Here is a 69,595-nt window from a genome sequence, read left to right on the forward strand (position 1 = left end):
CAATATGTAAGCCCCTAGTTTTAAGTAATTTAAAATGTAAAACAAAACAAAATTGGCACCTTTAAGCTAACGCAAACCTGCCTTATCAAATAAACGAATTGAAAAAAAAAAAGAATGTCGCAGAATATAGCAATCATAGGATCTATGCTACGACCCTAAGAACGTAAGCAATCCTTCCTGCACGTGGTACAAGCGGCACCTTTCTTCTTTGTCCAGCAGGCCATGATGACCTTATCAAGTTCAAAGCAGCAGTAATCGGTTCTGACAGCTAAACATTTCGACTAGATTTAGTGCAACGATCTTATTATCTCATTTTTATTATTATTATCACATTCACATATTAACACAGCATGCAACCATAATTATCATAGAAACAGCTTTCAGTTCACTTTTGACGTCTTGAGTTTCGAAGAACAGGTGTCTCAGCAGTAAGCACATCGGTTGCTCAATAACAAGGTAAACTGCGAGTCCCAGAAGGTACGATGCGAAAACTGTTGCCGTAAATAGCATCAGTATTTTAGGAAAGGACACTTGCACCATCACCGGGATGTAGTTGATCATCCATCGAAGCAGTGGCATATGCAGCACGTACACGCTATAAGAAAGTTTTCCCAAACTGGTCATCGAACGCGAGCTGAGAAACTGACGGAGTTGACCTGAAATTCGATAGTCCAGTTTTAGTTGAAACTCATTGAAAATTTAAAAGTCAATGTTTTGGGACTTCTTACCTGGAGGATTCCGGAAGCAATGTATAAAACACAGCGATCCGAAAACAACGCCAAAGTTATGGTACAACACAAAGTGTAGCGTAGTCGGCCATGATGGGCGAGGAATTTCGTATTCGTAGTACAAAAAAGCAGGTATCGGTCCGAGTATGATCAACAACGGAGGTGCTTTCTTCACTAAATTGTACAGCTGATAGAGTAGGTGTATTAATTAGGTGAAATTTTAATACTATATACGTGCCAGTGTCGTACCCTTGAGCCGTCGAGATTTAGACCGCAATATCTCGTTTGGTGGTACAAGAATCCTACGATTATTCCAGCAATGTAGGCGTGAATGTTACAATAGCTTGTTTGATAAATGTGGCTCATGAAGGGTTGGTAGTATTGAAGAAATTTGGTTACACTGCAATGAAGTACAAAAATGAGCCACATTTTAGATTTATGAAATATGTTTACGTATTATAGTGTTTTTTCTGCAAAACATTATTTCTCCTTCGTAGAGAAAATTTTTGGCAAAGAAACTGCTTTTTCTCCATTAAATTGAAATCTGTTTAAAACCATATTTGCGCGTGAAGAGCACAAAACCTATAACTAAATTAGTTATAGAATTCGCAATTTGACTTCGTCTCATCAGAAGACGACACTAACTTTTTGGTAGGACTAATTTCGATGTAGGTTTTGTGCTCTTTACGCGCATATGTGGTTTTATCCAATTTTCTCCTTAGTGAAGAACAATGTTGCTAGCAAACGATTTTCAGTTTATCACTGTATGAAGGGCCACAAAGAATTGGATCCATAAGCAGAAGTTCTTATGCGCACTCCACAGGGAAAAGAATTACCTTCCAATGATAAAATCTAGTCGTTTGAATAGCGGCATTTGCAATACTCGTTACACTCGGTACTGTCAGAACGATGAATGTTCGAATCTTAATGCACAAAAAAACGATCCGCACACATACCACAGTCTCACGGGTAGCACCGACTCCAGACTCAGTAAGTGAACCAATGTTGCCGGTATGATTACCGAAACTATGACAACCATCCACAGTAAAGCCTTGGTTTTCCTCGGGAACTTCCAAATGAGCGCCAGTAGAAACAAGGCAGCAATAAATAATTGCTGATCTGCAGCCAGATAACAACCCTGGGTAAAACACTTCTCCTCGTTCGCTGGTAGATTATTCACAAACAGGAAGTTCTTCCATCCATGTTTCCAGCAAATACGCTGCTCCAAGATTACGTTTTTCTGTCCGTTTGGGCTAAGTGGTTCACTCACCAGCCCATCTCCAACTAGGCTGAACAGAAGAAAAAAATAATACACCGGCACTAAACGAATCAATCGGTTGATTATTTTGGTTCGAACATATCCTAGGTCGAATGTGGAAGTCCTTTGAATATCCCTCAGAAAATGAACCGTCAGCAGCATCCCGGAAATGACGAAAAAGTTTTGCACGCTTATCGGCGTCATAGAGGCAATCACTAACGTCAACCGATTTTTGTTTATCTGAAAATGTAGAAATTCAGATTACCTAGAACTTTGTTTACCTCCTGGATTGCATGCCTTTTCAACGTATTCTGGATTATCTAGTGACATGTTTACGCCCAACATTGAACAATGGAGGGCCAACGTACAAATATTGATTAATACACGTAGTCCATCGATATATACAAAATCCCGATAGAATTCAGTCTTAGGATCCTGCAAAAGTCGCATCCAGTTCCGTTTCACGGCAAAGGATGATACGACCACATTACCTGAAATGGGAGCGAATGTTATTTACCATTTATTGTCGTATTACCTTTTACATGGCGACCAGCGAACAGATCTATTGCACTAGCGCCTACCGTGGATGTAGTGAGTGTAATAACAATCGCCAGGAATAGGACTGTCAGCCAATCTGTAAAAGGAAAGTTATCAAAATTAAACAATTCAATTCGTTTTTTAAATACGGAAACATGCCTAAACCAGTATTTTGTCGCTCGGGCGGATCGTTATGAATGCAATACCCGATTTCCGAGTAGCCAAGCTGGGTGAGGTTGTAATCTCGCTGCAGTCGGTTGTTCACACATGAATTCAGTAATTTTCCGTACGTCAGATTGTATGGTTCTACCTTTTCCGGCCAGTAATTGGTAGGAAACAGGTTCTGAAGACAAAATACGGCCCGTTACGTTTCGAAAGCAGGGCCGCGAAAAAAATCATGTATTTAATAATTGTGTTCAATTTGAATACCTTTTTTATTTAACTTATATTTAATCTTTTTATGTTGCCACGAAGTTCAATTAGCGAGCGACTGGAAGACAATGTATTTTTAATATTAGGAGCCATTGTGTCCAAGAAAGAGCGGTCCTGACTCCTACGATAGAAGACAAAGGGTTAAGTCATCAGGAAACTCTAAACTTGCTTATATGACTTTATTCCACGCTGTTCAAAACTTTCTCCCTTCACTGTCTCACAAAAACATGTCTTCTTAGTCGTTAATAAAAAAAGGAAACACAGAGAATCATTGTCAGAAGACCCATCACTTGATAGGGAGCTACTACGCGATTTGGTCTTCAATATGGACGAAGTGGTCGTGCAGTATCGCGAGACAGACCCAATGTCGCGCCCTAACATCCCGGAGCTGCGGTATTCTATTAGGTTGACCTGTGAACCTCAGGTCATGAATGGTATCGCTCTTCCAATGTACCTAGAATTTGTGCAGAACCGGGAAATATTCTGTGCTGCAGTGGTAATAGTTAGGATACCGAACGGAATCACCGCTTATAGAGGTTTAACTTTTAGGTCGTTCGCTTTTTTTCAGGTTAGAAAAATTACTTTATAAAAATCTCTAAGCTTACGTGCGGGTTGGGAGTTGAGCCCAGGTGAGCTGCGTAGAAAGCAACTGATTAACCAACTGCGCTATGCTCATTCCTCTTTAGAGAGGCATTCAGCACGTATCAATAAATTAAACAGAAGTAATCAGTTCTGCTGAATTCAGCTTAGTTCAGTGTGTAGCTCAGAAAAAAATTCACGCCGAACAATCTGTTTTTTATTAATTGGAGCTACATTTTTGACGTAGGACTACGTCTTTGTTTTTGATATGGGGGTGCACTTTGCAAATTCTACAAAAATGGTATGTAACGAGAAGTGCTCCAATTTTAAACGCATATAATTGAGCCATCTCACGATAAATTTTCAAATTTTTTGTGCACATCGCCCTGAAATATTTCTAAGAAAAGATTCCAATAGATAAACCCAAAGATTTTTGATATAATGGCATTTATATAATGTAAAAATTTAAATAATGTACAACCTAGTCAAAATATCGCACATTTACACAGAAAATAGCGCTTCCCAAGCCTGGCACGACAGATTTGTGTATCTAGCGCGCTACGCTTCTATGAATGACGTCATCATCGACTATTTAAAGAACGGATTTGGCCGGACAAGCTCAGTTGCCTGTTGAACGGCAGGCGGAGCAGATCACTTCGCTGTGTATTTTCACCACCGACAAACTGACATGACAACGACTGAACAATTTCGGTGAAATTTTTTGGCAAACAATTTAAACGCGGAACAGTACCTCCATCTGTATAATGAGTTACACATTATTACGTAACGTGTCTTTCGTAAAAGAACACTAATGTCCTCTAGTAAAAGTCTGGACAGAACATATTCAAACGAGCAGAAGTTTTTCGAATTCAAATGAGCATCGTATAGTAACGTTTTTAGTAGAAAGTACCGTACGTTTCATTTGAAACGAGCCATTGAATCATTTTGAGGCGATGAATTGAATTGGCGCATTTGATAATAAATGCTAAAAATGTCGAAAATATGGATTACTCAGGTTTAATGTGCGCTAAACTGAATTTCTCAATAAAACTGACTAAAACTGTGCTTCTAAAGTTTCAGGTTTTCGTATGTTTTGTTTACAATAAGGTTTTTAAACAAAATTGCACCACCTTTTATTAAAGTGTCATCCCATAAGAAGTTCATTGCGACGAATTGTGTGCCGAATAGCGTTACGAATCTTGCTGCAACGAAAAATAATCGTCGTGTCTCCTTTGGAAAAGCACGGACAATATGGCGATATTGACTGGCTTTGTTTTGTGGTTGACTCCATGGCAAGTGAACCGAACAAATTGAATCAACTTCAAGTCGGTTCCGACAGCATGAAGTAACAAGTTACTTTACGCTCGCCAGACTCAGGTGATTTGCATTCTAATGCCAAAAGATCCTAACTCCTGCGGTAGCAAGCAAAAGGTTAAGTCGCCGGGAAATTCTAAGCATGCTCAAATGACCCTATTCCACGCTTTTCTAAACTTTCTTCCTCCAACTTCTTGCTCTCCCTTGAGTACTATAGCTCTTAATATTGAAAAATATACTTCACCTTCCAGTCCCTTGCTAATTAAATGCCGTTACAACAACTTCGGGATTTATTATCACATTGATTAATAAACTATTCCATTTCCGAGAATGAAACGATTTACGATCGGACCGTAGATCTTTCGCCGAAAATGCATTGTATGCAATTTGCCCTGAATTACCTCATATTTTGTCAAACGTCGGTATATGTTTACAAAATTTATTCAGCAGTTTGTCATATGTTCAACAAAACTAGAACATATATTTCTAAGGTTATAGTTTCCTTCAACCAGTTCAAGTATAGCCCAACTTCTTTGAGCCAAGTGCCTTTGAACTATGGTTTTCTCTTGTCAAAACTTGTACTGGAGGAACTTTAGATACATAGAGTAGCTTCGATGATTATTAGAGAGTTGACTGAAAATTTCGTAACTCGTACGTCGTTCCGCGTCGACTCTCTAATAATATCTTGCCAAATTTGAAAATACAGTGTCGGTGTTTTCACTGCCAGTGTAGCTGAGTGAGAAGTCTGTTACACTGGCTGTGGAGGTACACTACCCAGTGCCGTCCAACACGCGACTGAGCTTATCCGTTTAAAACACTATGCTTTCTTTTGTGTTGTGCTCGTTTCCAGTAGAGATGGTCGGGTTTCAATTTTTTCGAACCCGAACCCGACCCGAACGCGAGAGCATGAAAGTTGCAAAACTCGAACCCGAAATTATAAAATTTGAAAAACCCGAACCCGACCCGAGCCCGAACATTTTAAAACTTAAAAACCCGAACCCGACCCGTACCCGAGAATGAAAATTTTATAAAACCCGAACCCGACCCGATCCCGAGAATTTTAAAATTTGAAAACCCGAACCCGACCCGAACCCGAAAATTTAAAATTTGAGAAACCCGATCCGAATCCAACTTGCTAATACGGAGAATCAATCAGATATCTCGAAAAAAATTAATTCTAGGCACCCGACTCGGACGCTAGGCTCATCTGAAAATAGTAGAATCACTTCAATCTGAAGTAGCACTTTACGCATTGAGTTATGTCTGCCTATGGCAAAACGAATCACTGGCGAGTAGAATCCGCATTTATATTTACTATTATTGAACGTCGAATTTGTAATGTTCTGAGAAACTTATAATTCGTCGATCGAAAATTAAATAAAATCGGCGCCCAACTCAGATGGAAACAAAAAGCTTAATGGTCACAGTTTCAAACAACTTTGCCCGTCGTACTTAACCAAACTTTCTAATTTGTTATCAGAAACCATTCCTGCAAGGCAGTTTTGTATAATTTATTACATGTAATAAATTTAGCTATGGCAATTGGCAATTGAGTAAAGCCATGTCAAGTGATCCTCGAATTTTTCGCAAAATCACCGATCTTCATGAGGTATATTTTATTGTATAGGGATTATGGTGAATAGCTTTTGGTATATATATTTTGTTAAAATTCCTTTTTTTCTTTAAGATATTAACCCTTAAACTTTATTGCATGATAAAATTGAAAATTTTATATCTCAAAAACTACTGAAGATAATTCAATGAATGTTTGCACACTTATGGTATGATATTTGCACTATCTTATAAAAATATTTTTACTTTATAATTGCGTGAATAACGGTACTTTGCATCTATTTAAAATTTTTAATTGTATTTTTTCTTGTGTTCTTCACGCTAAAATTTTTCAAAACGTATGTTAAGTTATGCGGCAATCTTTCACCTTCAATAATCTGTATTGATAATTTTTCATTTTTGTTCCTATCGAGAGTTATGGAAGATTTTGTAACAGTGCGCTGTTTCAACGCACGGCCCACTTTGATGCAGCCCGCGAGAACGTTCATATTGGCAACGTCGCACGTCACTACGTCAGACAGCGCATCGTGTGGGAAGTGCGCATCGCATGACTAAAAGAAACCATATCTCTCGATTAGCGCAAAAGGGCAAACTTTTGAATACGAATTATCGAAGGTGATTTTTTTCCGGATATTTTGAGATGCATTAAATTTTTTTGACTGAAGTGCACAACAAAAATTATAGTTGTTTAATATATTTTTTATTATTATAATTTAACGCTACTAACAATTAACATCTTTAAAAACACTTTTATTAGTCAAAATACATCTACGATATATCCAAATTCTTTTTTAGTCTACAACATTACTATATGAAAGTGGAAAATCTTATGTCAAAAGCTTTTTATTTCACGATTTTATTTTCACCGAGTGAACAACGATGTGTCTTTTGAAAAAAGTTTACATAAAATCTGTTGTTCAATCGCATCGATGATGGGGTTTTTTATCACTATTGCTTCTGTTAATTCTGTTGATTGGTGCTTCTCCAAGTTCTGGTAAGATATTATTTATTTTTGTCGAATTTCAATTAATCATCAACGATCTTTATTTCAAAATCATCGTTACAGTTTTCCGCATGTACCTGTTGAGTCATCGAATATTCCAGTTCCATTACTTTGGCAAACACTATAAGAAGAAAAATTAAACGTGTAAATTTTCCTATATTTTAAACGCGTTATAGAGAAACCCATTACTATAAACACGGGATGTAAAATTGAAAATTTAAGGAAAATTGTGTTTTGTTCATGTCCATATTTATTTTCGTTGTATTTTTGCGCCCATTTCGACATATGCTATACATGTGTTGGACCAATATAATTTTTAAATTTGTCACTCCACATGGATGCCATAAAAACAAAATACGACGAACATATTTATGAATTTTTTAACGGAATACATCATTCGTGTGATCGACCCATATTTATAACATAAATCAATCGAATGTTTTTGAGCAAATATTGTATATCTTGAGATAATATAGCATTTCGTCGAGTTCTCTCTATATGGGAAACACCCAAGTGCGATCGAAACAAAAACAAACGTCAAAACGTTTTCTCACTCGCACTGATACAAATTAAATGAGCGCGTAATTTAACGCACGACCCGATGACGCATGGCTGAAAAGTCGCTATGTGAATTTAAGAAAAGATTCACCATATACCGTGCTACCTCTTTTTTTTGTTGGAGACGGACCACTGCGACCAATATTTAGATCTATTGTGGTATTTAGATCTATTGTGCTACCTCTTAGACAGAACCAACTGAAAATAAAACGTGGTGAAGTATGTCATAACTCTTGAACAATGTAATAACGCTAAAGAGCATGCAAATTACTCAGAAAACATCACTTTCAATTATCCATAAAGAAAAGCTTGTCTTTTCGCTTTAATCTCAGAGATGCCAATTTTGAACATGAGATACGCTCCTTCAAAGCGATGCGCATTAGGACGTTGCGACGTGCGGAGTTGCCAATATGTACGTTCTCGCGGGTTGCATCAAAGTGGGCCGTGCGTTGAAACAGCGCATAGTTACAAAATCTTCCATAACTCTCGATAGGAACAAAAATGAAAAATTATCAATACAGATTATTGAAGGTGAAAGATTTTTGCATAATTTGACATAAGTTTTGAAAATTTTTAGCGTGAAGAACACAAGAAAAAATACAATTGAAAATTTTAAATAGATGCAAAGTACCGTTATTTACACAATTATTAAGCAAAAATATTTTTATAAGATAGTGCAAATATCATTCCATAAGTGTGCAAAAATTCGTTGAATTATCTTCAGTAGTTTTTGAGATATAAAATTTTCAATTTTATCATGCTATAAAGTTTAAGGGTTAATATCTTAAAGAAAAAAAGGAATTGTAACGAAATATTTATACCAAAAGCTAGTCACCATAATCCCTATACAATAAATTATACCTCATGACGATCTGTGATTTTGCGAAAAATTCGAGGATCACTTGACATGGCTTTACTCAATTCGTATTCGACAGTTTACATGACGTCACCCACGTTAATGGTTGGTACGGTCAAACTTGTATCGAAGCTTCTCTGATGCGTTCTAGATGTCCCATCATTAGCGTTAGGACAATCTATGATGGGGTATCTAAGTTATTTTATGCTTCAGATGATACGGTAAGTGCGCCAATAGAGGTGCTTTGACATCTCCAATGGAGCTCTCGGAACGACTCCAAACTTTTAAAAGTCCGGTAATGGCTTCAACAGAACACACAAGATTTTTGCGATCAATTCCTTAAGTTCGGGGAAATTCATGTATTTTCATAAAGGAATCCGGATCATACAACGGCTCAGCCCAGGTACAATCTGATAGAATGTGCTTGTTTCATATATGTACCACTGATTTGATAGTGGTGCTATTATATCATCACCATATGAGTATCATGAACAACGAAACGTGGCGGAAGTGAAGCTAGGTTTAGGTCTGATGGAACAAAGACAGTGCCAAAATTGTGCCCGTTTTAAATTTGAGCCGCCATAATGCCACCAAAGTACCATCAAATTTGTGCGTTCAAATCCTTGTTATTCGTTACAGTTTATTTTAATTGCAAGCAATCTTTATCATGTATATTTATAGTTTCGATATATGATTAAGACCACTGCATTCCCTACACTTGTATGCGTACTTTAGGAAAGTTACAATAATGGCAAAATATAACTAGAAAGCTTGGTCTATACATGAAATATGAATATATCGTCTAAAATTTGTTTTTCTTCACCAGTCCGGGTTTTTTACCACACACAATCGAAAAGTTTTTACAATTTTAAAAGCTGATCTTGTGTTATAAAGATTTAGTTCCAGATATTAGTTCGGTCACGGTTTTCTGTCTTCTTTCTTCCAGATCATCGAAAATAAGTTTATTCGGATACGATCACCTACTACGAATGAAATGACCTGATAACCAAGAAGGTTTGGTTCAATATGTAACATTCGTTGTTGATTGATTTTGCTTAAACTATACATGAGAAATCTATTTGATTTATTATTACTCTAAATGAATTAAGAAAATAAATATTTTACATTAAGTAGTATAGTCCTACGTCTACAATTCGTGCAACCCCATACGGCTGCCCCTTGTAGTTTTTTCAGTGTGTTTAAAGCAAATTAAGAATCAGCCAAAACACATTCCTTCATCCTATTGTTCAGTCAACACAAGCAATTTGAATAGTCGTGCTTCAACTAGCCGCGGATACGTGTATTCAGCTAATTTATCAGCACATCATAAGATTCTGAATAACGAAGTCGGCTGTCTCAGTCTAGATAATCAAAACATAGCCAACATGCTGAAAGACAGCTTCACCAGCAAGTACAACATCGCGGACAGTTTCAAATTTGCCGAGTACATCAATAAGGTAACGTTACCGGAGGATTACATACTGGTGTCCTTTGATGTTGTCTCGTTATTCACAAACATCCCGAAGGACCTTGTCATTCATCAAATAATCATGCAGTGGCCCGACATCCAAACAGCTACCAACATCAATCTGCATTTGTTCATAGAGATCGTCGAGTTTTGCTTGAACAATAGCTATTTCCGATTCAGAGATAAATTTTACCTGCAAACGTTCGGAACTGCTATGGGCAGTCCCCTATCACCTATTTTAGCTGACATTGTAATGGAAAATCTGATTAGCACAGTTATAAGAAGCCTTCCGTTCAAGATACCAGTTCTGCGGAAATATGTCGACGATCTAGTGCTGGCACTGCCAAAGAACCAAGTTCAACAGACATTGCACATCTTTAACAGCTATAACGAAAACATTCAATTCACAATTGAACTCGAATCAGACAGTAAACTTCCCTTCCTTGACACCTTACTTATACAAAACAAGGACCAAACCATTAGCACACAGTGGTACTCCAAGCCAATTGCATCAGGCCGTTTGATAAATTATCATTCTTTCCATCTCACATCGATTAAAATAAACGTAGCAACTAATCTCATTAAACGGATCGTTCAGCTCACTACCAAGAAGTCGGCTGACCAGCAAAAACATATCATTTACCAACATCTCAAACAAAATGATTATCCCTCAGCATTAATCAACCGACTAATCAACAAGCACCATGCCAAACAGTTAAAAACGTCCACACAACAGCATCATCAGACCATCGATCACTCTAAAAACATCTCGCAAAACCACCCACTACTGGAAACAACTCATTCAATTTACACTAGTGCATCCGTCGTCTATGCCGCCACCGAAGACTCCAATGATAACAACGATCCTCCGCCAACATCCAACATAACAGCACCAGAAACTGCATACAAATCGTTACCATACATTCCACTTCTCAGCAAATGCATCACAGCAACTCTGCAAGCAGATTACCCAGCAGTAAAATTAGCCCACAGACCGATCAAAACAACCAGGGGCATACTACGACAGGTCAAAGACAGCGTAGAACCATTACAACAATCCAATGTCATATACAGTATCCCTTGTGAGGGATGTAGCAAGTCATATATTGGTATGACCAAAAACCAACTCCGCACTAGACTCAGTGGCCATAGGTCAAATATTAACAAATATTCCAGCCTCACTAACAACCCACCAGAACACGCAGACCAAGAAATCGCCAGCTTGGGGGAGAAAACAGCACTCATCCATCACATGATTAAACACGGACACAGCTTTGCGCTTCATCAAACGAAGATCATCGACAGAGCTTTCCGATCATCAGCATTACCACTGTTGGAGATGTGCCACATCACCCAGCCAACATTTTGATTCACTTTAATAAGTTGCAATTTGATTAACTGTACTCTTCAACGATAACAATTGATTGTATAAAATGCACAGATCTCTTCTATGTGAACAAAAGTGGAGGCCATATACGTACAACAAATCGGTATAGTAGAACTATGTGATTTACGACGAATTTTGATCTCATCAGAAGCATTATACAATCATCTAGCTTATCATTTTGAGTTTATATATGATCAACTTTACAATCACACATGAAGGTTTATGCAGCTTAAGGTCCACAATGTGGTAACAAGAAGTATTAGTTTAAAAATAATATTATGAAAATAAAAAATCAGGATGAAATTTCCATAATTCTGTTATAAGACACAGTTACGCCCACACTGGTAGATATGTTTTTCATGGGTGAGGTTGGAGTTACTGGAACATCAATTATTAAAATTACCTACTACAATTTCCTTCCAGTTTCGAACCTGAGATCTTCGTATTCCCAGCATAGCCGCTATGTACTCATCTATTTATACACTATCAAGCAACGATTATATTTGATCATTTTGATCGCTTTGTGATTACGATCTAAAAATACCATAATCCAACCTAAATATGGCACTCCAATGATACCTTCTATACATGTCAAATCACAACCTACATTCTGTACTCAAGCCATTTTTTCATTGCTCAAATATTGAACTAGTCTGGCAGAGAATTTGCGACGTGCTATAAGGAGGTGACTATTTTTTGAACGATTTTGCAGTTTAATCTAATTGCAAATTAATTTCTATACAATGTTTCAAAATTGTCTTTATTATTCCGCATGTACAATTTTGTTTTAAGTTGTAGTGGACTAATAAATAACTTCAAGTCAACATTGTATTTCGATCACAGATTTGTATTTTATGTGAACTTTTTACAACAAAACATAATTTTTGCTTGCACTATTTCTAATTTTGATTTAGTCTGTCATTATTTGTAATTTATTGTAAACTTTTATATACGATTGCTGGTTTGCTGGGCACCAACACAGCCAACACCGTAAACCATCGCACCGATGTACAGGGCCTCAACACCACTTACGCTGGGATCTTACACTCTGTCAAAACAAGTCAGGGTAGTAGTAGACAAAAGCCAAATAATAAAAAAGCCTCTAGTTATACTAATACCATATTGCCAAAAGCTTCATCCGTAGATGTTTTGGGCCAAGATAGCGGAGTGTGAGCTTTGCACGTCAAACCTATTTTCAATTTTCAAACAACCGTCAAGCAGTGTAGTAGTGGCCCAATATAGATCGATAAAATTTTAAATGCAAATTCGCATTAGTTTCGCGCATCCAGAAGCACATTTTTCATGCATCCAGACACATTCACCAGACACCGTACTGTCGGACAGCGACATTTTGACGATAAACAATAGACTTTAGTAAGTTCACAATGTAAACCCAATCTGTCCTCATGTTGTCTTCATGTTTTTATGTATTTATGTTAATGTTCCTCTCCAATAAAATTGTAGTTTCCCTTGAAAAAGGCCACCACCAAAGGCCGAAACGTCGGGTAGTAAGAAACCCTTGTTTTGATTATCTAGACTGAGACAGCCGACTTCGTTCTTCCAGCACCATATACCAGTCGTAATCTACATAATTCCGAATAAATTTTTTTTTAATTTACTGACAAAACCTGTGTTCATAGCATGGCTCAGTAATACTGTTTATTCACCAGCGGTTGCTTTTATTGGGCATTTGTTCAGCAAAGAGTCTTACAGTCGCTTCGAAATGGTGCCTTGGGTATATTTTTGTTAGGAGAAACTGTGTCACTGCGACCATTATTCGGGTTATCTTTGGTGGTTGGAACAATATAGTTTGGTTCTATCGGATCCGTCGTTCCAATCTCCAAACTTCTCAAATTTCAACAGGCGCCATAAAATTCGAACATTTCACATGCACTTGAAATTTATCGGATTTACTAAAACTTGAACAAATAGCACCTACCACTATTGTACAACTGTACTAATTTACCCTGCTATAAACCGTAATGAGCTAGAACACTTACCCTGTGATTAATCGTAAACTTCGCATAGTACCATCGTTGACGTTCGCTTTCACTGAATCCCGCTAGCTCCTGCTCACAGTCAGCGACACAAACGCCCCATTCCAGTTCATTTCGTCGGAAGCCCAACTCAATCCGGATCGAATCCTATCGATGGTGAGCAAGCATCACTCGAACAATATATTTCAACAGGCACGGAAACCAAACGAAAGAAAAGCTTACCAGAGGATCAACGGTATCCGTTTTCAGGTTTATCACCAAAACGCAGTAAACTGCCTTAGAATTACTCTGCAAACATTGTTCATGATCGTCATACCGGTACAGTGGCGGAACAATTGTGGAACTTAATGAGTATCTGGCACTCGAAACCAACAGGAGAAACTGTGCCCAGCGGGATATCATCCTTGTGATGTTACTCCCACTCGGATGCAGGCTCCGGTATCGCACTATTTTCCACCACTTTTCGCGCTTTTAGAAAATAAAACTCTCATTGCGCGCGCCTGAACCGCACATTAAATATAGATGCCGTTTCTCCGCGAGCCGGTATCGCTGTAGCCACTAGACAGCCAAACAGTTGAACATAAGCGAACTACTTATAGAAAAGATCAGCAGTTACTATTCTAAATTAACGTTGAGGGTCTTCTATTTCAAGTTTGTTTAGTTCCCTGGAGGCTGTAAACTTTTCGTTAAAAGAGCTATTGTTTATTCTTATGGGATATCAAGCGAAAATCTGGTCCGAACTTTCACACAAATTGCATTTCGAGCGATTGTCCTGCAAGGCGCAACGTTAGTTGTTTTTTAGCTAACTGCATTATGTTACGGAATGATCAATTCCCAAGAGGTAACTCTCGGGTGTCGAGAACATTGAACACATTGTAATCATTGTTTAGAAAAACAAAACGAAGCGATGGTGAGAAGCTCATGTCACATTCAATTGAAACCGAGAAACTGTTTGATGAGCTATAGATAGAGTCAAAATTTCCCAAGTGTGGAAACGATTTTCGTCGGTCTAGCTTTTTCTGTAAAAAGTTTTATGGATTTACATCGATAAATAAATAATACAATTTGGTCAGTTTTTCAAAACAACATGTGTTTGAAATTTAGTTAACTTCTCACGATTGGTAGCATTCTTCCAATTAAAATTTTGCATGGCGAACGAAAAAGTTGACTGCAAAAGTTGTTAACAATTTTTATAAATAAAATTAAATACTTCTGACTTCTCAATCAATTTTCAAATGTCGTTTCGACCCTAGGGGCAGATCACTTGTGATGCATTTTTAAACATCAGCTAAATTAAATGCATTTCTTTCCATCAAAATAGAAATTCGTTATGTATTTTGCGTTGCGTGCAATGTATTTTGCGTTGCGTGTAAGACGTGAAAACCCTACAAAAATTTAGCCCTACATTCAACAAAACGTCGAACAAAGTGAATCAGCGTAGGACGTTTGTTACGCAATCTTTTCTGCGAGGGAGTGCAAAGTTGATGCAAAAATGGAAATTAAATGCATTTTTTCTAATTTGATGCAAATTTGTTATACATTTCTAAAGTGATCTGCCCCTAGTTTCGATCTAATATTTTTGTATATTCCATAATAAGTCATATGGAAAAATAAAACCATGAAAACTTCCAACGGGACAAAAGTTATTAACGTTTCTTTTATTGACGCCCAACGAGCGCGTTCGTACAGGCACATTGCGTGCGTGTTGCAACATGATATGTTTGACAGCGATTCTCGCGTGTTTCATTCACTCTCGTTATTGGCAATCTAGCGCCGCTAATACAGTTGTTCGAATCAACAATAACGCCTCTTTGGCAATCGACGTTTACTATAAAGTGATCAAAGCTAAAATGTATCTTAAATGTTCACTGTTTAGCAAATAAGTTTACTTGTTTTAACAATGTTAGGTTTAATTTTAGAAATAAGCAAATTTAAATCAAAGGTTTTACTCACATTTCGTATTTCTTTAGTCTGCTTTGCTCCTCCTCACTACTTCTCCGTTGTAACCGTTTGTTACAAAATCCTCTATTTGTTTTAAATACGTGCCTAAATGTTTAGTTGTACTGTCACGTCACTAAATGTAAAAGGGTTAATTGTTAGTAGGGTTAGTAGTAATAAAATGTAAATACTAAATGCTATTTGTTATTTGATAAAATTAGGATTAGTAGGATTAGAATAAACACATAAATTGTCAACACACTAAGTACAACACTGTGGGTACAAGTGGGTGGTAAAACCAACGAACACCAAACCGTATAACAGATAATGAAAGGGGGAGGAAATCTGTTATACGGCAGGCGAAAAATGGTAGCGCGACACTCCCAAAGTTCGCCCCCAGAAAGCCGCGAAAAACCGCCAAAATGCTTCGCCACCCAAGACTTATGGACTACTTGATGAGCCCACCAAAGGTCATAAGTAATCTGGCGTTTGTGTGCTTAACACCTTAAAAGTGAAGTGAGTCTTTAAACATAGTTAAACGATCAGTGAGGTGTGATTAGAATCGTTTATTCAGGTAATAGCCTTTTGATTAAATTATACTGCGGTTGGGAAGTTGGAGTTAAGACTAGGCTAGAGCTAATTGTCTCCCTGAACACCCTCACAGGACCTTCTTTTGGTTTTTATACAATTTTCCGTGCCTTGGGTGACTCGATCATCACCACCCGGCAGCACACGATTCGGCCTAGCGAGCCCTAGATGCTTGCTACGTCTAACCCGTCAAAGACCAGCGATCGTCCTCTGGCCTTGGGCCATAACCGCTAAGGAGGACTTACCCCTCTCGGCACGGTCACTCCGGTATCGTCCTGGGCCTGTCGATACTAGTCAATGAGGGAAGACGCCAGCAGCCGCCATTAGCCTCCACCAACGCCGTCAAGAACCCGCCAACCCACCAGCGAGAACAGCAGCCACCATTGTCACCAGTTCCCGAACCCCATCGTCGTCAGCAGCAGCAACGCGAGCGCTCGCAGGACAACCCCGAACCACCAGCAACTTCCGGCAACAGCAGCGGTACGTACCAGTATAAACCCACAACCCACATACACACTCACACACCAGCAATAGTTAAATAAAAGTAAATATTTTAAAGTTAAAGTTTTCATTAATAAAACAGTTTAGATTCCATTTTCAATTTGTTTATTTCACAACCCAGTTTAGTTAAGTGATAGTACCCTGCACAGTTGTCCGCGAAACCCCTCCGATTACCCAGTAGTAAGCCGACCCTGAGACCCAGTTCGAGGGGGCTCTTGCTACTGAGCTTTACCGGGATACACAGTAGAAGAGTTACACTTGGCACCCAGCCACAACACACGAAAGGTAGTCGGAGGAATCGAGTAGAATTTAAAAAAAAATCAGACGATTTTTTCGCAGGCGGTAGGTGAGTACACAATCAGCCTAGTCTGATTGCGTAGAACCCCAAATCAACCCACTATTAGTTTGAACACTATTTCCTTAAAAAGCTGGTAGACATTGGTTAAAGTGAATTCCGTTATGGTGCAGAAAAAGTGAACGCACGTAAAAGCAGTTAAAATTTCCAATAGGTAAATTGGACGGTAGTTATTTCGGATATTGCAACTAAAAACTAAATTTCTAAAATTTGCCTTAGAAGAATACTCACCAAAAATAAACAGAAAAGGTCCTGAATGAATAAAAATTTCTGACACGAACACAAACAAAATTTTATATATTTATTATGTTGAATTTATATATGCTAATTTGCTAGTGAAGTTCTATTTTTTTAATCAATTCTCTACTACTAAGTCGATAAATTAGTGTTATATAAAATCTAATTAACGTAATAAAAATCGTAATTTTTTTTAAAAATGAGCTCAGATTTCCTTATGCAATATCGGTCGATGAACGTCGAGCATTTGCTATTGGATGAAGTTGAGCATGAGCTGGTTATCCGGCAGGTCGCGTTTAAAAGCAGTGAATCTGGTGACGCTAAGAAGCGGAAACTGAGACATAAGCTTAAGGAGCAACGTGAAACTAATGTTTTCACGGTTGTATACCTGGAGTCCCCTGATAAATGTGAAGAGGAACTGAATCAGGTGGATGAAAAGCTAGCTAAAATTCGCGATCAGTTAGAAAATCGTAAGCCAAGAAAATCAGAGCTACCTTTACTGAAAACAAGGTTGATACATTTGTGTTTCAGATTGGAGCGCTTGAAAAAGAATTTTGCAACAGATGGGTTGGAGGCAATTGCGCTAAAGCTGTTGTACGACCATTTCACATTCTGGTCCACAGATCCAGATGCCAGAAAACGTACAGAAGAACGAATTGGGAAAGATTTAAGTAACTTGAGCATCCGTGAGGAAGAACAGAATATGACAGAAGAATCAGAGCAGCAGGAGACAGATTCTAGTAGTAGGGAAAGTCAGTTAAAATCTGATGCAGCAAAAAAGAAAGTTAAAAAGCGTAAAAAGACGAGTACTCCGAAAAGGAAAGTCATAGAATTGGAAAAGGGAAAGGATAGTGAGGAAATGTTTAAGAAATTGATAGAGCACGTGAATAGCTATATTGAATCGAAGCTAAGCAGTCTCGACAGTAGGAAGGCAGATAAAGCGAGTTCGTCTTCCGAAGAAATGAGCGAGGAAGAAATAAAACGGAGAATTAGGAATGCGAATGGTAGAAGGCAGATGAAAAATGATAAGAAGGACAAGCCCCGGAAGAAAGAAATACAGGAAGAAAGCGACAAGAATAGTAGTTGTAGTTGTAGCTTGGATATTGATAGCGATAGACCATATGCTCCAAGACGGAGACCACGCTCAGTAGCAGACTGGAGGATGAAGTACGATGGAAAGGATGAAGGTAAAAGACTGAATAAGTTCATAGCGGAAGTCGAGTTCATGGCGGAAGCTGAGAATATGAGTAAGCAGGCGTTATTTAACGAAGCCATCCATCTCTTCGTTGGGGACGCTAGAACATGGTATATGGAAGGGAAGGGTAACCAGGACTTCCGAAATTGGAGAGAGTTGGTTACAGAGCTGAAGCTGGAATTCCAACCACCGGACATGGATTTCCACCACGAGCAGCAGGCGGCTCAACGAAGACAGAGGAGATCGGAGAAATTTCAGGACTACTACAATGCTGTGTTGGAGATTTTTCGCTACATGGCAGTCCAACCGAGTGAGCAGAGGAAATTTGACATTATTTTCAGAAACCTCCGCTCGGACTACAAAAATGTCCTTGTGGTGAAAGGGATTAGCAGTCTGAAGGCATTGAAGCGGTGGGGGAGAAAGTTGGATTCCGCGAACATGTGGATGTATCGAAGTAAAGATACAGACACCCCAAAGACAGCCCAGGTTCACGAGGTGGAAGGTACGCCCAACCAGAAAGATGACACGTCGGGAGGAAAGTCGTGGAAAACCAATCGTTTTGCGGGAAAGTCGGATTGGAAATCTAGGCAAGAAAATTCCAAGCCATTCGTCCCGCGAAAGCCGTATGCTGGGAAAGAAAATGTCCAGCAAGGGACAAGCCAAGGTGATATAGAGAAGCGAATCACCAACTACAGAGTTCCGGACAAACTAGTGTGCTTTAACTGTAGAGGGAAGTTCCACCATCACGAGGCTTGTTTAATGGATAAGGAGGTATTTTGTACGGTATGTGGTTTCCACGATTTCACGAGGGAAAAATGCCCGTATTGCGCAAAAAACGGGCGCAGTTCGACGTAGAAGGTCGTCGACTACAGCCTAAAAAGCCTTCAACTGTTTTTGTTCCGTATTGTTCCGAGGTTAGCGAATTGAAGTTAAAGCTAGAAGGCGATGATAGACCGTTTGTTGAAATTGCAGTGATGGGAGTGGAAATAATAGGGCTGTTGGACAGTGGAGCACAGGTTTCTATCTTAGGAGCAGGTAGCGAGAAATTAATCAGGCGATTGAAATTGAAACTGTTCAGCACCGACATGAAGCTTTCGTCTGCTGGAGGAGATAGGTTGGACGTGAGAGGATATGTAAATCTGCCAATCACATTCAACGGTCAGACAAAAATACTCACTACTCTGATTGCACCATCAATGAAACGTCGATTGATATTGGGGATCAATTTCTGGCGATTATTTCAAATAGAACCCACGATTAAAGGACCGCCAGGACGAGTAGTAGACGCGTTGGAGGTCAAGATCGCCGAGCAAGAAGGAAGCGATCGTCTAACATCGGAACAACGGAAGCAAATAGAGAAGGTAAAGAAGACGTTCAAGGTATTTGTGGAAGGAGGACAGCTGGAAACGACCCCGCTGATCTCGCATACGATCGATTTCACGGAAAACTATAAACAAGCAGACCCGGTTAGACTGAATCCATACCCTTGGTCGCCGGAGGTACAGAAAAACGTCAACGAGGAGCTCGATAAGTGGATCGAATCTGGAGTTGTGGAACGATCAAACAGCGATTGGGCATTGCTTATTGTACCAGTGATGAAGAAGGCCACTGGAGAGGACGGAGTAGAAAACATCAAGGTTCGAATGTGCCTGGATGCTAGGAAGCTGAACGAGAGGACGAGGAAGGATGCCTACCCACTACCCCACCAAGATAGGATTCTAGGAAGGTTGGGACCGGCTAAGTTTCTATCGACAATTGATCTGTCGAAGGCTTTCTGGCAGATACCACTGGATCCTGCATCGAGGAAGTATACAGCGTTCAGAGTTTTCGGTCGAGGTTTGTTCCAGTTCACCCGCTTGCCATTCGGTCTGGTCAATAGCCCAGCAACCTTATCGAGGCTGATGGACCAAGTTCTGGGTTACGGTGAACTGGAACCAAACGTGTTCGTGTATCTCGATGATATCGTGATTGCGAGCGACACATTTGAGGACCATATTCGAAGCCTACAGGAAGTGGCAAGGCGTTTGAATGCTGCCAACCTGTCAATAAATGTCGAGAAGTCCAAGTTCTGCGTTTCAGAACTTCCGTACCTTGGTTTTATTCTCTCTGAGGCAGGAGTACGACCAAACCCAGATAAAGTCGAGGCCATCGTGAACTTTGAACGGCCGTCATCGGTGCGTTCACTGAGGCGTTTCTTGGGCATGGTCAATTATTACCGTCGCTTCATAGAAGGGTTCAGCGAATTGACCACTCCATTGACGGACCTGCTCAAGGGGAAACCGAAGGTAGTATCATGGAGCGACGGGGCGGAAAGTGCGTTTAATGCGCTGAAGGAGAAGCTAATCACTGCACCGATTCTAGCCAGTCCTAATTTCGATCGTCCTTTCAAAATCCAAACGGATGCCAGCGACATCGCCATCGCCGGGATTTTGACTCAAGAGGACGATGGAAAAGAGTATGTCGTAGCTTATTTCTCGAGGAAGCTCACGACACCACAACGTTCGTGGAAGGCCGCAGAAAAGGAAGGATTAGCTGCGTTGGAGTCCATCGAGAAGTTTCGTCCGTATGTCGAGGGCACGACGTTCACATTAGTAACGGACTCGTCGGCACTGTCGTTCATAATGAATACAAAATGGAAACCTTCATCGAAGCTCAGTCGATGGAGCATTCTCCTACAACAGTATGACATGCAGGTCAAACATCGGAAGGGTTCTGAAAACGTTGTCGCAGATGCCCTGTCCAGAGCTATGGAAGTGCTAGAAGTTACAGGAGAGAATGACTGGTACTCCAAGCTATTCCGGAAGGTAGAAGCAAACCCGGAAAACTTCGCAGACTTCAAGATTGAGGAGAACAAACTCTACAAGTTCGTATCAGTAGCTTCTGATGTATTAGACTACAGATACGAATGGAAGCTATGCCTACCGGAGGGCTTACGAAAGTCGATTCTGAAGGAGGAACACGACGACTGTTTGCACCCGGGTTACGAGAAAACTCTGCAGCGGCTGAAGACCCGGTACTACTGGCCAAAGATGGCGGTAGAAACGAAACGTCACATTCAGGGTTGCGATATGTGCAAGCAGTGTAAACCTTCGGTTGCACCATTAGCTGCGCCGATGGGGAAGCAGAAGTTAACTGATCGTCCGTTTCAGATCTTGGCGTTGGACTTCATCCAAAATCTGCCTAGAAGTCGGAATGGTAATTGTCATTTACTAGTTCTAATGGATATCTTTTCCAAATGGACAATGCTCATTCCGACGAAGAAGATTGAGGCCAAGTCCGTCTGCAGAATTGTGGAGGATCAGTGGATGAGACGCTTTGGGACACCGGAGGTGGTGATAAGCGATAATGCAACCACATTCTTGGGTAAGGAGTTCCAAGGTCTTCTGAAGCAACGAGGAGTTCAGCACTGGCCAAATGCAAGGCATCACAGCCAGGCCAACCCAGTTGAGCGGACAAACCGAACGATTAATGCCTGCCTGAGGACGTATATGCAAGCGGATCAACGGATTTGGGATACTCGAGTCGCCGAAGTTGAAGAATTGATCAACACATCGATGCACTCATCAACAGGGTATACGCCATACCGAATTCTGTATGGGCATGAGAAGGTCGTTAAGGGGGAGGAGCATCGTCTGGAGCGAGACAAGGGGGAACTTTCGGTTGAAGTTAGAGACCAGTATAGAAGAGAAGTTGGAGGAAACATGCTTGATAAGGTGAAGAAAAACTTGGAGAAGAGCAACGAAAAGCACCGCAGGGTATACAATCTGAGGCACAAAAAGTTCTCACCAACTTACCAGATTGGACAGAAAGTTTTCAAGCGGAATTTTCGGCCATCCTCTGCAGCTGATCATTATAATGCGAAGTATGGCCCGCTTTTCCTTCCATGCAAGATCGTTGCCAAAAGGGGTAGTAGCTCTTACGAATTGGTAGATGAACAAGGGAAAAATCTTGGAGTGTTTTCAGCCAATGATATCCGGCCTAGTAGCGAGATTCTTCCGAACAAAACATCTTCCTAAAAAAAACGAAAATAATAACAAAGCTCCTGAATGAAGCATTTTCTCAGGAACCATAAGTTGCTAACCATGTGCAACGGGCTATAGCATAGGGTTCATCGGTCATCATTGAATAAAGATGGCATATGTACCGCAGAGCGTTCATCTGTTCATCGTCTCCCTCAGTGCGAGTTCATCCTCGTGAGTGGTGCATTTCGATATCAATTAGACGAACAGCCTAGTAACATCTTCCTTGCATTCAGCTATGTGTTCTTCGTTTTAGCTGCAAGGAGAAAAAAATCATTTTGAAAATAATATAATATATATTGTGACGTCACAAAACATAGATGAAACATAAATGAAATAAAACCAAAATCACTTTTGTTGGTTGCAAGAACAAAAGGGTTTCACAAGAAAGAGAACGATAGAAACAGAATATAGGTCGTCGAATTAGAATCTTTTCCTTACATGTAAATCTTGATCGCGGCTTACCTGACCAGAACAGCCACTTATATATCCTCCCGAAATCGACTTGTTTCTGGAGTTGTTCCTGAAAATACCCAGGTGGCCAACTGGGAGAACGAATCCTGAAATGAAAGGTTTCAATCAGCCTAACAAAATACGATACAGAATCAAATTAACTTATCTTTCATTGTATAAAACGCTCCGTATAATCCGACAGTTTTAATTTGCTTTTGAGGCGATCCACCATTGTAATATCACTTACCCTATCAAAATAACAGACCACGCGCGATCAAGAGTGTAGGTAGACTGAATTGATTTCTTGTTCATCGACAGTAGTGCCCGATAAGAGAATTGATAAAATAGCAAATCGAAGTAGTAGAATCTCACCATTGGTGTTCAAGGTGATGTATAAGCACAGGATGAAAATCACATGTGACCGATTATGGCAAATTTTAATTCAAATTTAGCTTTTAGTTGCGCACGATTTGTAATGTGTTATATTTCGCTAAAACTTATAGGAATTTTTAACTGCTACGCGGATTATTAAATCAACGTTGATGATTATTATTGGATATGTCTTACAGGTTTTAAAATGTAGTAGTGTTCTTATGTAAATTAAAATAAATGCTGCACATTTATTTTATCGTGGTGGGGGGATAGTGTAACCGTTTGTTACAAAATCCTCTATTTGTTTTAAATACGTGCCTAAATGTTTAGTTGTACTGTCACGTCACTAAATGTAAAAGGGTTAATTGTTAGTAGGGTTAGTAGTAATAAAATGTAAATACTAAATGCTATTTGTTATTTGATAAAATTAGGATTAGTAGGATTAGAATAAACACATAAATTGTCAACACACTAAGTACAACACTGTGGGTACAAGTGGGTGGTAAAACCAACGAACACCAAACCGTATAACAGATAATGAAAGGGGGAGGAAATCTGTTATACGGCAGGCGAAAAATGGTAGCGCGACACTCCCAAAGTTCGCCCCCAGAAAGCCGCGAAAAACCGCCAAAATGCTTCGCCACCCAAGACTTATGGACTACTTGATGAGCCCACCAAAGGTCATAAGTAATCTGGCGTTTGTGTGCTTAACACCTTAAAAGTGAAGTGAGTCTTTAAACATAGTTAAACGATCAGTGAGGTGTGATTAGAATCGTTTATTCAGGTAATAGCCTTTTGATTAAATTATACTGCGGTTGGGAAGTTGGAGTTAAGACTAGGCTAGAGCTAATTGTCTCCCTGAACACCCTCACAGGACCTTCTTTTGGTTTTTATACAATTTTCCGTGCCTTGGGTGACTCGATCATCACCACCCGGCAGCACACGATTCGGCCTAGCGAGCCCTAGATGCTTGCTACGTCTAACCCGTCAAAGACCAGCGATCGTCCTCTGGCCTTGGGCCATAACCGCTAAGGAGGACTTACCCCTCTCGGCACGGTCACTCCGGTATCGTCCTGGGCCTGTCGATACTAGTCAATGAGGGAAGACGCCAGCAGCCGCCATTAGCCTCCACCAACGCCGTCAAGAACCCGCCAACCCACCAGCGAGAACAGCAGCCACCATTGTCACCAGTTCCCGAACCCCATCGTCGTCAGCAGCAGCAACGCGAGCGCTCGCAGGACAACCCCGAACCACCAGCAACTTCCGGCAACAGCAGCGGTACGTACCAGTATAAACCCACAACCCACATACACACTCACACACCAGCAATAGTTAAATAAAAGTAAATATTTTAAAGTTAAAGTTTTCATTAATAAAACAGTTTAGATTCCATTTTCAATTTGTTTATTTCACAACCCAGTTTAGTTAAGTGATAGTACCCTGCACAGTTGTCCGCGAAACCCCTCCGATTACCCAGTAGTAAGCCGACCCTGAGACCCAGTTCGAGGGGGCTCTTGCTACTGAGCTTTACCGGGATACACAGTAGAAGAGTTACACCGTACTATCCAAGTTTTAACCGTAGATTGTTTTATTCTTCATTTCGAACTAATCCTCGCTGTGAGTGGTGCCTATAGAATTCTTGTTAGCCAACAACCAACGTCCAGTCAATTAATTTTAATTAGTCTGTCCTATCACTCGCTTTATTCTAACCTCCTTTACTTCATTATTTACCTTTTCCCTGAACTGACAACTAAATTATTCTATCACTCTCTATCTCACTCATCTATGTCGTTTGACGTTTTCCTGTCCTTCCGTCAACTCAACCCTTGTGGCGCATATTTATCTCGCCGCAGTTGTATCCATCTTATTACAGCGGTACGGCAGTGTTCCCAACAACAGTGTATATTCATTGCTTAGAATGAAGCCGTGTTTTTCAAGTAATAATTTTATAAAGCATATTTTCTGAAAACCACTTGAAGTGTGTCTCATGTAACGAGAATGAACGTACAGTGTAGTACATCTAGAGCGAATTCCTGTTGCTATCTTCTTAATATAAAATACCTGTGTGTCATCAAGAATTGCAATAGTATGACATATATGATTGTTAGGATTACATGATTTCACTCAATTAAACAACATAACAAGTTAGTTGTAATGGAGCCGGTGATTTTTCACTGCAAGCAATATATCTTAGATGACCAACATGGATTCATGCCAAACCGATCAACTATGACGAATCTATTGTCGTTCACTTCATTCGTCTCTGAAGAAAAATCGATTTCTTGAAAATCTTTCTAAATAATTTGAAATGCGATTCATTTGTACTATGCGAGACATGGATTACTTCAGAAATAGACCAACACGTCCACGATTTTAATGTTATTGAATCGAGAAAACTCTTACGGAAAGAACTCCTCCGTGGAGTTCTTTAAGGGATCAAGAAGTGCTATTCTTTCAATTGAATCGACCACCTCTCGACATCAGGCATTGAATTTGTCGCTCGTCAAACCAGAATTAAAGGCAAAGACCTTTGTATTGCTTCCACCTACATCCCCCCTAGAGCCTCAGTTAGCCACCGACGGCTTTGCGATATTGCGAAACTCCTCCCCGCACCGAGGCTAGTTTTAGGTGACTTCAACTCCTACGGCACGGCATGGGGTTGCCTTCATGACGATAATCGATCTACCCTACTCCATGAGCTTGGCGACAACTTCAATATGACCATTTTGAATACGGGTGAAATGACACGGATTCCTGCCCCTCCAACGCGTCCGAGCGCCTTAGACCTGTCCTTCTGCTCGACATCGCTGCGGTTAGATTGCATGTGGAAGGTAGTCTCTAATCCCCACGGCAGTGACCATCTGCCAATCGTAATTACTTACCGGTTCAGGGCTACCAAATACAATCAATGTTTCGTATGGCCTCAAACGAAATATTGATTAGAAGAGCTACGCGTCCACACAAGAGCTTCCTTCTGAGGAAGTGTACGGGTTCCTGGCTTGCTTGATTCTCGATACCACGATTCTGGTATCGAGTCTGGTAGCGGCTATCCGCTTGCTACCGACACTACGCAATGGCAGAAACGCGCATGAAGAGTTTGATAAAAGTCACAAAACGTAGCTACTGGTGCCGGCTCGTTGACGGGCTAACGAGAGAAATATCGATGAGCACTCTTTGGGGCATGACCCAAAGCGTGGAATTTTCAATCCATATGATATTTGATTTGGCCAAGAAGATTTGTCCGGATTCCTCCCAGGCGTAGAAGGTCTACCGCGCCGCGCCGTGGATAACGCGAACGAAACACCGTTTACGATGGTGGAGTTCTCACTTGCTCTCTTATCAGGTAATAATAAAGCCCCAAGGCTAAACAGAACCTAATTTAACTGGTTAAAGAATCTGCCAGACTCCGCCAAGGGACGCTTGTTGAATTTATTTAATAAGTTTCTTGAGTGTAATATTGTCCCTCATAACTGGAGGCAAGTGAAGGTCATCGCCATCCAAAAAACAGGAAAACCAGCCTCCGATCACAACTTGTATCGACCGATTGTAATGCTGTCCTGTATCCTAAAGTTGTTCGAGAAAATGATCTTGTTTCACCTCCACAATTGGGTTGAAGCAAATGGTGTACTTTCAGATACACAATTTGGTTACCGTAAAGGAAAAGGGACAAACGATTGTCTTGCGTTGCTCTCAAAAGAAATTCAAATGGCTTATGCTAGCAAAGAGCAGATGACTTCAGTTATTCTAGATATAAAGGGGGCTTTTGGCTTTCTATCAAAATTCTTTCTGAGAAGGTGCACCAGCATGGTCTTTCGCCGACTCTAAATAACTATCAATCTCCTTTATGCTTCTGATACAACTGTATACTTCGACATATCCATGAAAGACGAGATTCGTGAAATCCCGGATCACATACATCCGAAGCACATCCCAAGCATCTTGCACGAGAAAATGGTAAAATTTAATATGAATGACAAAAAGCCCTATAACCCCAATTTTTCGTATTCGGACAAAGGTCAAAAAGGTTCCATTCGATTTTTTCACATTAGAAAAATTGCAAAATATGTATGATTTACATCACGGAGCAGAAAAATTATTCAAAATAGGGGATTTTGGGGCCAAAATCACCCAGTACGCCACTTTCCCTTATTTTTCTAGAAACAGAAATATCTCCATTCAAATACTAAAGTTAATTTCTTTTAAAAGAGGTATAAATTGTAATTTTCTGATTTCTACTTCAAAAGTTATAGCATTTAATATATTTTTCCTCCATATTTTCCCATAGTACCAATTTCAAGCGAAGTGGGCGGGAGTCTAGAATTGTCCAAATGATGTGAAATTTGGCATCTGAGCTTACTTTGACATTTGTCACAATATGAGAGGGGGGGGGGGCTTTGAGAATTAAAAAAAAATTTCGATGCCCTAAGGTCCAATTACTACACGCTGGACGCTCATATCTGACGTATTGGGCTTGTAAACAGCGGCATCTGCGCCTGTGTCAATGGTTATCACGATATTGAACATATTGTCTGGGTATGCGCCGAGTACTGTTCTGCCAGACATCAACTATTGGATTCCCTTCGGGCCCGAGGAAGATCACTCAATCGGTTCGAGATGTACTGGCAAGTCGCGATCTCTTCTATATGTCCCTCCACTATAACCATCAATATTCAGATTTAACTGCCCCTATTATTTTCTTATCATTCTCAGAAGTACCCTCTTCCGCCTACCGTACCCCAACGATGCTTTCATGTGACTCGCAGACGACACAAAACATCTCTGTCGAATGACCCAACAAGCACGAGACCTACAGCACAACATCACACGCGCAACGCGAGGGGAGGGGAGGGAGGGGAGGTGGTTTTGACGAAAATCTTAGATTTTTCAAAAATGTTGGCGAGACTATTGATGACAATTAATCTCTAGGCCGCGATCGACTGGGTACTACCGTGTTCTGCTGTAATAGCGAAATGGGATGGTGTGAGCGGGCATGGGCGCTATAACCCTACCGTAGGCAGAACTAAATACCTGTCGCAGGTGTCAGTTATGTTGGGTGACGGACTATGAGACAGGTTAGGTCAAGTTCAACGAGTGGCCCAAAACACCACTTTACTAACAATCAAACAAAAAAGGATGAGCTGAAAACTCGCAGCTTTGGAAGAGCTTTGATACACGGGGCAAAAGGTGTGGAAATGCGGGAATCGAGCGACGGCAAAATGCGCCAACGCGTGATCAAGTGGTAGGCGATCTGCAAAAGGATGTGTGTAGTGTGGATCAAAGGCCATTTCTTCGACTTGAGCATTATCAATGTGCACTGACCTCACGAAGCCGGGAAAGATGCATTTTATGCGCATCTGAAGCATGTCTATGATAGCTGGCTATGGCGGAATGTTAAGCTCGTCATCGGTGACATAAACATCCTGATAGGCTGGGGCATTGTATAAACCGGTTATCGCACAGGATAGTCTGTACACCTTATTGTTAATTGTAAGAATCAGCTTGGAGACGCGCGCAGTCGACGACAGATTCCGGATCTACCTATGATTCATGAAAAAATAGGACGGTTGAACCGCTGGCAATGATCAACTGTCATGTGGGCTACACAAACACAGAGTAGAGGAATTGGCTAGAGCGCTGCACTGCAATTAATGCACAAATACATATTTGTTGCATATCTTCAACCAAGCTTTGAGCTTGGTTGCATATCTTCAACCAAGCTATTTGCAATAACATTCTTGAAAACTTTGCTGAAGACACTAAGTCTCGAACTAAATTTGATTGGAATTAGTAATGCATCCAACTGGAAAAATTAATCAACAAACTTATGCTGCTAAATACTAAACCTCCAAAAGCTGATGGTTTCCAAATTATGGAATCTTGGCGTTATTCAATTCGATACCCAAATGTACACTATAAATAGCGAAAAACGTGAAAAATTTTCAATTTTTTATTACCAATCTTAGCTAGTGGCACTTTATATAAGTGATAACCCAAAAAAAATCAAATGCACAAAAAAACCGATTCTGACCTGTTAGAGACAAGCGTAAAACGCCATTTTTCATCAGTTTCTATGTAGGCGTTTTCATTGAGCTATTTTGCTTGATATTTACATGATTTATCAACTATAGGATCCTCACTAAAATATTAGTTACAAGATCCCATTCTCACAATTTACAAAAACGTCCCTAAAACGTTTAAAAATTAGGTTCTCAATGTAATGAACAGATAATAAACTTCCAAAATTATTATTTGAATATTTAATAAACTAGTCAGCATCAAACTTTTTTTTCTTCAATTCAAATATTTTGGTTTGCAGGGGGTTTTAACCCCCAAAACCCTCCCTTGGCTACGCCACTGTATGGATTTCAAAGTGAAAGTATGTCGCATTCCGATTGAAAGTAACTGAACTTCAAGAAATTAGGTGTGAAACATGTGACATTCATGTAAAAAATATAACGGAAAATATTTATATGTTTTCGCATATGATTAATAAGTGATATTCTTGTTTAGTCTATCCTAAATTTGAATAAAATCGAGTACACATCAAAGGCCCTTGCTGTCATAATCTTCTTTATGGGGTTGCACTTAAACTTTAAAGAAAACAATATGCACGTTGTTCATTATCGTTTACTGGCGAACGGCGGTGACCTCATCAGCTTAACACTTTTGACCACACTCTAACATATTTAATTATTAAATCTAGCTCTACGACGTTGCGTTTCGAAGCATACTGCTGTTCGTAGATAGCAGACCGATGATAATCAAGTTTTCCTGTTAGTAATGCAACAACTCCGACTGCTTGCGAGAAAACTGTGTTCTTACTCATGTTAAATGAACCATTAACACGGTAATAGACATTTCCGACTACGACCATTATAGTCGATACTTCAGATCGGATTGGAATTATTGAAGTAGTATTTATGTAACGAAAGGTCGCCGATTCATCGACGGTCAGTAATAAGTTATTGATCAAACGATTTTAGCACTGTAACAATAAGTCATTATATCATTTTAAATTAGTTCTAATTTTTTGATCAATTTTTGAAATATATGCATTTTTCATGACAGTTAAGTAATGATCTAATAGTGGTGAAAATCATTCTAGATACTAACACTCAATTAAGAACAACATCCTTGAGATAAAAATGTCAAAAATGGTTTCTTAAAATACCACATTTTAAAAAATTTAATAATATAATTTCCATTACACTCAACGAATTTTTCTGAATTTCTTCAATATTTTCTTATAATATCAGAATGCTTTTGAATGTTTTTTGAAACCCCCTTGAATCGACAATTCCACAATTATATTGAACATCTTATTTTCATCAACAAGAAAGGTACAAATGCCTTACTAGGTGGATGAAAACTGAATTTTCTATTTGGTATTTCTACTATATTTAAAAAATCTAGTTTCGAAAAGTTTCGCAGAACATAGCAGTCATAGTAACTATGCTACGACCCTATGAAAATTAAGAATCCTTCCTGTCCGTGGTATAAGCGGCACCTTTCTTCCAGCAGACCATGATGGCCTTACCAAGTCCAAAGCCGCAGTAACCGGTTCTGACAGTTAAACATTTCGATTAAACTTAGTGCAACGATCTTATTATCTTATTATCTCATTTTTATTATTATTATCACATTCGAATATTAACACAGCACGCAGCCATAATTATCATAGAAACAGTTTTCAGTTCACTTTTGACGTTTTGCGTGTTTCGAAGAACAGGTGTCTCAGCAGCAAGCACATCGGTTGCTCAATAATAAGGTAAACTACGAGTCCCAGCAGGTACGATGCGAGAACTGTTGCCGCAAATAGCATCAGCATTTTAGGAAAGGACACGTGCACCATCACCGGGATGTAGTTGATCATCCATCGTAGCAGTGGGATATGCAGCACGTACACGCTATACGAAAGTTTTCCCAAACTGGTCATCGATCGCGAGCTGAGAAACCGGCGGAATTGATCTGAAATTAAATAGGAGTGAAGTTTTGGTTATAAACTTATCGAAAATTTTAAAGTTAAAGTCAGTTGGGATGTCTTACCTGGAGGGTTCCGAAAGCAATGAATAAAACACAGCGCTCCGAAAACAATGCCATAGTTATGGTACAACACAAAGTGTAGCGTAGTGGGCCATGATGGGCGAGGAATGTCATATTTGTAGTATAGAAAAGCAGGGATCGGTCCGAGTATGATCATCAATGGACATGCTTTTCTCACTAGATTGTACAGCTGAGGAAGTAGGTGTATTGATTAGGGGGAAATTCTATAATAGTGACGTGATAGTGTCGTACCCTTGAGTTGTCAAGATTCAGCCTGCCATTTCTCGTTTGATGGTATAGGAATCCTGCGATTATTCCAGCAATGTAGGCATGAATGTTACAATAGCTTGTTTGATAGATGTGATTCATGTAGGGTTGGTAGTATAGAAGCAATTTGAGTTCACTGCAATAAGGAGTAAATATGAAACACATGTTACGAGTTACAAAATATTTTTGCTTAGGTATACAACCGAGAATATAAAGGCCCATATTAAAAATATGTTTGAAAACTCAATCGGTTCTTTCCAGAGTCGATTCCTAGTCACACCAGAAGTACCTATCCCAAATTTATACTAAATCGGGCCAGTATAGCTACCGGACCAACAAAGCTTGATGTTTGTATGGGTTTTTTAAACATTTTTTGGTTTATAGTTAGTGAAAACTAGAAAGATAATTCAACTGTGTACAACTTTGCGGAAGACTACAATTCAATAGAGTTTAGTTAGGAGAAGCTATAACATTTTAACGAAGTAATTTCTGAGATAATAAGGTTTAACATCGTATGGTGGTGAATCAGTAGTCGATTCCAAGAACTTTGCAATTTTGCGAAAAATTTGTTGGGTTCAGCAAAATAGTATGATCGAAAGAATTTGAATAAAATTGAAACTGAATGGAAGACATGTGACCTTTTTGGTACAAATATAATTTTAGTAACTGATGGATACAGATATCGATTTCGTTTCATCAGTATCCAGTAGACATTCATTCCAACAGGTGTGTACTTGTGTTCATAAGCAAACGACTGACCACGGATAGTTTCCAGCATGCAAAACAGTTCAGTTTGCTGATAAGACGCTGTGAGGTGATCTCTAAATAGCCCGATTTATTGACGCCATCTTATTATTGAGGAATACTTGTTGAAAATTCCCGGGCCCCGTATTGGTGGAGAAACGCTATGTGGGAAGCTGAGCTGCAAGCAACCGGGCGGGTTATAGGTGGTGGATAATGCTTAGTCGCGATAGCAACTAGTTGTGATTCGCGACCCGAACCAGTAGCGGGAGCTGACTGCGGGTGTGGTAGGACGAGGTTATGGGCCCTACACGTTCTAGGCTTAAATACCACATGCTCTAAAGCAGCCCTGACAAGGCGAGCTAGCGCCGCCTTCAAATAAGCGCTTAGCCCAAATCTCTCTCCTCCCGTGATCCTTCAGCGTTACTGCAAGGTTGGCGCAGGCCTAGCTAGCCGCCCATAAAAATACCATGCTCAGGAAGTTCAACAAGAAATTTCGGATGGACAAATTTGGCACAGACGTACGCAACGGAAACGGACAAGAGACTAGAAACTTGGGACATGGAACTGCAGGTCGCTTAACTTTATCGGGAGCACTCGCATACTTGCCGATATAGTGAAAGATCGCAAGTTCGACATTGTTGCGCTGCAGGAGGTGTGTTGGAAGGGGTCTACGGTGTAGGTCTTTCGCAGGAACCACACCATCTACCAACTGCGGCAGTACACACGAGCTGGGAACAGCTTTTATGGTAGTGGAGGAGATGCAAAAGCGTGTGATCGGATGGTGGCCGGTCAGCGACAGAATGTGCAGGTTGAGGATCAAGGCAAGTCTTCAACATCAGCATAATTAACGTTCATAGTCCCCACCTCGGATGTAGCGATGATGACAAGGACGAATTCTACGCGCAGCTGGAGCGTGGATACGATCGCTGCCCAAGACATGATGTCACGATCGTCATCATTAAGGTCGCTCAGGTTGGCCAGGAGGTGGAATACAGACCGGTAATTGGAAGGTTCAGCGCCCACCAGCAGACGAACGAGAACGGCCTTAGACTAATCGATTTCGCCACCTCCAAGAACATGGCCATAAGGAGCACCTTCTTCCAACACCGCCTCCTGCACCGATGCACCTGGAGATCACCGCAACAAACAGAGACGCAAATTGATCATGTTCTGATTGATGGACGGCACTTCTCGGACATTATCGATGTAAGGACCTCTCGGGGCGGTAACATCGACTTGGACCACTATGTGGTGATGGTTAAACTGCGTCTAAAACTATCCGTATCCGTAGTGAACAGTGTAAGATACCGGCGCTCGCCGCGGTGTAACCTGGACCGACTGAGGGAAACCAATGTCGCGACAACGTACGCGCAGCTTCTTGAAGCAGCGCTGCCACCGGAGAAGGAACTCATCGATGCTCCCCTTGAGGACTTCTGGACCAGGACTAAAGCAGCCATAAGCAGCACTGCGGAGAGCGTCCTGGGATACGTACAGAGGAGTCGACGGAACGATTGGTTCGATGGCGAGTGTCAAGAGATATTGGACGAGGAGAATGCAGCACGCGCAGCGATGTTGCTTCAAGCCACTCGTCAGAACATGGAGTCATATCGACGGAAGCGAAAACAGCATACTCGCCGCCTGGAAGAGTCTGAGAGAGAGAGGAGATGGAGCTGCTGTATCGCTCTCAGGAAACGCGGGCTCTCTTCAAGAAGCTAAATGACTCTCGCAACGGTTTTGTGCCGCGGCCCGAAATGTATAGAGACAAGGGAGGTGGCATCTTGACGGACGAACGTGAGGTGGTCGAAAGGTGGAGGCAGTACTACAATGAAGATCTGAATGGTGCGCAAGCGGACAATCGGGCGTTCGAGGAGGACTATTATGTCAGTATCGCAGCCGATGGGAATGTACCGGCGCCCACTATGAATGAGGTTAACGAGGCTATTCAACAGCTCAAGAACAACAAGGCAGCTGGTAAGGATGGTCTAGAAGCGGAACTCTTCAAGGTGGGTCTGGAGAAACTGACGGAAAGCATGCACCGAATAATCGAAAGAATCTGGGACAGAGAACAGCTACCGGAGGAGTGGAAGGAAGAGCTCATCACCCCGATATACAAGAAAGGCGACAAATTGGACTGTGAAAACTACTGAGCGATCACAGGGACAAATGACACGGTGGACCGTGTGGAGCTATGGAAAATGATGGACGAGAACGGCTTCCCTGGGAAGCTGACAAGACTGATTAAGGCTACGATGGATGGTGTAAGGTGTTGTGTCAAAATTTCGGGCGTCCTCTCGGATCCGTTTGAAACACGCAGAGGACTAAGACAAGGCGATGGGTTGTCCTGCCTGCTGTTCAATATAGCGCTGGGTGGTGTAATGCGAAGAGCGGGGTTCAACATACGGGGCTCGATTTTCACGAGGTCTGGACAGTTCGTGTACTTCGCTGACGACGTGGACATAATCGGTAGAAACAAGGAGACGGTAGCAGATCTGTATAGCCAACAGAAGCGCGAAGCAGCACGAGTAGGACTGAAGATAAATGTGTCTAAGACGAAGTACATGCTGGCTGGCGGAACCGATCGTGATAGGGAACGCTTGGGCAGTAGTATTACGATCGACGGAGATGAGTTCGAGGTGGTTGACGAGTTCATCTATCTAGGCTAATTTGTGACTGCGGACAATAACACCAGCCGGGAGATCAGAAGGCGTATTATGTTTGGAAGTTGTGCTTACTATGGGCTCTACAAAACTTTGAGATCCAGGAAGCTTCACCACCGCACGAAATGTAAAACACACTGATTAGACCGGTGGTTCTCTACGGGCACGAAACGTGGACATTGCTCGAGGAGGATCTGCAAGCACTCTAAATCTTCGAAAGAAGGGTCCTGAGAACGATCTTCGGTTGTGTGCAGGGGGATGGCGTGTGGAGGAGAAGGATGAACTATGAACTTGCGCGACTCTATGGTGAGCAAAGTATCCGGAAAGTAGCTCAAGCTGGAAGGGTACGGTGGGCGGGGCATGTTGTGAGGATGCCGGACAACAACCCCACCAAGTTGGGTTTCACCTCCAACCCGGCAGGTACAAGACGGAGAGGAGCGCAGCGTTTCCGGTGGCTAGACTAAGTGGACTAAGGAACCTAGCGAGTATCGGGCACCTAAGAGGTTGGAGACAAGCAGCAACTGACCGAGTGACGTGGCGGAATATTGTGGAACAGATTAAATTATATTAATATGATGTACAATCAGGAAATATATACTTGTTGAAAATCTTTTTCATTAATCTTGTACTTATATCGAAGAGTGTCCAAACCTCCAATAACAAAATACACACACACACACAAATACATACCACAATCTCGTGGGCAGTACCGGATCCAGTTTCAAAAAGTGAACCAATCCTGCTGGTATGACTACCGCAGCTATGACAACCACCCACAGTAAAGCCTTGGTTTTCTTCGGGAACTTCCAAATGAGTGCCAGTAGAAACAATACACCAAAGAACAGTTGCTGATCTGCACCCAGATACCAACCGTGGAGAAAACACATCTCCTCATCCGAAGGCAGATTGTTCACAAACAGGAAATTCTTCCATCCATGTCTCCAGCAAATACGTTGCTCCAAAGTTATGGCTTTCTGTCCGTTAGGACTAAGTTGTTCATCTACCAGCCCATCTCCAACCAGGGTTAACAGCAGAAAAAAATAGTACACCGGTAGTAACCGGATCAATCGGTTGATTATTTTGGTCCGGAAGTATCCTGAGTCGAGTGTGGGATTTTTCTGAATATCCCTCAGGAAGTTTACCGTCAACAGCATACCGGATATGACGAAAAAGTTTTGCACGCTTATCGGCGTCGTAGCGGTTAACAGTATCGTGAAAGGATGTTTGATTACCTGGAAATGTAGAAATTTAGATAGTGTATTGAATTGAATTCTTGAACCCGTGGATTGCCTACGCTTTCAATGAAACCTGGATTATTTTGTGGTATGAATACGCTCACCAACAAGCAATGAATGGCCAATGTGAATATGTTGATTAATACGCGTAGTCCATCGATATATCCAAAATCTCGGTAGAGTTCAGTCTTAGGTTCCTGTAAAAGTCGTACCCAGTTCCGTTGCACGGCAAAGGAAGACACGACCACATTTTCTGAAATAGGAACGATGCATGATCATGTCATTCATTTTAATTTATAATTACCTTTAAGATGGCGATCTGCGAATTGATCTATTGCACTGGCGCCTATCGTAGCTATAGTGATTATAATAACAATTGCCAAAAATAAAACTGTCAGCCAATCTGAAAGAGGAAAGCTATCAAAATTAAACAATTCAATTTCTTTGTTGAATGCGGTTGCACACCTATACCAGCATTTCGTTGTTCAGGCGAATCGTCACGGATGCAATATTGAATTTCCGAGTGACCAAACTGGGTGTGGTTGTAGTCTCGCTGCAGTCGGTTGTTTACACATGCATTCAGCAAGTTTCCGTACGTCAAATAGTAGGGTTCCACCCTTTCCGGCCAGTAGTTGTTAGGAACCATGTACTGCAGAAGAAATGGGGACAACAATATACGGTTACATGGTTAAATGATACAAAAGGGGAACCCCCTTGCTTGGCCCTCGTAAAAGCTCCAGGAAACCTATCTTAGTAAAACAAATTGACCAGATCGATTTTCAGAATAACTACGTTTCATTTCTATATTCGAAAGGTAAAAAAATCCGAGGATTTGTGATGTGTGATCGCACCCCTTCAACTCATAGCTCCGGAACAAGAACTCCCATCCACATGAAATTCAATAGTAGTTAATAGAAATGCCAGGTAGCTTTTGTTTGAGTTTAACTTTCATTTCTGACAAACAGGTACGGATTTAATTCAGGAACTTAGTCACTTGACTGAAGCTTCCGGATCCGTCGATGATGGCTAAAGTGATCAAAGACAGTTTTGTTGAGCATCAGTGAGCTGATGCTATAAATCCAACCTATTTGATATATATATTCCATTAAATTATGCTTCATTTAGATAACATGGTTGTGGTGTATATGACGTGAAAAATATAATGCAAAGCAAACTATATAACAGTGTGGGGCATATGACATAAAAAATCTAATGCAAACCAAACTACACAGAAAAAAATATTTTGTAATTTGAAGTTTATTTTCATGCACATATTTGGATCATGAATATAAATGTAAAATTAAGTTCCACCACAAATACACACGACTTGTCGTGCTTCCTTCAACAAATTTTACTATAATTTTACACGTGGATTGAAAATTACAGTTCCTTTAAACGGAAAATCAATGCACTTCAATGTATTTTTACTCGAATACTGCTGTAAAATGAATGACATGTAATATTACACGAATGAAAGTGTAAAATTGATTTTAACGTAATTTTTAATCAAATTTTGGATTCAATCGTTGTATGTTTACATTCGTATTGATTTACATGTCGTTTAAATTTATATAACAATAATAATCATTAGGTGATTTTCTGATATATTCTCGCGGCGAACTGAGCGAAATTCATTCAATAGTTTTTATTCAGTGTAAACGAAACACAACTTTCTTAAGCACGCGACGAACGCTACCGAAAGTTGAAAAACGAGAACGACGAGAACAAGCACGAACACGAACGATACCCCACAATGCAATGGTGACACCCAAGGAGCTTTTATTCTATTGTGACAAAGGCGAGAGTTGAGTTGGCAACTGAGGGGGGCGTCTGGTGTAAAGTTCTCAAACCGAAAGTTATTTCAACTACTTAGGCTGTGAACCATTTGGTGAAATTTTTAACTTTTAGTTAAAATCTGACACTTCGAAAGTTATTTGCAAAATAACCCTACTCTGGAGCATGGTTAAAATTGACAGAGCGATAGTTAAGTTTGACAGCTCGATGGTTAAAATTTTTCCCATGATGCAGAATAAAAAGGTGGAAACATTTTCTGTACCTAATTGAGGTTGTCAATATTTTTCAATACAAAATTAAGGGATGAAAATGGAAACGATAACGTGTTGTGTTAAGATTTGTTTGTGTTATTTCAGGATGTGGATGATTACTTTTCGTGGCTATGACTGTCATACTTAATGTAATAAGAAAAAAACTAATTTTAAAACATCGACAAATGTTCACACCTCTACCAATTTGTGGTCATCGCAGCTGTCAATTCTAAATAACTATCCATATGTCAACTTTTGAAATGGTTCGCTCTCTCGGTTAAATTTTTCCATTCAAGAGAAAATAACTTTCGAACTGCCAAATTTTAACTAAAAGTTAAAGAAAATCGCCAAATGGTTCACAGCCTTAGTAGTTAGTTCTTTCAGCAGGGTTACAGCACCACTCCTCGACACACCTACAGTTCTCCAATTTCTGCATGGCAGTCAGGCTGTGAGTCGAGACTAGTGCTCCTCCCCTACGAAGACAATCTGGGCGGCAAATTTCAGATTATCCAATTCACCGAGCCCTTCGGCTCCTTTGTGCCATTCAGCACCATGGCTCGGCTACCTTGTGCCAGTTAGTACCGCAACTCCCTTATCGCACCATTCAGCGCCATTTACTCGTTAAGCTCCCGACTTGTTCGCGAACTACTCCGTCTAGCCCCCGACGGTGGACTTAGCCTACTCAGACGGAGAGTTTCCCGACGAGAGAAGTTCTACCGAAACCGATCCAACCAGCCAGGTGTCGAGGTCAGTTCGGCGATTCCGGTGGAGCAGGGCGTCCGGTTCGCTGGTGCCCCGATGGCCCGCGACTGGTGGTGTCTCTTCGCGGTCTACTAAGTCTAGTCCCCGGCGGTGAATCTAGCTTACACCGACAAAGAGTTCCCCGACGAAGGAAGTTCTCCCGATACCGATTCTTCTTTGATTTTAGCACCACAATTTCTTAAGCCCTTTGGCTCCCTCTCGCTCCATTTCGTTCTACTTTCCCGATGAGTGATTCAGCTCCCACCCTCACTTGTTTGCGAACTACTCGGTCTACTCCCCAACAATGGTTCAAGCCTGTTCTCCTGAAACCGAGCGGTAGATTTCTCCTGATACCGATGTTCGTTTCTGTGACATTTAGCTCTCCGCGTCCTCCCGATCTACTCGATCTAGTGCCCAGCGATGGGTCTAGCCTACTCAACGGGCCATCCAGTAGGTGCTGAGGTCTATCCGGCGATTCCGGGAGGAGCGTAACTTCCAGTTCACCAGCGCCCCAACGACCCACTGCGAGCTGTGCGACGCGGTCTGCTCGGTCTAATCCCCGGCGGTGGATCTAGCCTACTAACGAGCAACCCGGTGGGGAGTCGAGATCGGTTCGGCAATTCCGGTGAAGCTTGACGTCCGATTCACAGGTGCCCCGACGACCCAAACTCGGTGCTACATCATGTACTACTCAACTGGTCCCCGGCGATGGACCTAGTCTACACAGTCAGAGAGTTCCCCGGCGGCGGAATTTCTCTCGGAACCCGATTTGTGGCTTCTTGTTGGTCCCCGCCACTTCCTCTGCAGCTCGGAGAGTATGCTCGTAACCACTCTGTTGACAGCGTCCCAGGTATGTTCGTCGCGGCACTTCTCTTCTACGATATTGTCCACTGTCCCGAGGAAAAAACAAGAAATTCACAACGAGTAATCTCCTTGTATTTTGCATTATCAACCGCGTGAGCTTCCGCATTGCTGAATCGCAAGATTTGATCGATAATGGCACCATCAAAAAATTGAAAAAATGCATCAATGTGAGTTTTGATCAAATGAACTGTATGACGCTCCCATAAGCTGCCATTGATCCGAGCTGCCATTAGTTGATCCGATTTTCAGTTCTGGAGTTAGGGTTGAAGAGTACGGTCGCACAGCAAATACCATTATAAACTGGTAACACATGGTGTCCGAATATTGTAATACATATGACAAATTCTTTCGTGACGTTACCACGATTTGAGGAATCTTCATCCTACAAATATGAATCTTTCGTGAAATTTTATCTACTTTCCGAATCTGTAATAAGTTTTGATGTAGGCGTTCATTTGATATAGTAATAGCATATTTGTCGAATGAAGATTCGTCAAATCGTTGTAAACGTCACGGAAGAATGTGTCATATTCGAATATATTCAACATTAGGGATCATCCATAAATGACGTAGCATTATATGGGGGAGGGAGAGTTTTGTTTTTTGTGATGATGTGTGGCGACAGGGGTGTAGGGGGTCATGTCATGATCCGTAGCTTTTTTAAAGGGGAACAGGGGTTGACCTGATGCCACGACCATCTTACCCGCTTCATCTACTAACCTTTTCTTTTATTTTTTACGTGGACAAGGGGGGGGGGTAGTCAAGCTACGCAATTACCAGGGGGTATTTAGAGGTTTGTGACGAAATGCTACGATCGGGGAGGGGGGTGTTAAAAATCACTCAAAAATGCTACGTCATTTAGGGATGATCCCTTACTTGAATTGGCGGGTCTGGATCACTAATGACCAATGTAGCTTTGACCACATTGGCCACCTATGACGGTTACTAAATTAATGCCACACCTATTTTCCAGTGAACTTGATTTCAAATGAAAGATATATTATTTCCATTGACTGCTATTGAATTTCGTTCAGTACTGACTTTTGATTCCGGAGTTGCAGCAAATACAAATATGTTAAAGTATGAACATATTGAATTAAGTACATTACCTGTGTAAAGTCAGAACTACTTAGTAAAATTTGTATCAATTTAATTTGTACAACTTGTCTGAAAAAAGGATGCAAAAATATTGTCAAAAATTAATGTCTAGAACGGCATGCTTTGACCGAGTCTATCAAAACGCGTTGCCATTGATAATTATTTTTCAATAATTGCAACTTGTCAAGCAGAAATGAAGCATTGGGTTCTTTAAATCTAGTTTTCTGCGAGTCATAAAATGATGACCCTTTTGTATGGGACCTTGGCGTATTTAATTTGTATTTGGTTGCAGGTTGGTTATTGCGGTCACACTGGAATATCTCACATAAAACGATACAATCGTAATACCTCATATGTTAAAAATCTATTGAAACGATCAAACTTCTTTCCATGAAAGACGAGATTTGTGGAATTCCGGACTACATACGCCCACAAGTGGTTCCAAACCTTTTTATAATAAATTCCGAGAAATCGACTGCTCTAAGATGTTTTATACTGACGGATCAAACCTCGAAGGGTCCACTGGCTTCGGTATTTTCAATCAAAATTTCACCGCCTCCTACGGTATATACCGTAAACCGGGGTGACATTGATCACTTTTCGAAGTAATCATTCCGTATTTTTAGACGCAACACATTTTTTTTCACGTTTAATATTTTTAAACCATGTGCTGATGTATGGAGAACAAGATTGGATGGTTTTACCTAAAATTGTCCGCTTACAACTATTTTTCCAAAAATGATTTCAAGTTGAAGTCCGTTTTGTATTCTGGGGTGACTTTGATAACCTGCATGTTCACCCACCTTAAGTGATTGATGTCACTGTTTTTCATTCAAATGTTTGTTTAAACTAATTCTGGAAATATATTCATTGTTAAATAGATGTTAATTGGTATCATACAAAGCATTTCAATGTACTGTAAAATTCGAGTAACCAAAATTCATATAATTTTGGTCCAACTAGAATAAAAAATTCTGAAAACCTTTAAAACTGCTAAAATTGTCTTATTTCAGTGCTTTTTTGATGTACAAAAAGTTTCACCCATTTTAACACGTTGGAATATTGAACAATAAAAAAAATGTAGCGAATTTCAGCTTTAAATAATTTGAAATAATTGTCAACTTGTTTCACCAAAAAATGTATTTAAAATAAACACACTCTTAAAACTAAATTTGGCACATCCCAATCTAAAGGAAAATAAAAATTCGCTTGTAATTTATTACTATTGCTCAAATCTGAGATTTATTTGTTTTATAAAAAATAGACACTTTACGAAGCTTCGTAAAAATCAGGTAAAGTCAAATTACGGTTTTTTGTAGTTTTTGTAACCAAAACCGAACAATATGCTCAAAAAGTATAACAAATCAGTATTTTATAAGTTTAAAGTAAAAATCATTTCAAATTAAAATGATTCGGTAGACTATTCTGGTTTAATAAGCTATCTACGAAAAAAGTTTCGAGTGATCAAAGTCACCCCGGTTTACGGTAGCGATTTTTTTTGAAATTCTCTAAGCCTTCCTTCATATTGTGACAAGTGTAAAAGTTAGCTCAAATACCAAATTTCACATAGCTTGGACAATTTATGACACCCTCCAACTTCAATTGAAGCTTGTGCCATTGGCCCCATGGGCAAATATTAGGGGCAAATACATTAAATGCTAGAACTTTTGAACTGGCCTTTGGAAAATTACAATGCATACATTTTTAAAGGGAACAATCTTAGTGTCTTGGGTTCTTGTAAAAATACGGAAGTAACAGTATTGTTATATTCAGGGCCGGCGGAACACGTGGGTAGTATGGGTAGTACAACCCACTCCAAAAATTTGCGAGGTGGGGGGAATTACCCACTCGAAAGTTTGTAACAAACCAAAACCTGAGATTAACCATGAAAGTGTCTCGCATACAAAATGCATACGTCTGAAATTCTGGATGTAAAACAATTTCACCTTTTTTATTCAGAAATTTCTTTTATTTACAATTTAAATTTCTTGAAAATATGGGATAATAATGAGGATTTGTTTGAAATTTATTTTTCATATTTATATTAAGGGGAATACATTTTGGCCCATCTACATCTTATAACAAGTAGTTAAGATCGATATACAAAATATATTATTGCAATTTTATTCGGACTAAAGCATGTAGTAAGAAATATTTTTAAAGACTAGATGTACAATTTGTCATTTTTAAATTTTTTATTTGATTAAACGTTGAAGCAAAGAGAAATACTAGTAGGCTGTTTATAAGAAAGACAAAATAAATATACAAGAGGGATTAATTCCAACATCAGCAGCAAAGACCGTATCAGGGAAAGTGAAAAAAGGGTGGACAGGGAAAAAAGAATTTAAACCTGCAGCTTCGTGGCAAACGGAAGATCACTGTCAGGACATGATGAACAGGATCACCGACTGGCCTCCTTGGATTCACTAGGAACAATTGGGATCATATTTCAAGGGAACTGTGAGCATGTTAATAAAAAGAGAAGAGATAACTAAACTTGGATATCTAACGCGTTTAAAAATATGTAAATGAGAGACATATTGATATGGATCGAGGATAGTCACTTAACTGGAACGTGGCCGAAGAGATTTAATACGCCGGTGATTCGCATTCAACGTACAATGATTGGACATGTCTCGAGATATCACCCGAAGGAAGTCACGACCTTCATCCATCACCTTTAAACCAAGGTTTGTTAATACCTTTGGGATTCCTAAACTTTCTTACGACATTTGCCAAGTTTCGAGCGTCTTCTGACAAGAAATCCTGAAAAACTCGTTGAAGGTACGCGATCGTTCATAAATATTACCTTCTAATGGCTAAGTGTCCGCCTTCTCATTACTCGAAGTGGAGCAAAGTGAATGAGCTCAAACTAATATTTGTATTTGGTAGGTAATCTGGTACGATTGTTAATACAAAGCACTCAGGAACTCCCCATTTCCCTAGGAAAAACAAGTAGTGCTTTCCATGATTCATCAAACGGAGAGTCTCCTTGGAACTGCACCGATGTGGATCTACAAGGAATGCAGTTCGCCGAAAAAGGATTCTTAGTTCCGTGTATTCCAATCAAAGTTCGAATCATGTACACAACGTAGGGCCTAGCCACCAGACGAAATATTGTTTTTCTCGTTAATCCGTCGACGAGCCGGTGCCAATAACCGCGTTTTCAGCTTCATCAAGTTTTTCATTTGCGTTTCTAACGTAGCGTCTATTCGTAAAAATTCGGGCTATCCAAAATGCAGAAAGTCCCTGCAAGACTTTTGCGCTTACAATTCTGTGCAGTCTCTGCCCACCACGGAGTAGGAGACCGTCCACGGTTGGTCGCGCCGAATAGACTTGTTTCCTCTGACCTTTAATTGCATGTAGAGCATCAAGCCTGTCAAAACGTTGTACAGTTCAATCGGAGGAATTTCTTGTTTTGATTCGATTGTTTCGGATATAGTGGTCACGTAGAATATCGTGGGAGTTGAACCAGCTGAGGTGCGATGTATATGGAAACAATATCAATAAGTTTTTGCCTTTGATTCGGACTTGAAAAGCGACAACTGGTGCCTGGTACCAAACAATGGCTAATCCGATTGAAATTATAGCACGTTTTGATCCCTAGAACGCTCCTACATAGTGTATTCTCGGCACTGGCGAATTGTGTTAAAATTGTGGAAGATCTACATCGGAAGTTTACTAGGTTTTACATAATGCAAATGCATTGTGTACAACCTAGGAAAATAATAGGACTGACGCGCCTACGTCGGTTTTGTAACAGCACCCATCAAGGGACATTCTCAAGCCTTTACGAGGAAGCTTAGGAGAGGAAATGATTCTCCTCTTTTGAATATTTATAGGCACATTAGAAGATGTTCCCACAATGGGGACAGGGACGAATGACCACAGAGTTAATGTCCCCTCAAATAAAACTATCCATCCATCTCACAATGGGATTGTCAGAATCTTGCCGTGGCCGGTGACGTAGCCCTTTTTACAATTTCCTCTCGGAGGGTTCCTCAAACGAGTGCTTGAGTTTTTCCCCGTATAATTTATATGTGGGGCAAGGTCGACAGTTCATGAGGAGTCTCTTAACAGAAGCAAAACTTTTCATAATTCTCTCCGCATTTTCCACACCGTGCCTTTTTTCTACAATGGGTAACTCTATGGCCCCATTGCGGTACAAAAAGGCGAACAGGTAGACCAGCTCCGTTAAAAAAAAGAACAGATCTGGTGAAGGCTGAACGCAATTGCTTGCATATTGACTGACTAAAGCGACTGGAAGGAGCCAACCACATATTTCGTAATTAAAGCTCCTCTCGGAGGCTACACCATTAATCTCTACTTCCTGGGTAGGCACGTAGACAAAATACTCCTTCGAACACGCCCTACTGTTTTTTAGATAAATCACGCGATATATCGATGATGATCCAGGGGCCGGTTGTATTAAATGGGTATGGTTTGCATTGAAAAGGATTTTTTGCCATCAAAGCCTGGAAGAATGTTGGTCGACGGAGCTACCTTCCCATTAGTCCACACCAGGCATTGCATTTATCGCTCATATCAGTAAATGAGTCCGTATAATTTGGCACTGCTCCAATAAAAACTCACATTTTCACACGAAAAGTTATTGGCACTCACATAACTTCACCGGATAAATACGAGGCATTATTTCTCCAGAGCAATAAATCCACGGTAGAATGAGCGAATGAGGTTATCGCGATATGCTTTTTGCGCTCTCAGTCTTGCTACCGCTATTCCAAACCACGAAAGAACAAGTCTATCGTAATTCTTTGTCGCTTTTCTTAGAAACGAAGTGTATATTAAACTTATTACTGGTAGTGTATATAACCTCTAATATTAAACAAAATGAATGGTGAGCCCAGAAAAAAAATCCGTGTCTGACATTTTTAAAAGTTTGTTGATGCTTCTTGCAAGATCTGAAAATGACTAAAAGACCGTAAGGAGATAAAAGGGTAAACAACATCCATATTTTCAACTTTTTGCCTGGAACCATATTTTTCCATAGTAGTCTAATTTAAATTTAATGATATTGCTTGAAAATTAGAGATGAATATGAATTAATGCTTATTTTTAATTGTGAAGTCATGAAAAACAAATAACTTGTAACGTGACAGATCGAAAATTCGAAAAAGTTTTGTGGACCACACCAACAGCTTGCAGACAATGTCTAACCTACATTTTTTCTTACAACTTTGAATCTACTTTTTGAAATTGTGTTGTGAATGCCTTAAAGGTTTATTCATTTTTGAGCTAACACAGCTAATCTTATGTAACGTGACAGATGTTTTCTGCTATAAAGCAATTGCATCAAGTTTGATTCAATTACGTCAAAAATGGAGACCATCTTCGATTCTGATGAAACTTTTTACGTTTCATCTATGTGGGAGACTAAAAATTTTGCATAGTTAAACAGTGCATAGCGAGTTCTAGGGAACTAATTCTTCTGTGGTTATATTTTTCGGTGAAATTGAAACAAAAAAATAAAAAAAAGTTGAAAAATAGAATTACAAAAAGCAATGATTTTTTTTGTTAAAGCAAGCCTAAAAATAGAAAAAAACTGTAATTGCATTAATAAGAAGTTATTAGTAAGAATGCATTTTTCACAACGACTTTTAGTATGCTTCTAGTTCTTAGTATTTTCTAGTATTTTCCAGTCATAAATGAATTTTTCTTATCCAATATTAATACTAAATATCATTTGCTTCAAAAATAAAAAAAATTCCGAAAATATATTGTTTTTTTTTCAACGAATATATCTAGTAGCGAAAATACACCATTTTTATAAGTTATTCACAAAAACCAAACGTTGAAAATCATAACACGCTTGGAATTTAATTAAATAAAAAAAGGTTTAAAATATAATTACATTGTGAAGAAAATAACAATTAAAGATTTTTTAACAACAACTTGAAACATATTTCAAGAATCTTTAAATTTTTAATTTCATATTTTTCTGTAAATAATTTAGTTATAGAATGTATTTCAAAAAGTTTTTCCAATTCAAAATGCTCATGAAAAGGATCCTTCAAAATGCAGATGCTTTTAAGATATTTTGGATTTTCTTTCGCCATAATGCGTTACTTCGTGAAATTACGACCTTTTCATAAGTTATTCACGTTTGTTCATCAAAACGAATATGTCTTTTTTTCAAAATAAACAATAAATTTTCCGCTAATACTCAGTTTCCAGATCAAGGAAGATTTGTGTATGACTGCCTGGATATCTTTGCTTCAATAAAACTACAGAACTGTAACATGTCAGATCCTGGTTGTAACGTGACAGATCATTGCGAATACAGCATTAAATCGAAAAACAAGTTTTTCTTAAGGAAAACTATGTTTCAAATTTTTCTTTGTTTTCCAAGCTTTAACACAATCACGAAAATTTGGGGGCCAACGGAACAGACTTTTTCAATTTAGTCGGGCAACCTTCAAACTCACTGCGACAATTCTCGACAAACATGTCAAATGGTCCTAAGTGCAAATGAGAGCCTCTCTTTGTTTACTTTCTCTTTCGATTATTACGGCATCATCTTAAAACTTTTCAATATTGTTTCAGGATATATCGAAAAACTCTGATCGACTAGCTTATTCTGCTAAGAGTCAATGATGATGTCAACGTTGCAATGCAGACCTTCTCCAATGTTATGAGCTATGCTATCGATCGCTATGTATCCAAAAAAGTGGCCTTCAATCTAAGCACCCAGCGTGGCACACTGCCGAGTTGAGACGGTTAAAAGCGACTAAAAGAGCCGCTCTGAAGAAGTATGCCAAGTTTGGGGGCTACGTGCTGCGACAACACTACGTTCATGTTAACCAAGTCTACAAAAAGACATCGAAGCGTTGCCATGCCGATTACTTGCGAAACGTGCAACGTAAGTTAAAGTCCGAACCTAAAACCTGAAAGCATGTAAACGAGCAAAGAAAGGAATCCGGGTTGCCTTCAACGATGAGGTATGGAGGATGTATGAGCTCTAGTTTACAAGAGATTTGCCAACTATTCTCTGAAAAGTTCGCGAGTGTTTTCTCGATAACGAGAAACTGACACCGACCCATGTTTCAAGCGCGGCTCTTAATGTACCTCAATCAGACCAGTCTTTGACCTCTATCAATATCGACAATAATAAATAATGGTACAACTGGCGATTGGCAAAATGAAGGCTTCAACCTCGGCAGGCCCAGATGGTATACCAACTATGATTCTAAAAAAATACTCTGCCGGTCTAATTGAACCTCTTTGTCCTCTGTTTCAATTGTCGCTAACAACCGGAGTATTTCCCGAACTCTGGAAATCCTCCTTCATGTTTCCAGTTCAGAAAAAGGTGATAAAAAGGTAGTTGACAACTACCGTGGTATTACAACGCTAAGCGTAGTTCCTAAGCTGTTTGAAATGGCTGTGTTGGAACCCATCTCCAGCCACTGCAAACAGTATTTCTCCGAGACTCAGCATGGATTTATGCCGAAACGTTCAACATTTACGAATCTTCTGTCGTTCACAACATATGTTACAGATGCCATGTCGGACGGACTTCAAACTGACGTTATCTACACGGACCTTTCAGCTGCCTTTGACAAGATTAATCACGCTATTGCAGTGGCAAATGTTGGATAGATTTTGCTTTGGTACTAATATTCTCCGTTGGATGCAATCGTATCTCAGTGATCGTCGTCTAGCAGTCAAGATAGGTGATTATGTATCCGAAGAGTTCTTTGCTTCATCTGGTATTCCACAAGGCAGCCATCTCGGTCCATTGATTTTTCTTCTGTATTTCAATAACGTCAACTTTTGTTTAGAAGGACCACGGTTGTCTTTCGCCGACGACCTCAAGTTATACCATAGAATCCGGAATACTGATGATGCAGCTTTCCTTCAACGCCAACTGGAAACCTTTGGGGAATGGTGCGAGATCAACCGAATGACCCTAAACCCTAAGAAATGTACGGTCATTACGTTCTCGAGGAAAAAAACGCCAATTCGATTCGATTACTGTCTAGCTGAATCCACGATTGACAGAGCGAATTGTGTCAAAGATCTTGGAGTTTTTCTTGATGAACGACTGACGTTTAAACAGCATATCAGCTATATTGTCGCAAAGGCATCACGCTGTTTGGGGTTCATAATGAGAATATCTACGCACTTTTCAGATATTTACTTGTTCGATCAACTCTGGAATATTGTTCAGTTGTGTGGAACCCTCATTATCTTAACGGTGTCCATCGAATTGAGACAGTACAGCGCAGATTTGTTCAATTTGCCCTTCGTCGATTGCCTTGGAGCAACCCTCACCAGCTGCCAAGTTACGAAAGCCGGGGTTTGCTTATTGGACTCGATACATTGCAAGTGCGGCGGGATCTATTCCGTGCTATGACGATTTCGGTTATTTTGCAAAATCAAATTGACTGCTCCGAGCTTCTCAGTGCGATAAATATGAACGTTCGCCCTCGCAATAATTTATTCCTCCGATTACCTCTTCGCCGGACTAACTATGGAGTAAACGGTACCATCATTGGTTTGCAGCGGACCTTCAACAGAGTGTCATCCGAGTTCGATCTTCACATTCCACGTAGCAGATTACAATTTGACTTTTTAAATAGATTAAGAAATTATCATTAGACCACACTGTCTGTTGATATCAATTATAAATAAATAAATAAATAAATAAATAAATAAATAGTTGAGTAACAAACGTATAAACTACCGAGTTATTAGCGAAAGAGAAAGTAAACAAAGAGAAACTGTCATTTGCATTTAGGACCATTTGAAATGTTTGGCTAGAATTGTGTACAGACTTATCAAAATGACATTAAAACGAAACTTGTTCATAACAGAAAATAACTTTCTGTAGAAAAAAATGTGCGGCTTAGTAACCTTAATAATGTGCAATTATGATAGAATCTGATTTTATCGTTTTTGCAGACTTATCTTATGAAATATGTGTAAACTTGTAACGTGACAAACAAAAGCCTTGACCATTTGACACTCGGTCCTCTGGGCCGGGATTATGATGGCGATTTTTAGAGTGATTGCATATCCTTTCTATATGAGAAAAGCAAAAATACATAAATTTTATCGCATTACTGCGCAATGCGGTTGCTATAAGCAGTGCGGTTTTATTAATTTTTTGCGGTGCAGACAATCCATTTACCGCCGACATCCGCACCGCGACGAACCCTATCTATCATTATGACTCTTTTTGAGATTTTACTACTTAGTCCGCTCTGACTAAACACCGACCATGTATAAATGACGATAGGTCATGAGTGATTGCCATAACTTTAACGCATAAAACTGTATGAGAAAAAAATATTCGTTTTCACTAAGTCAAGCGGGATACTTTCTTCAGTGTAGCACAATTGTTATGTGAGTAACCTTTCGTTCTATTCAATTAACACAAAGCTTGTCACAAGAGTATGCTCCTTTTAATTGAATAATAGTAGGCTGGTGTTGAAGATTCCAATTGCATTTGTATATAATCTACTCAGTTATATAGTCGATAAACCAAAAGGTTCAAGAAACTTTGGGTAAGTATGTGTTAGAATAGAACTTTTGGTAGTATGCGTTGAACAAAATTAGATCATTTTCAACGGTTTATTCGTATGTAACATTCATTAAACTGTGAAAGAAAATCACTCCATTATGATTCAAATTTTGCAAAATTGTTGCTAAAAACACTATCAACCTAGCTGAATGGCGCTTTTGGAAAAGTAGCTGTGTTTTTTTACAACTCGCTATATTATGGCGTACCTCAGTACAGTGCAATAGCGTGACGAAAAATTATAGATACTGGTTTACAAGCAGCATTCAGCCATGAATATTATTTAATGAATCGAGTGATATTCTTCTTTTGGAGTTTAATAAAGGTTTTATATGGATGAACCAGAGGCATATTTTATGAACATTACCGAGGGTTCCATTCATACACACGCTCAACAACAATTTCTTATGTCTTAATACTAAAATACTCACCCTGTGATTAATCGTGAACTTTGGATAGTACAATCGTTGACGTTCGCTTTCACTAACTCCTGCTAGCTCCTCCACGCAGTCAGCGACACAAACGCCCCATTCCAGCTCATTCCGTCGGAAGCCTGTCTCAATCCGAATCAAATCCTGTCGACGAGGAGAAATGTGCAAACCATAAATTTTAGTTGAGCACGGGTGGAATCGAATCAAAAAAACTTACCAGTGGGTCAACGGTATCCGTCTTATGGTTGACCACTAGAACGCAGAAAACTGCCGTAGAATTACTCTGCAGACATTGCTTGTAATCGTCATACCGGTACAGTGGAGGAATAATTGTGGAACTAAGTGAGCAGTTAGCACTCGCTACTAACAGAAGAAACTGTGCCCAACGAGATGTCATCCTCGTAGCGTTACTCCCACTCGGTTGCATGTTCTGTTCAGACTAGATCAACGATCGTCCTCATATCCGACAAATGAACACACCGCACTATTTACGAGTACCTTTTATTAGTTGGTTTGACTAAGTGCATTTCGTTACTGAATGATCAGTTCACATGAGGTATTTCTCGGATGTCAAGTGCTTTCAACACATTGTAATCACTGTTGACAAAAGAAAATACGGTCGTGTGCGGCACCGTTGGTTGGGAAGTTCAAGTCACATTAGGTCAAGTTGAAGCTGCTGCGCGCAATGAGTTCCAGTCAGATACAGTCATAAAAGGTAATTTTACATTAAGTTGCTGGGGTGACTGGAAGTAGCACCTCAATTTCGATACACACATGCGTCATGAATCAAGTCAACGTCATCTGAAAGCGAGCGTATTTTTCATCAAATACCCGTTTTAATGCAACTAGTGGAGCAATTGTACCTTTCTCATCTAAAAGTTCTAGCAAACTATGGTCGGATATGCTCAGTAGAAATATGGAAATGGCAATATGGATGGGTGGGAAATGTGACACAATTTTAAGCCCACAGTAATCGAGGATTGTAAGTTTAAGCCGTTCGATATGAATTTCACACGCTGAGCCAAGTTTCGGTTTTGCTATGTTTCAACGGCAAATCAGAACTTATGTCTGTCAAAGACACTAACAATTTTGTTCACTATTCTTCGACTTCTCATGGGGAGGTTATTACTTGACCAAAGTAATCAAATTATGAAAAATTTCTTCGGAATTAAAGACATTGTTCGTGAAACGGTCAGGAAATCATGGTATATATTTGGTGTTAATGGTCGAACAACGAAACATTCCATTCGTAGCCTAATAGACAGATTATGCACGAAATACACTCCAAATCAATTTTCATCAATTGTCAATTTCATCAACTGAACAATATTTTCTCAAATTTTCATCACAAAATACAGTAAGATTTCGTTTTTGGCACGTTCCGTTTTTGGGATGCTTCATTTTCGGCAACAAAAAGTTCCGTTTTTGGCTCATTATTGTTGTACAAAATAAACCTTTAAAAAAATGCAAAATACACATTTTGTTGCAACAATTGATATCACTTTTGACTTTACTTCCAAACATGAGAGTCATGTTTACTATATTTTATGGGGCGGGTATAGCAAATAAAATTAAATTTGTTGATTTTTTCTATCATTTCATTTTATTTCACACATTCTAATATAATTAAAGGTCTTGTAACATTTATGATGTCACAAATTGAAATTAACAGCTTTTCAAGGAAGGTTCCAGTTTTGGCAACTGGAAAAAAATATTGTTGCCAAGAACGGAACCCTGCTGTACTAATAATTGGACGAGTGACAGAGAATCTCCGAAGGTGCTTTGCACAAAACTTGTGTACATCATAATTCAAAATCTATCAGACCATTTTTATTTCAAAATTTTTCGCAGTGATTATCGACATATAATTCCACAGACAGAGCCATCTTAAGACCACTCGGAGCTCCTGGGCACTGTTGAACCGAAAGGCCCCTATCACTGAACAGGTGTAAATAGCTGTTCTTCATTCCACTCGTAGAATTTTCCAAATTCCATCCAAGTAGACACATAAATCAGTATGCCATATTTCACCCTAAGGAGGAAAATTTGGAAAAAACAAAATTTCTCACTAGGGTGAAAATTGGTTGGTAAAACCAGTCTTTGCACTTGAGGGCACAAATCCTTATTTCATACTCAGTTGCGTTTCGGCTTCGCCTCATCAGAAACCGACACTAACTTATTGTCGGAATAGATTAGCGCCGACTTGAAGCAAATCCCTTAAAACTAAAACACACTTTGTGTTTCAATCGAACGACTGATCAAACGTGATGTCCCGTTCGAGCAGAGTTTAAGGGATTTGCATCAAGCCGGCGCTAATCTATTCCGACAATAAATTAGTGTCGGTTTCTGATGAGGCGAAGCCGAAGCGCAACTGAGTATGACATAAATCAGTTTGTTTAAGAAAAACAATCAAAATATATAAAGTAAATATATAGTTATAGAATTCATCAACAGGTGGCAGTTTACAGCATTAGACTCTGCCATGCGATAAATTTCCAAAAAAGAAAGCAAAAATCCGGATAACTTAAGGTCACTAGCGATTAAAACGATAAAAGCGGTAAATCACAGAAAAGATTCGTGTTTCAATCGAATATTTTCAAAACAAGACATATTAAAAAGGCTATTGAATAGAAAACAGAATATGTGGTTACTATAAATTAAAGACTTTCCATAGCGGTTCTCTCAATAGCAGTTTCACATTGCAGCATTAACCTGATTGAATTAACATGTTGTAATCTGGCATTCATAGTTGCATTGCGTTGTTTGAGAATGAAAAATGCTTCGGCCAAGGAGGAATGCTCAAGTGGGGTTTACCATCCACCATTTGAACGTTGTCTTGACTAGAAGAAAATTTTATTCCGTTATGAGCATAAGGTGATTTTCGTAAACAAAGCGCTAAATTCCCTATTTCTTGATTATTTTTAATAGAACAGTTTCCACATGTATAATCCGAAGCTCTTAACATCGAGCCTATAGTTGCCAATCGTTCTTAATATATGAGGAATAAGTAAAGTATCACACATTCTAATTATCAGAATGCTGAGAAAATTTAAAAAGAAGTATAGTAAAGACTCTATTTTATCAGCCCCCGATTTTATCAGCCTTCGATATTGTCTACCCCCGATTTTATCAGCTGTTTGGAGATCCGAAAGTTTTCTCAGTTTCACGGAAACAAGGAGAACGGAAATGTGGTCATGGGCAATAAAGCAGGCCACCTTTTTAAAGCTGTCGCAAAGATCGTAGAGTAAGCTTGATCTTTCACAATCATACCGTACCATGAAAATTGAAGTCTTCTCAATGCCGGAAGTTCCGCAATATCACAAAGTTTTCGGTTTCCGATCTAGATTCAACCAATCCTGCACTTAACAGAATGTCTGGTTGAAATGTTTCATGACGTTTTTGGGCTTCCTGGAAGTATTGGAAACTCAATTGTCTAAGACCAGGTGCTGTTTGCTTCGGATTTGTGGCGGAGCTTCGACTTGGTAGTATGTTTGGCGGCCTTTCAAGAGATCAAAAACTAATTGTTACAAAGACCCATTTGCTTGTAATTAATGCAATACTTCATGTACGATGCGCGGCACAAACAACCGATCATGCAGACTATCCTTGTCAAAGAAGACGCAAAGCAGTCTCGCCAAAGGTGGGGACACTACTTTGAAGGGACATATCATTTTGACCCGTCCGGCGCGATTGTCATTCAAAATCTTCGCTCCCTGGAGCAAGAAATCCTTGAAACAGTTAATCCCGACATTCAATAGATCCACGCATGCCAAGTTAGAATCGATAACTACACCATCGATCTCAACTTTGTGAGCGGGCATGTAAACCCGTTAGTTCTTTTATAAAAGTACCGTCATTTGCTTGCTATAGACAAAATATCACAATTCTGAGCTCATTCAGGCGAACTTTCGAGATATCTGGCACGGCTGAATATTTCTGCGTTTTGCGGAATATTAGAATACTTAGCGAACCGGATCGGATATGATCGAACCCAGTTCAATGTGTTCGATTTTAAATTGAAACTTGGACGACGAATCCTGTTCGACATCCATTTTAGAATCATTTTCATCATTTCAGGAGAGTTTATTTATGCACGGGTCTAAAGCCAGACGCAAAGTGAAAACTGAAGAATATGAAGGAAGAGACAGAAATCATGGGATAAATAATTTGAAAGAAAAGTTTAAATTTGAAAGTAAAGGAATAATGTGATCATCCACTTTCACACGATATGACTGGATGCAACCTGTTTTATTAGAAACTGGGGCAAAGAATATGTGAAAAACTTAATCAGCAATTTATAAATATTAAGTTCAATATTTGTACCGCAAAACGGGGGTATCTTTGATCATCGAGGTAAGTTTGATCAAATGAGACTTTTTTCAGTAATATACGATACGATGGTTCCCTCTAACAAAATCATCGAAACAAAAAACAAAGCATATTCTAAACATGTTCAGCATCTATCAGTAACGATTATTTCATCTTTCAGGTACTATTTATGAGTACAAATTCAAATTGAAAATGATACAACTCTCATACATAATTTCAATCTATTCAAAAAATGCCTTAAATGTTTTTGTCCAATAATTCATTTGAATAATCCGAGATTTTTGTTGTTAATTATTTCATTTCGAATATTTTTCTGAAAAAGTTCGATAAAAGCCATGTATCCTTCTAGGCAATTCTGTTCTCGTTCAAGACATCACAATATCGGGTCATGAAATTGCCTGCTGATATGCAATATACACAACATTTCAGCGTTATCTCTCATTTCGATAGACATATTTTGTTGATCAAAGTTACCCCAAAAGCCACGAATGAAAACTTACAACAAAGTAATTTTATTTTTATAGTAAAACATAATAAATTACCCAACTATTTGAACATTTTCAATCCATGAGTACCAGTACTTATTTTAAAAATACAAAAAGCTACATCTTGAAATGAAGGTATAGTTATTCGAAAAATTGGTTGAAAAAGTGATCTATGTTCTCCCATTTTACGGTATGTAATCTATGGAGTCCCAAACGGCTCAAGTGATTGCCTTAACAATTTATACGTAAGTAGACATTTGTTATAGAGCGTGTTTTTTATATTTTATTTTCTATTTGATTAAATTAACAAACAAAAATGAATAGATCTTGGAAAACGTGAAAACTCCCATTCATCAGTCAATCTATCCCGGGCAGAGCCGTCAATAGTGAGCACCTAAACAACTAAATCAGGTCGCAAGGCTATTTATAGTGGTACCGCGTGTTCGTTTGCGTCAGTCGTTGCTCGATTTTCGCACTAGCAGGACATGGACAATAATGTTCGGACGATGCGATAAGTGGGACATGGAAGTAATGGCATGACAATGTTTAAAATCGCACAGTACGGTGAAGAGCACGCGATACACTTTGCACAACCGCACACAGTAAAGAAACGGGTGCGATAAGTTCGAGTCACGATGGTTTGCAAGGTGGTTGGGAAGAGTGGTCTTTGGTTTGAACACTACAGGGTGCGACGTGTTTGTATGCCGCTTGTGAGTTTGCGTTGGGACTGGGACAAAAGGGACAAATTAATTTATTGTTATGACTGTTCGCGTCCAGTTAATGAGAAGCCAAATGTTTTTGGTGGTTGGTGTGTACGTAGGATAATGAGCCTATTGGCACACACGTTTTATATTTCGGATATACGTGATGTGTTTTTGGCACTGGCATCATCTGGCATGTTTCTGTATGTTTAAAGTACGGGCAACCTGAATTCGGTTTGCGTCTACTGAAATGCGAGGGTGTGTTGAAGATGTTGGATGCACCTCTTGAGCAGGGTTTTTGTTAGAGCAGTTTCAGAATTGATTTTTGTTTTAAAAATGTTAAACTGAAGCGATCATTAGTAGTCAACCTAAAAGTAAAGCCATCTGATGAAAAGAAAACATCGTTTTTATTCCAGGTTTGCAAGCATTAGTATTTTATGTTGCTCAAATTCTGTAGGGCATATTAAGCAGCATAGTATTTTATATAGGAAGTTCAAAACAAAACTGTAACGGAAACAAACACCTTGCGTATTGTTTTATAGTTTCAAACATTAAAACTGGTATACGCTGCCGTTTTCTTTGTTGCTTCATTTGAAACACGTTTAGAACTTCCGTGGTGCAGTTCTAGATTCATAATTGTGACAGTTTTATAATATAAAACCAAACATTTCAAAACTAGAACATTAGTATTAGGAAGCGAATTTTTCTATTTTGTGATTGTTTTGTAACATATAATGCAAAAAAGAAACGGCGTAAAAAAGCTTTTACAATTGCCGTATCAAATAAATATTTCTTCAAAAAAATGAATTATGGAAAATTTAATTGAAAAATAATATTTCATATTTCGTTACAAAACCAAATATTTAATTTAAAGTGCCTGGGCTTACCATCAGTAGAGCGCTGAATGCATCTATCAGATTTCACAAAGTTGCTAATTGAAATCGATTAATGCTAAGAGCTAATTGATTTATTGAAATAATCGATTAAATTAAAAGTATAGCAGAGAGTACGGTGTTGTACTAGAATTTATAATTATGCTATTGTCGGAGGGCAAATAATAAATTATGTTTACGAGAAGGGTGCATAACAAATTGTAACATATGGAATCGGGAAGTAAGCTAGCATGTGCCGTAACCTGTTTTTACTGACGACACGCACGCTCTTCAAAAAGTTGCATTTTCAATGTCACCATGGTAGTGTCCTGTACACAACGCTTTAATTTTTACTCTGCGTGGTCGTGGCAACTGTCAAGACTCACATAAATTTTGCACTTTACCCAGTTCTAAGTTGTCCCAAGTAGCATTTCTAGTTTTATTGCACACTATAAGAGCATTCTAAGTTTTAAGAAGAGCTTCAAGAGTGCCATAAAACCTCAATTGTTACTAGGGGTCTTATAAAATCTTCTATGTATCCTAATTTGCAAAGAAAATGTTTGTAGTCGTGAGAAAATTTGCAAAATATTTGTATTACAAGAAAACTAACTAATTTATGTGCAAACCCTGCTTTCCCCTGAAGATGAAGGGGTATCTTTTCGAAACGTTACACTATGGGGAGGCATGTGACCATAAATCGAAAACTACATCAACTCCAATTAAATGCAATCCTATACTGAACGTTTATATACATTATATTTAAGGAAATCGTTGGATATCTCAGAAAAATATTCGGCTGAACTGGGTAATATGAATGTTTGAAGATGAAAATTTTGAAAAGTGAAATTCAACGTGTTTTTTAAACTCTCCATATCTCTATTGAATTTTGAATGAAACATATGTTTAAATATGTCATTTAAGAACTAAGAATAACTAAGAGATTTTATAAAAAATAACGGATGAAAGTCCAAAATTATCCATAAATTAGATCCGGAAAAAGTCCCCCAATAACACGTTGAACTCTCGATGGACGATGCAAGTGGTTCGTTGCTTCTAACGCATTGCGAAGGTTTCAGTTGTTAATGTTTGCCACACGCCGAGAAAAGTTCAATTGAACTTTCAATGGCAGTCACAATTAATGGAGAGGCGCTGGATAATTCAGTACACGTGTCGATTGAGAGCTCCGTATTCAACGAGTAAATTAGCGAGGAAAACAATCAGAATTCATGCATTGGAGAGACAGTTGATCTAACTATATTTTGCCATAACCATTACTGCGTAGACATGATTAATGTGACTAAACGTATTTATTTGTAAAAAAAAGGCTTGCAAGTTCAAGAATATTTATGTCTCAAAAGCAGATTATATGTCCAAGGACATTTTCAATGGCCTTTTGCTTCTTTAACAATTTCAATACTTATTCTGATAATTTGAGCCATTTCTTTTTCGTGGTATTGGTTTGTATAAGACACATTAATTCATATCTCTGGAACGAAAATTCCCAACCAAGCAATTTATAGGCCATAAGGATGACTGAAAAGAGACTGCATTGTAATCGACTGAATGCACGGATTTTGTGCTTTTTGTCAATAAAATAATCAACAACATAGCCGAGACAATTTACACTTCCTTCGATGCAAATGCGTAATTTGAAATACCTACCTGTATGATTCACGTAGTGCATTTTCTCACAGTCTTTTTTCATAAAACTGTGACTAAAAAGATATCATTGAATTAAAAAAAATAACGTTCCAGTCTACTGATAACTAATTAAGATCCATCTGTACAATAAAAATAGCAGATAATCTTCAACGACGCCGTCAAGAAAAGAGGAAAAAGGAAAGGTGAAAACAAACAACAATGGTTGTTGAATTTGTACAATTATTTTCATTAATTTACTTCATTTAAATCATTCTTCTAAAACATTCATTCTGTATAACTATTTTTTTCAGTTTATTCATTTGAAATTCATTTTTAAATTCATTCAGTTCGAATTTTCCCGATTTATTTCATTTCGCATTATTTTTGTTTATTTTATTCACTTGATTCATTCTGATCAGTTTGTTCACTTAATGCATTTTATTCATATCATTCATTAAACATATTTTGTGCACTGTTTTCATTTTATGCGTCTTATTCATTTTTTCCACTTCATACATTCTATTCTGTTTTTTTTTTCATTTCAATAATCTGGCTAATTTTTTCAGTCATACAAGTTACTCATTTCGTCCAAATAATGAATTTTACACAATTTTATTTATTTTATGTTTTCTATATCTTTTTACTATAGTTAATTTTTAATTTTTATCGTTTAATTCATTTCTTGATTCTTTTTGGCTTTCTCATATAAAGAAAGGCTATGCAATCACTGAAAAATCGACTTTTCAACCGAGGCCCGGAGGGCCGAGTGTCATATACCATTCGATTCAGTTCGTCGAGATCGGCAAATGTCTGTGTGTGTGTCATTTAAACTCACACAATTTTCTCAGAGATGGCTGAACCGATTTTCACAAACTTAGTTTCATCTGAAAGGTATAACGCTCCCATAAGCTGCTATTGAATTTTTAGTTGATCCGACTTCCGGTTCCGGAGTCACGGGTTGAAGAGTACGGTCACACAGCAAATTCCCATATAAACTGGTAAAACCATGATGTCCAAATAACGCAAAACATTAAAATGGGTTCAACATTGCTCTAGTTTGCAGGTCTGGATCAATAATGATAAATCAAAGAAGCCTCAAAGGCCTTATTGGCCACCTATGACGGTTCATGATGCCTCCGGGGAATTCGCCAAGTTCCTAAGCTGATATCACACCTATTACCCAGCGAATTCTCTACCGATTTGTACAAACTTGATTTCAAATGAAAGATACAGTAATGCCACTGACTGCTGTTGAATTTCATTCGGTTCTGACTCTTAGTTCCGGAGTTACAGGTTGGTTAGTAAGCTTACACTGGAATTTCCCATATAAATCGGTACAATCGTAACACCGCAGAGGCTAAAAACTATTGAAATGGTCACCAAATTACTTCGATTCGCACGTCTAGATCACTGATTGCCAATCAAACATTCTTTGGATATATTGTCCACTATCTACGATTCCGGAAGTCCCGGATTCAGGGCATATTCCACAATTTAAGTCACATCGGTTCTTCGGTGATGACTGAACCGATTTTCTCAAACCAAGTCTCAAATGAAAGGCAACATTTGCGGTTGAGTATTGTGTCGCCAATAAGCAAACCCCCCTCCCCTTCCCCTAACACCACGCTCCTGCATCGCTCCTCTCACTTTGGAACACCCTCACATCCTTCATCCACCCCGTATACCGAAATAAGATAAAGGATTTCTGACGCATCCTCCACTCCCACTCTACTAAACCCCCACCCGCTCCACTTCCAAACCCATTCCACCAACATTTCAAAATAAAATCACATGAAGATAACGTTGAACTCATGTTCATTGAGTTAATTAAATATTAGGGGAGCCCGGAGCAAGTTGGTGGTTGGGGTAAGTTGGTGGAATCCCTTTGTCTTCGTTTCTATTAGACAGACAAAAGTGTTTAAAGTGAGTCTGCGTCTACTTTCGTGGTAGTCGTGGGATACGTGCTAAGTGAAATAAGAATGTAATAGACATTTCCACAATTCTATTGAACATAACCAGTTCAATAGAATTGTGGAGTGAATCATAGTTTGGATAAATGAGAAAGGCACAATTGCACCACTAGGTGGATTAAAACAGGTTTTTCTTCTGCTGTCGCTGTGTTTCTACGGCATCAGGCCAAGTAGGCCCATCTCGCCGATCATTCATCTTTAAACATTCTTCTTGATTTGCCATGAAAAGTTCACAAAGAAATTGAGAGATTCTGTCTGTCTGTGAGAGCTGAACTGTCATTTTTTCGAGCATTTTTACTCATATGACGTCACCTTGCAATGTCCCATACATAGTTTCATCGGAATCGAATCAACGGTCTGTCACAATTTTAAAGATTTTCGGACGGATCTCCGTGGAATTTCTATATGCTTAATCGACAATTTCGAACCCATTGCATATACGGTGACGTCTTGTTGTGTCTACTATTAAATTGCAACGAAAGAAAAAGAAACAGGGAACACTCCGGAGATTGACTCTCACTCGCTCAATTTTTAAAATTTCGTCATGAAAACTTCAAAAAATGTACAATTGTGGCATTTTTATACGAAAATTGAATGAATCTCTTTGTATCGCCATAACAATTGTTTTTAATGGACCTTTTTCACCGAAGTAACCTTACCCTCCCGTTAAAATAATGCTTTTTTCCCGTTTCTCTACTTGTGACGTGCGAGTAGTTAATAAACCCAATTTAGAAGAAAAAAAAGTACACATTAAATGCCCTTGCCGTCATAATCTGCTTTACGTGGTTGCACTCAATCTTCAAAGAAAGTAATGTGCAATTTGCTTACCGGCAAATGAAGGTGACCTCACTAGCTCAACACTTGTGACCACACGCTAACATGATTAATCATTTTATCTAGCTTAGCGCGTGCGTTGCGTTTCAGAGCACGCCGGCGCTGTTCGTTGACTGCAGACAGACAGACGGTAATCATGTTTTCCTGTTGTTAATTCAACTTTGGCCGCATGCGTTAAAAATGTTTTCTTAATTGTGTTGAATAAACCAATAACGCGATAATAGACATTTCCGACTGATGGGAATTATTGAAGTGATACTTATGTAACGGAAGGTCGCCTACTCATCGACAAAATCTGTAAGGCATCTGCAGAAGATAAATAATAAAATAATGCATGTGTAATATTTTTGTATAAAACATGTTTTTACAGCAATTTTCCTACTACAGTTTAGCTACTAACAGTAGGGGAGACTGAGGAGACTTGATCCCCTTTTTTATTTTTCGGTCCGACTCCGTGGAATGATAAAAAACTATGTATTTTTTTGTAGTTTTATATTGTTTCTAGGGATGACTAATAATCATAAAAAAATTACATGGAAATACTATACTGGACATGAGCTATGAGCATTTCTGGAAAACAACAAAAAAATGGAAAATTCTTAGATTAGTGGAGACGCGATCCCTAATTTGGGGACACTTGATTCCTTTATGAAAACGTGTTTAAAAGAGCATGTAGGGTAATAAGCCTATTTTTGCCCTGTTTCTACTATCATCCTACACATCTGAAGCCTTTGGTTTGAGCAGCGTCTGTCATCTTTGCTCAACGCATTGACTCAAATGGTATTGCGATAATGGGGGTACTCGATTAAAGATTTTGCTGCGCTCAAACAGAAGATTTTCACCATTCTCAAGACAATTTTGTTATTATATTGGCTCTTAATAAGAGGCGATTGACCTTAACGTTAAAACCTCTATAATCGAAATAAAAAAATGGACCTTCATAACAAATCAAAGAAGCTGAAATAATAAAATTATTGTACTAATAACGTAGTACCCTTCTTAATAGGGCAAAAACGGGTACATTACCCCATTCAATTTTATAAATGTATTGTAGTATTGATTAAATTGTTATGATTAGATATTGTTATTTTTGTTACTACATATTACGCATCTCTCACCTGACTTTTTTACGAATTCCCCAAATCTCCGTGCAATTATTTGAAAGCTGTCTTTATTATGGTTGAGGAACGTCAAATGTGGGATGAATGGTTGCTACGTATGCTGTAGTAAACAATTACAGTTATGTTTCTTTACGATGATTTTTGACATTTTTTACATTTCTTATAAAAGAAATGTATAGAATTCGCTCAAACTTTCAAGATTTTTTCCGAGGCCCGGAGGGCCGAATCTTATATACCAATCGACTCAGCTCGACGATTTGGGACAATGTCTGTGTGTGTGTGTGTGTGTGTGTGTGTGTGTGTGTGTCTGTGTGTGTGTGTGTGTATGTAACGGACAAATTCTCATTCGTGTTTCTCAGCAATGGCTGAACCGATCTTATCCAAACCAATTTTAAATGAAAGAACTAAAAAACAGTATGAACGCTATTAATTTGTTTTTGATTCTGATGTTTAGTTTCCAAGATATGAATGTTTGAATGCGTAAAAATGGCGTTTTTTGCAGTTTTTTTGAATTATCTGCCGAAGTTGACAATATAGATTAACAATTTATATGTTTTTAGACAGCTTTAACGAATACCTTTCGAACAGGCTATAGATTGTTGAAATCGGACTATTATCAAAAGAGATATTTAACATTAAATGCGGACGAAAGATTTTTATCATTTCCCATTGCCAGAAATATGACCAAAAACATGTAATCTATTATTAACGCCAAAACGGCTTATTTTAGGTCAATAGTATCTTCGGAGAATTTAATGAAGGCAATATTCCCTTTCTTTTGGTATTGTGCTTTTGCTGATTAATCCCCCTATGAGTGAGATATTTTCACAAATTTTCTTGGAAGTGATTATATCGAAATGATGTCTTCAGCAAAATTGTAGCTCTTACTTTTGCGAATAACTTTACTGAAGACTTCAAATATCTATTTTGAATACTTTAAAAGTTATGGCTTGTTGTTTGTGGATTACGCTTTGTCGCCTATTTATTGTTCAATATAGTAATAATCCATTGAAATAAGCTAAACATTATTTCAATAAAACGAATTTTGTATTTCATTTTTCTATCTGCAACCGCTAGAAATAATCACCGAACACTTCCAAGTTGTCTGGAAGGAACTTGATAACTTATCAGTGCAAAAATGTTCATTTGTACGAACCTTCTGACTGCAATTTTTCTAACTTATAACCATCGGATCGATCTGAAAAATATCGGAAAATGAAAAGCGAAATAAATAACTACAAGAAACGGCGTAGCCACGAGAAGGTTTTGGGGTTTACCACCATACAACACCCCCCCCCCCCCCCCCCACCACACCCAACAAAAAAAATTGGATTGAAGTTGAAAATTTATTGATGCTGACTGATTTAATTCAATATTACAATAACAATTATCTGATCCGTAGATTGATAACCTGTTGTTGTAGACATCATGAGGACGTTTGATAAATTGTCGGAATGGGGTCCTGATATGTAACTGATCTATTGGTTTTGATTTCACAGTTGTCCAATTGCATCAATATCAAATTCCTGCCTGAAAACATTCCAATAGAAAATTCCAGAGTTCTGTAATCAATCATAATCCTCAGATTTATTTTCAAATTGAGCTCGTTTTTGTAGAGATGTACTGTAATAAGGGTCTTTATTTAATAGGAAGCGAAGTTAAAATTGATTTAATGAAACATAGAACTGCTCACCAAAAAAAATGCATAACTTTCAACATTTGCTAAAAATGTTTTTGCCTTTCTCATTCACTCTAAAATTCGTCAATCTAATCCCGACCTGGAGGGCCGAGTGTCATATGCCAATCGACTGAGTTCGTCGAGATCGGAAAATGTTGTGTGTGTTTGTATGTGTGTGTATGTGTGTATGTGGAAAAAAATGTGACCTCTGTTTCTCAGAGATGGCTGGACCGATTTGCACAAAGTTAGTCTCAAATGAAAGGTACAACCTTCCCATCGGCTGTTATTGAATTTTTTATTGATTGGACTTCCGGTTCCGGGGTTACGAGTTGAAGAGTGCAATCACGCAGCAAATTCCCATATAAACTGAAATGAAAAAATTTCATGCATGAAACATTGAGATGTTTGACAAAAATTGACTTTTTTAGACTTTGGTACATTTTTGCCTTTCTCATATAGAAAGGTTATGCAATCACTCTAAAAATTGTCAATCATACCGGCCCGGAGGGAGTATGCAGTGAGGGGTTGCTACTTTAAAATTAAAACTAGTTTAAAATTTCTTAACAAGTTGAAAATTTTCGGCAGGATCTGGAGCTCCCGGACCTTTCTCCATGATCCGCCCCTGGTTTCAAGCGACGTTTCAGTATCACATAGTATCTCAAGATCGTGGCTGTCGATCCATTGTATGTATGTGCAAATCGTACTGAACATGTAATATTCATTTCCACCATTGTATTGAACATAACCAGCCATGGAATCGTAGTCTGGACAAATGAGAAAAGCACAATTGCACTACTAGGTGGATTAAAACAGGTTTATATTTTGGGAATGCTTCGAGTTGAGACTTTAACGTAATATGATTAATAACGAGGATAACACTTTCCGAATGTAGAGAGAAATTTATGAAAAATGACGATTTCCATTCGATTCTAGCAGGTTCTGATCAATTTTGATGAGCATTTGATTTTTGTTGTATGACCAATTATATGTATAGGTCAAATGTTTAAAAACAGTAATTTAAGGTCAAGATAGCATCATTTTGAAACCGCCAATTTCGGAGGTTTAGTATCTTCAATGAGTTTTATAAACGTTAAACAGCGCATCATTTGATAAAATAATTTTGACGGTATATCGTCCAAGAAGTATTTATGGTGAATTTCCTCAGGTTAATATTCATGACTACAATAAAGTCTCAACAAATTCGCTAAAGACACGAACCTTGTTACTATTTTCTGGAAAATAATTCTGCATAATTTGAAAACTTTAAAATTTATGGTTTCGGAATTATGCCGTTTGGACAGTAAGATCGATTTTCACCAAACCGAATTTCTGGCTGCGCCGCTGACTTCAAGTAAGTAGAAACAAAGTCGTTCTACACTCGAAAGAAACTTCTTCGAATGCTGAATATCTATTATAATACATTGACACCCCAATTTTATCAGCCAAATATGAATCGCCAAATATGATTTTTTTATTGCATCGAACTACAACAATTTTTAGGTAGCTGTCAAGGGGTTATTTTATAGACTTCTTCCAAAATTTGGCGAACCTATTCCAATTCGTATACCAATTAATTGGTATACTTAAGGGTTTATATGTTGCAGATAGAGAAAATACTGAAGTTTTCAGCTTTTTTCCTACACAATATTACGAAAGCTTATTAAACAATTTTTCCTAATATGTTTGTGAAAATTATAAACTATTTGAAATATTTTAATAGTTTAATTTTTTATTTAACCGTGATTTTTTAATAAATAGTGACCATCGCTTAACAACGTAGTCTATTTTTCATGGCTTGCGGTGAGCACGATCTCTCGAATTGCTGAACTGAAAATTATGGAATAGAAATTAATTTTTAGTGTTCTTTACAGATTTAACTCGCCGCGCAGATAGCTCTGAATTAGACCTGCTGGTGCCCTAAGACGATTTCGCTAGATTTTCGGAGCACTGTGCACCCAGTGCATTAACGCAAGTGACGGAAGGTTATCGAAAAGTTTCGTGAAAATGAAAATTTCAGTAATGATGATGATTTTCCCAAACGGTTCGTTTTCGAGAGGTTTTTATTTGTTCTTTGGCATTAGGATAAGCGATAATAATTCAAATCAAGGATACTACTGGGAAGTCACCTTTAGAAAAAGTCGATGTCGAAGTAAAATTTGGAACTATGCACGCATGCACTTCAGAGATAGCGTGATATCAGGAGCTGCGATTTCATTTCAACGCTTTTTTGTGAAAAGAGCGATACTCACAAATGTAAACATAAGGCTTTTTTCATACATGCGAATGATTAATAAATAACCTTTTTAGGAAAATTCAGTTTTCCCACCACAATTTAGATATTTTATTAACAGAGCATTAACAATAATTCGTTGGTATGTCTATTTTATGGGCCATTTTTTCGCTTTCCTATTGATTTGGTTTGAGATTTCTAGCACTGATGTTGTCCTATGCTGATTTGAACGATTCACTGAGTCCTGCCACTATCCCATGTAGTATGTGTTATCAAAAACATCGCGAAGCATCAAGTTCTAAATGTTCTCAAACGATATGATATCCGAAGAGAGTGATAAGAGTTATAAGAAATGTCTCATCACACTGTTAGGTGGATTAAAAGCGTTTTTATGACAACAATGACTTCAATAGTTCTGGTATAAATTTGGTTATTTTCAGTGGTGTGTATAAAGTATGGCGAAGGGGATCAAATCTCCACGAATTTGAAGGGATCAAGTGAACCCATAGCATCTATTTCAGCAAACTTTAGTAAAAATATAGTTGAACAAAAGAATCAGCTCAATCGTAACGTATTCATATAATTGACATTCTCCTGTAATTCTGTATGCAAAAGTAGAGTATGTAGTGGGTGATTTTATCAATTTTATAAAAGTTTGAAAATTTGAAAAATAAATCTTCTTCAGTTCTTCTGAGACTTTTTTTTAATCGGTAAAAATTCGGTTACACAAAAGTCCAATTTCTTTTTTCTGTGTTAATGAAATTTATGTTTAGATAAAACTACGCAACTTTATAGTATATTCGATTAATGTATTCTGATCCACCTTTGAGTTACAATGATGGGATCAAGTCTCCCCGGGGATCAAGTCTCCTCAGTCTCCCCTATACAAACCCTTCTGAACCACACATCTCATACTCATCTCATACATGCAACTGTCAATAATATCTACAAAAAGAATATAAATGTGGATGAACATGCTCGTAGATCAAATTATTCGTCTTGGTGACCCATAAGGTTCGGCAGTTCCAGAGGCGAGTATTTCTATATTTCGTTGAATCGTCTTGATGATTAGGGTGTACTTCGCTACCAGGCTGAAAAAATGTGAAACATTTACAACTACTATTTGCATAAGTCCATTCAAAAATGTTCATTACGAATAAAACGGACACCCCATTGCTGAAGACAGTGTATAAGTATTAACTATTTTTTGGAATTTGTTAACATATTATCGTAGCCTGCTCCAAGTGATATCAATCAATATGACCTTCAAATTTCGTATAAATAGTACTAAAAGTGATTTTCGAATTCATTGAAATCAATACTAAACCCTCTAAAACCTAAAGCCTATATATGTTTTAGTTGATGACTAAAAGATTTTCTTTGAGAAACAACACAGAGCTTGTCAATCGAAATACTTTAAATTGGCAAATAATCCAATTTGTCCGTCATAACGCACAATTTGGAAGTTCAGTTCTAGTCAGATGTAAAGAGTGAGTCGACAAGTGTGACACTTTAGATTGATTGGAAGTCGGCTATAGTTGCCGAAATGGAGCATCCGTCGTCGTGTGGTGGTCTAACTGTTCAGAAGATAAGGCGCTAGTATTGTATTGTATTGTTTATTGGGGCTTTATACTCGATGGGTCATTCGCCCTTAAGACACTAGTATTATAAGCTACTTGTCGTAGATTCGAGCCCCAACAACGAAGGATCGTTTTTTTCTTTTCTGACATTGGTTTAAAAAGTGCAAATTTTTTCAATGTGCTCAAAAATTCGATAGTGAAAAAGTACCTGGTCGAGTCAGAGTTAAAGTGGAATGTATTTTTTTTTTAAATTTCGGTGCTGTATTACACTGCTAGGAAGATTTATACTATCATTATTTACTAATATACTGCCCAAGCAATAGAGCATGTTTTACCACTCTTTGACATATAAGGCTTAAAAAATTGCACAATATTTTGGCCAGAAATTTGGTCTAGTTACGCCACTGTGTGTTGTCTATTTGTACATTTCGACAGCAATCGCCGTTAGAACTTGACTCAGTTTCGCTTCAAACAAAAACAAGATGAATCTGGCGATTAATATGTTGACGAAAATTGTGCACTGACGAAACCCAAATTAGTCGGTTAATTATTCCGTCAATCTCGAAGCACCCCATTTCGTCGGTCGACTGAGAGATTTTCCAAAAGACATTTATTCATATGTTGGATATGTAGATTTGACTTCAATGCCGATGCAACTTTGAATGTAAACAACACCTGTTGTCGAGATTTTTCCAATTGCCACTAACTTTTTATTGCAAAAATATTGTGAACTAACCCTATTGCTGATTGCTGTTGTATTCATATTTCATACTCACCACACCATTTCGAAGCCCGTGCATGCGTTACGTTTCTTTCGCTCAGCTGGAAACGTCAAAGCAAATGCCTGCGCACAGATTTTAGCTCGATACTGGAAGTGCAAAGCATTTTGCACGAAAAGTTGTGTTTTTCTTGTGAATAATAGTGAAAAATTGCAAGAATGGCCGGTTTAACAGACGTCGACAGGTAAGTGGTGGTTAAATTCAGTACGAAACACCGACCGCTGATACGAACGGATAGCCAAAACGGGAAGGATAATCGATCCGGTTCGGTGCTACGGGAAACGAATGGTGTGAGATTTTTACAGAACTTCATGCGACTTTCTTTCATTTTAGTCCGTTTGTGAAGACGGAAAAGGCATGCA

General features: G+C 38.9%; 3 protein-coding genes across 5 annotated transcripts in view; 1 reads left to right on the forward strand and 2 right to left on the reverse strand.

The window, feature by feature from the left end:
• Window positions 1-282: 282 nt before the first annotated feature.
• Window positions 283-14,308, reverse strand: LOC131689346 (regulator of hypoxia-inducible factor 1-like). Of its 2 annotated transcripts, none has more exons than XM_058974371.1 (9): window positions 13,912-14,308; window positions 13,693-13,836; window positions 2,683-2,866; window positions 2,537-2,620; window positions 2,284-2,477; window positions 1,685-2,226; window positions 978-1,128; window positions 729-915; window positions 283-656 (listed from the first exon to the last, which is right to left on the reverse strand). In XM_058974371.1, exons 1-9 carry the CDS (start codon window positions 14,089-14,091, stop codon window positions 334-336), a joined length of 1,989 nt encoding a protein of 662 aa, XP_058830354.1. In that variant the 5' UTR covers window positions 14,092-14,308; the 3' UTR covers window positions 283-333. The 2 variants fall into 2 exon arrangements, with proteins under 2 accessions (XP_058830354.1, XP_058830353.1); XM_058974370.1 differs by having other exon boundaries at window positions 2,522-2,620.
• Window positions 14,309-30,872: 16,564 nt separating this feature from the next.
• LOC131692428 (regulator of hypoxia-inducible factor 1-like) lies at window positions 30,873-51,518 on the reverse strand. Its single transcript, XM_058979470.1, has 9 exons — window positions 51,231-51,518; window positions 51,014-51,157; window positions 36,759-36,942; window positions 36,598-36,696; window positions 36,353-36,546; window positions 35,749-36,290; window positions 31,643-31,793; window positions 31,394-31,580; window positions 30,873-31,315 (listed from the first exon to the last, which is right to left on the reverse strand). The coding sequence occupies exons 1-9, from the start codon at window positions 51,438-51,440 to the stop codon at window positions 31,038-31,040; spliced, it is 1,989 nt and encodes a 662-aa protein (XP_058835453.1). The 5' UTR covers window positions 51,441-51,518; the 3' UTR covers window positions 30,873-31,037.
• A 17,764-nt stretch (window positions 51,519-69,282) lies between these two features.
• Window positions 69,283-69,595, forward strand: part of LOC131692378 (zinc finger protein 501-like) — a 3,272-nt gene continuing 2,959 nt past the window's right edge. The window contains exons 1-2 of one of the 2 annotated variants that reach the window (XM_058979386.1): window positions 69,283-69,417; window positions 69,567-69,595. The exon at window positions 69,567-69,595 is cut by the window's right edge and continues 98 nt beyond it. In XM_058979386.1, coding sequence (XP_058835369.1) covers window positions 69,392-69,417; window positions 69,567-69,595 — 55 coding nt within the window. In that variant the 5' untranslated portion in view covers window positions 69,283-69,391. Of the gene's footprint in view, window positions 69,503-69,566 lie in introns of both variants that reach the window. The other variant, XM_058979387.1, reaches the window with a different exon arrangement.

Source organism: Topomyia yanbarensis, chromosome 3, assembly GCF_030247195.1.
Source record: "Topomyia yanbarensis strain Yona2022 chromosome 3, ASM3024719v1, whole genome shotgun sequence".
Lineage (NCBI taxonomy): Eukaryota > Metazoa > Arthropoda > Insecta > Diptera > Culicidae > Topomyia > Topomyia yanbarensis.

What these genes read in the sequence shown, in the direction of transcription:
- LOC131689346 (XM_058974370.1), bottom strand. Translation starts at nt 14,091, where the DNA reads ATGATATCCCGCTGGGCACAGTTTCTCCTGTTGGTTTCGAGTGCCAGA. An exon ending in CGCTGGTCGCCATGTAAAAG is followed by an intron (nt 2,478 to 2,521) that starts GTAATACGACAA and finishes CTCCCATTTCAG; the next exon opens with GTAATGTGGTCGTATCATCC. An exon ending in TAAATCTCGACGGCTCAAGG is followed by an intron (nt 916 to 977) that starts GTACGACACTGG and finishes CTACTCTATCAG; the next exon opens with CTGTACAATTTAGTGAAGAA.
- LOC131692428 (XM_058979470.1), bottom strand. Translation starts at nt 51,440, where the DNA reads ATGCAACCGAGTGGGAGTAACGCTACGAGGATGACATCTCGTTGGGCA. An exon ending in CGGATACCGTTGACCCACTG is followed by an intron (nt 51,158 to 51,230) that starts GTAAGTTTTTTT and finishes CCTCGTCGACAG; the next exon opens with GATTTGATTCGGATTGAGAC. An exon ending in GTACTGCCCACGAGATTGTG is followed by an intron (nt 31,794 to 35,748) that starts GTATGTATTTGT and finishes TCCTTATTGCAG; the next exon opens with TGAACTCAAATTGCTTCTAT.